Below are 72,089 nucleotides of genomic sequence, written 5' to 3' on the forward strand. Positions count from 1 at the left end.
TCATCATTATTGTTGCACAAATGTAAACCTGTAAAACGTTTCCACAGCACCTTTTTTATTACAGGAGTGAAACATGTCTGAAATGAATGAAACGTAAACCCTGATTGAAATATATGAATCAAACCTTTATAAGTACATGATTGGTAATTAAAGCCCTTAGGAGAGCTTTCTTTTATTTTATGCCATATATTTCTATTTTTTTTATTTTGCTATTCATTTTCCTTTTTGGTTTTCGACTGCCTATTTAAACAATTATATTTTACAATCCACATAGTTATATATATTAACAGTTTACAAAACATATTCCCTTGGTTAGTATTTACTGAGTGCATTGTAGGTCATCTGTGTCTATTAGAAATAAATCAGTGTTGTACAAATCAGTCCAGCCTTGCGTGATCTATTTGAACTGTTAGGGAAAGCCCTCTGCATGAGATGACATGCACTCCCAGATGTGCTTGAGTCATCCTGAATCTCGTCTTAAAGGTGCATCTCGATTATCTAAGCACATACATTAGTAAAATCCATTGTTCTTTCAACTGAAGCTACTACGTTTATACATCAGTCACCTCAAGCCAAAACTGTGAACCTACTGTGTAGGATTCCTTTAAGGGGGCCTAGCATGGTGTTGGAGAGATCATAGACCAGGCCAAGAGGATTAAGAATGGGACTATTGTTCTGAAGCCATGTTCAGGGACGAAACGCTTAACTTTCTTCAGGAGGGAGAGCTGGTGCCATGAAGATTCGATTTTCTTGGTGATGTGTGCTTTGAAGGTCAGTGTTGATGGTTAAGTCTAAGCTATATTAAGTGTGGATGCCAGCTGAGGGGGTGAATAAATCCAACTGACTTAGCACATGAAGAAAGTGTAGGTTCTCCAAGTTTGTGTAGAGAGAATATGGATTTCATTAAATACACAGAGGCTAGCATTATACATAAATACTTGTATTGCCACTCCTTGCAGTACTTCAAAGTATTACATCATCAAACACAGAAACTCTAGAACATAGAATGTCCAACAGAATATAATCCACAACACAGCAGCCATCTTCCTCTTTTAAGCTGCTCCTGAAGAGAAATTCAAAACTGTCCTCTGTTGCAAAATTCCATCATCGTTTGAACAACTGAACATCTGGAAAATAACCCAAATATTTCCATAAATAAACTGATCTCCCAACTTTAATAACCACTTCCCAGACAAGAAATACACCAAAAATTCTGTACAACTCACACCCCCTCAAATAATAAAATGGGAGGGATAATGCTAGCCTCAGTATCTTTAATAAATTCCAGATTCTCTCTACACAAACTTGGAGAATCTACATTTCTTGGCAAGACCGGAGGCTATCATTATGCATGTTCAAAGCTGTGATAAAACAACTGACAAAACATTACCCAAAGGTTTCAAATAAAACTTAGCAAAAACAGCTGCACTCGACCAATCTGCTACACGCAATATCTCCTCCAAACGACCACCAGATAGAAAAACCTTACTCGCCATCGCAACCCTCACAGAATGCACACCAAACTCTTTTAACTCCACACCAGCTTCAAACATACAACACCTCACCCACCTAGCAATGGTAGCTGATGTAAGTGGCCTAAATGGACGAACAAAAGAAATCAGCAATTGATCATCTCCATGCCTGCTGAATTCACTCATTCTACCCTCGTACTCTCTCTAAGCATCTTAACACACATAACTTTGGATGATCATCAAATTTAGGATACAAAACTGAAGTAGACATCCATTTAGTCCTTTTGGTAATGGTAAAAATAAACCCATCCGGTGAAAAACACCTGCTACTGATGTCTAAAGACTCGCCAATTTACCACAGAGCTGTTTCAAACTCAGAAATCTATTAGCTGGCCAAACTTCAAATAACGTTAAGATATTTTTAACGCCCCACAAACCACTATACCTAGGCTTTGGAGGTCTACTCAATTTAACAACTTTCAATACTCTGCATAGTAAAGGCTCCCTACTGATAGAACAACCTTCTACCAAACTATGACTTGCTGCAACTGCAGACCTATAACATTTAATTGTCCTATTACTCAAAACTTTTTCAAACAAAGAAGATAAAACATTTACTAATTCTATGGCAGAAGCCTCCACGGGATCCAAATCCCTTTCCATGCACCAACTAGACCACTTCCTCCAAGCTCCCAAATACCTTTTCCTTGTACCTGCGGCCCAAGATTCTCTGAGCAGCTCTTGAGCCTGCATCGAAAGCTCTTTGAACTGCTCTTCTCTCCTGAAATCCTCCATACGAGAAGGCTCAAAGCCCCTTCTAGAACCATAGGATGAAAAACTCATCCCTCTCCCTGAAGCACGTCTTCTGAATCTGGAATCAACAACAGTTCCTCTACAGCCAGCTCTAAGAGACCTTTAAACCAAGCCTGACCTGCCCAAAACGGTGTCACTAACATCAGCTGACGCTTCTGTCTCCTCACGATCAACAAAACTCTCTGTATCAATGCAAATGGGAGAAAAGCATAGCCTTAAACCTTCTGCCAATCCTGCTGGAATGCATCCATCTCCTCTGCCAAAGGATCCGGTCTCCAACTGTAATAACGATCCAACTGAAAAGTCAGCCTTGACACAAACCGATCCACCTCCAATGGTCCCCATACTTGAAAAATCCTTCTGAAAATCTGAAACTTCAATTTCCAGTCGCTGTAATCCCTTAGATATCCCGAATTCCAATCTGCTACCACCTTGCACTGGCATGGAAAATACTCCACCTGCAAACCAATTCTCTCTTTCAATTAAAAACTCCGGATCTCCTTTGCCAACTGAGTCAGATTCTTCGATCTGCTTCCACCCAAACGATTTATGTACTGCACCGCTGACAAATTGTCCATCTTTAACAAGATATTAAAACTTTTCAATTTTGTTCCAAAACTCTTTAAGCCATAAAGCCCTGCTATCATCTCCAAACCATTTATGTGCAGAGAACTTTCCGCCAAAGACCTCAAAACAACTCTCTCCTTCATTATGCATTTCACTTCTGACTTTATTTTCTTTACTTTCTTTTCTCGACAGTGTTTACAATGATTCCTAAAAACTCCAGACACTGACTTGGTACCAAAACTGACCTCTCTTTGTTTACTATAAAACCCAAACTTTCCAAAAGCCCCAAGGTTAAGACTAACTAGTCCTTCACATTCTTCTGGCTCTGAGACATTATCAGAAAATCGTCCAGATACATAAACATTTGCACACCTCTTTCCCTGAGAAGCTTCGCCACTGGCCTCAACACTTTTGTGAAACACCATGGTGCTGATGCCAGACCAAACGGAAGGGAAGTAAATTGGGACAACTGACCCATCCACCTGAACTGCAAAAACCTGTGGCTTTCCTCGGCTATCGGAATCGCGAAGTAAGCATCCTTCAGATCCAACTTCACTAACCAGTCTTACGCCTGTAAAATATCGCTCAAAATATGGATACGCTCTATCTTGAAATGCCTGTAAACCACCTAATGATTCAACCCTCTCAAGTTTATCACTGGCCTCCAACCTTTCCCTTTCTTCTCCCATAAATATATAGTACTTACAAAACCTTTGTTTTCCTCTGAAACTACCTCTATAGCACCCTTTTGCAACACCTCCAAAACTTCTGTTCTTACGACATCTTGCAATTCCCTTTCGAATACCAATTGACTTGGGGGCATATTAGCAAGGCGGGCGATATGAAATTAGCGCCGCTTTTGCGGCCGTTTTCAGCCGCAAAGCGGCGATAATTTCATTGCCCTATTAGCAAGCTGTCGCTAACATCAGTTAGCGACAGCTTTTAGGTGATAGCGAGCAGATTGGGGCCCGCTTTGCATGTCATAGATATTTATTGCTAATGGCATGCAAAGTGGGCGTACCCAACCTGTAATCGACTGAAAGCAGTCGCTAACATCGCTATCGCCTATTGTCAATGCAGGCATAGCAATGAAAAAATCTGCGCTAAACGCAAATATCGCTGAAAACTAACGCCTGCTCAGACCACTTCTTAACCTGTATATCCAATGGGAGTTGGATATTCAGGTTAAGACACTATTGGTGTTAATGCCTGAATATCACTGGATTTCCAGTGATATTCACGCATTAAGCCGCTATCGCCAGATATTTTATCGCATTTGAGACAAATGTTGCTAATAGCACGTTATCACTGCGATAAAATCCGGCGATGCGCGGCGATAGAAAATTTTACGCTAAGCTTATTTAGCGATAAATATCGCTAGTTGTTGATAATAGGCCCCCTGGTTCTTTTAACTGAACTGGCAGCTCCACCAACTCCAACATATAACCCTTCACTGTATTTAAAACCCAGCTGTCTCTTGTTATCAAGTTCCACTTTTCCATTTAAATTCTCAACCTTCCCCCTACTTTGTCTGGGGAAGAACCAAAATATGTCTTCATACTTACCATGTGATCCTTGAGTAAATTGAGCTTGACCTCTTGGTTGCCGCCCTCTTCCAGCTGCTCTCCCTCTTTGGGGGTAAAAACCAGTCACAGACTGAAATCCCCTAAAGGCGACTCTTTCACCTGACTGATATTGCACCCTTGAAAATGAACGGCCAGGGAAACGGGCCCTTGCTCCGGCCCTCTCAAAAACACCCCTTCCAAACACTCTTTTAAGGGATGTTTGAGCTTTCTCTAGGTTGGTGAAGGTTGAAACATACTTTTCAACCCCCTTCAGCAAACCCTCTCCAATGAGATATCCTTTTGGAACATTCTCTGGTCTTTCTTTGAGAAATCACCCAGCTGAGGCCTAATTCTCATTAAAACAGCTTTATGTCTCTCTGACATTAGGGCTGAGTTAGCATTGCCTAACAAACATACAGCCCTCTGTGACCAACCTCTTAATAGATCTAAATCAACATGAACCTTCTTCATCTTTGCCTTCTCCGCCATGTCAAGAATTCTGACCAAAGGCCCTAAAACGTGCAGTAATCTATCCTGGCACTGCTTTAAAACTTTTTCCAAACCCCTCCGAGGGTCACGTACCATTTTAAATAGATAATTTATCAAATCTGGATCAAGCTCAGTAGTTAAACAACATTTACCTTCTACTACAGGGTGTGAACATTCTGCTTTCATCACCTTCCTTGCTTCCTTCTCTAAAGGCTTCCTTATCCAAAGCTTAATAAACTCCGCAACATGCGGCAAAGGCCACCAATCCTTGAACCCTGAGTTATGTCACCTGCCTCCATTACTCTCTTCTTCAAATATAATATCCAAATTCCAAAATAATAATTCTTGGCTACTATATTATATCTTATAAATATAACTTGTTAAGTTAAAATCAACCTTTCCAAGTTACAATTCCCTAAAATACTCCAACCACTACTTACCAAATGCCTCTCTCGCCTCAAAAACCAGCTGTGACAGTTTCAACTGTTTTATCGCATGCGGGACCTTCAGATGCTCTAAAAGCATCAATCCCGCACTAGTCCTCACTCAAGATAGCAGCCACGCGTCACCACGCACGTACGCGTGATGACGCACTTCGACCCTCTCTCTTCAGCTCCGAGCCGCTCCTGACAACGCGACTCGGAGAAAAAGCATCAACACATTCCATGTGTCAGGATCGGGTCGAGCCACGCCTGCATGGCCCAGGAAAAACTACAATTCCCATGAGCCTTTTGCCCTGGAAGAAGGTACTTCAATAATGAGCGCGCATCGGCTGAAGCGCGTTATTACGGGAAAATCGGCTGTTTGGTGAGGACGGGTTTGGAGGAATCTCCGGCTAGAGAGTTCCTTGGATTCACTTTGTTTCCCTCTCCATTGGAAGTTCAGGGGAGGAAGCTGCCGGTATTCGAGTACTTTGGGTCAGGTATGAAGTGCTACTGACGTTTAGGTGAGCTGAGCGTGGTGGTAGGTTCCACGCGTTACCGGTTCGCCTTGATCATTTCTGGAGTGAAGAGCAGAGCGCTGGGGTGGACAACCACGCGCTGCCGTTTCTTTTGGAATTGTTAACTTCTGTATTTGCAGAGCGGAGCGCGGTGGTGGTTACAACCACGCACTGCCGTTTCTTTTGGATTTTACAAATTGGGTGTGTGCGTGCATAGCGGAGCGCGGTGGTGGTCGCACCCACGTGCTACCATTCATTTTGAACTGGGAGCCTTTGGGATACATAGCAGAGCACGGTGGTGGTCTCAACCACGCGCTACCGTTTCTTTGGTTTCGGATATTTGCGGTTGTAAGGCGGAGTGCTGTGGTGGTCGCAACCACACGCTAACTTTCTATTTACTTTCTGGATTACACTGTAGAGTGGAAGTGGTCGCAACTACGCACTATAGGAGTTCATTGGGGTGTGACCTTCATAAGCAGTTCTGGATGTACTGCTTATTCTGGCTGTATCTTTGAAACTGCCTATTTATTTCCTTTGCACAGCCTTACCTTTTCAACATACAAATCCTTGCACTTCTCATATTTGGTTTAGGAAAGAAAGGATCTATAGTTTATGCAATTAAGAGAATCCCACTGATTTTGAGGTCTTCTCACTTCTATGTGGTATGTGTGAGACAGAAAAGTATAACAGAGAATACATGTTCATGGTATGTTTGTTTGTGAGTCTTTGACCTGTTTCTCATTTCAGGTGTGATAGAAAAGGAGAGACGTTTATCTGCCCTGAGAAACCATGTTATCTTTATTATTTACAAGCAGGTATATACTAATCTAGTGAGACTCGATGAGAGTAGTTTTACATGTCAGACTTTGTTTATATTCTGTTCTTTTGTTGTTTCAGGTTCCTTTCCCTGCAGTCCCTTCCCTTACCTTTCCCTCGCCTGATAGTTTGAACCTCCTGTGTTCTGTTTTCAGGGTGTTGGTAATATCAGGGGGTGGACCATTACTTGCGGCAACCGGATCCTGCTCAGCAACCCTTGACACAATGAGCCGCTAAATTCAGGCGTGCTCACGCCGCAATGGTAATCTTCACGTTCCTTTTCGTTTTTAAAACCAACAAGCAGTACAAATATATATAACCCATGCTCACAAATGAAACTTATAAAACGAATTAACCTACCTATTAACTAAATAATACAATCCATAAATTAGGTTTAATGCTTAAAATAATAAATGTTTCCTTTATAAATAACTACTATACAAAGTGATAATCACTCAAACCCACATCATCCATAACCTTAATTCACTGTACATTAACAAACATTAAAACTAAATATTAAAACTGCTGATTAAGACCACATAAAAGTATCTTATCTGCAAGGAGCAGCCAATAAAAGAAGAAGATGGCTGCTGTGTTGTGGATTATATTCTGTTGGACATTCTATGTTCTAGAGTTTCTGTGTTTAATGATGTAATACTTTGAAGTGCTGCAAGGAGTGGCAATAAAAGTATTGATGCATAATGATAGCCTCCGGTCTTGCCATGAAATTGAATCTGTCCAGTTCCATGTATGAAAGCCTGCCCTACTTAAAGGTTTTTGCCTTTGATGATGATGATGCAGATGAGGATGAAGATAACCCATAATTTAGTCAGGGGTGAGAGCAAGACATCCTTTGAAGTAACTAATTCCTTTGCTTGTGGAGCCATTCCCATAAATATGTGATTCATGAGCTCCCAGTGGATATTGATTCTGTGGTTGGCCAGAAGAACTTGGAAAGGAACCACCCGCAGGAATAACCACAAGGAAAAGAGTGGATTTTAGTGATACTCCCCAAGTTACCAGTATCAGGTGTACATACCTAACTGGATACATTTGTGTCATTTGGAGAGTCAGAAAAAAGAGTTGTTGTAGTGTTTTGTCATCAATTTCATACATGATTAAAATATATGTAATGGTATCTAAGGTGGTAGAGAGATAAAGCAGTACCAGAGGCCTGGAGTCCAGTTGCCTACTGCGAAGGGTGTCATCCATCACATCCTTGACTTTGTCTTTATTTTTTGCTTCTCTTCTGTTATATTTCTTGTTCTAGCACTGTGACACTGTGTGAGGAGACAGACTCTCTGGACACGCAATCAGGGCACTTTCCTCCTCATTGTTCTCCCCTTCTGTATTTGCAGAACATCCCAGCGGAGTACTTTCCCTTTAACTCATATGCCTGGCCCCGTCATGTGATAGAGTCACATGGTTCAAGGATCCTGAAAACGAAAGACGCCGCGGAAGAAGTTCCTTTCGTCAGGACCAGCACAGGTGGAGGAACGGACGCTGGTGACAACCTTCGAGGTGCTGCCTTGGAGCAACGCGACATCACCCCGAGAGGAGGAAGGTCCCGCGACGAGGAAAGAAGACTCCCCACTGGAAGGAGCAGCAGAAGCAGACGAGCGGAGAGAAGGGCAGCCAGACCCTAGCTGGCAACGCGTAGACGCCAGCCACGGCCCAGGAGGAGGGTCGTGGCTCGCCAAGGTACGGGGACGCCTTGGGCTGCCGCTGGGAGGGGAACGAGTTACATCAAAGGGAGGGGTGGTAACAGGGAGTAGGCCTGTACCGCGTTATTATTCAGAGCACTGGTGACGGTAGTGGTGGCTTCCCCTTCACTTCCCCGGCAATCCCGCAACGGTATTAAGGAAGGAGAACCCCTTCCTGATTATTTCTTTCTCTTCCTTTTTTTGCATATGCTCCGACATTCTATACCACGGAAATCCAATTACTTTGGGAGACCTGGAAAGCACGAAGACGCCTAACAGCGAAGGAGCGGACTACATCTCCCATAATCCCTTAAGAACTTTGTTCTTTTCTGTCCCCCCCCCCACTACGAGTCCACTAGAAGGACTATTCCCTGTTTTTCCTTAGTTTTTCTGGCCTATCCTAAATAAAACCCTGAACAGTGTCTACCTTGTCCTGGTCTGCTTCTTGCCCACGTGACACACATCTAGGTGGTAGTGTTTTTGGACTTCGAAATTAATTTAATAAATAAATAAAAGCTGTTTCTGTGCTGCAGCATAGGTGGAAACCAGATTGGTAGGTTTGTAGGATGTAACTGGTGTTAACTCGGTCTTTTAGTTGGTAGGGTTGATTTCCTGATTATATTTTTGTAGAACCTGTAGTGGTGTGATAGGTTGGTAACTCAGGAAGAATGATTCATTTTTTCCAGTAGTAGGAGGAGCTATCAAGAGCACATGCAGTTGAATATACTGTCATGGGAAACTTGAGGCAATGCTAGATGGTGTTTATGATATCCTTGATGGGTTTGAAAAGGCAGTAAAATGATTGATTTGTTTACTGTGCCTTTGGCTATGATGATGAGGTTTGCATGCAGGGAGAAGTAAGTGTTCAGTCTTGGGGCTAGCATTTTTGCAGTCTCTTTTATTGCTTGTTGGTTTGGTTGACATGGGTGGTTGGTTTATGGGGCATAATAATTGAGCTAGAAGAGTGGTCTGACCAATGCAGGTGTATTTTAAGATGCATGGCACACAGGTGAAGTCCAGATTGACAATGTTGACTTTGACAAGGGTTGGTTTATTGTTTGCTTGTCTGTTGTTGGATATTTGTTTACAATTTATTTCATTTTATTAAAGGGCTACTTTGCACTTTTTGAGTAAGTTAATAGGACTGCTTTAAAGTACCCATCAGCTCCCAACTACAGAAATATAATGCAAAAAAACATTTTGCTTACTGCCCACTTGTGAAAAATTGCTAAAGGTTTTTCCAAAACTGCCAGTCATTGCTTACCACAGAACTGCCACATTACGATCTCTTATTGTGAGAGCTGTACTCAAGCAAGTTGTAACACATTCATGGGTTCATTGCTGTGACTCTAAAAGGTGCATCATATGCGAATACATTTTTATAAACATCATCAGTAACTAATTCTGTTACAAGAAGGACCTATGGAATAAGACAAAAACAACAGTTGATGGACAGAATGCTGAACAATGTCATACATTCACCCCAGTACAGAGATCTGTGCCTAAATCCATTGTTTTTCGCTCACCATGCCATTCCAGTTTGAACCCCGCCACATGCAAATCAGTCTTGACCCTGTGCCCCATGGGAACAGTCCACCCCGACCTGCCAAGCCAGGTCCTCCCTGGACTGGAAAACAAGCATTCTAGGACCGGTTTCGCGCTTTCAGCCCTCATCAGCCAGGATAGCTTGATTCCAGTGGCATGGAGAGCACAGGACTCAAGTCTGAGCATATCCGTCCCACTCCGAGTGACAAATGCAAACACAACAGTTGATGGACAAAATGCAGAACAATGTCATACATTCACCCCAGTACAGAGATCAGGGCCTAAATCCATCGTTTTTTTGCTCACCGTGGCACCCCAGTTTAGACCTGCCATTTGCAAATCAGTCTTGACCCTGTGCCCCATGGGAACAGTCCATCCTGAACTGCCAAGCCAGGTCCTCCCTGGACTGGAAACAAGCATCCTAGGACCGGTTTCGGGCTTTCAGCCCTCATCAGCCAGGATAGCTTGAATCCAGTGGCATGGAGAGCATGGGACTCACGTCTGAGCATACCCGTCCCACTCGGGGTGACAAATGCAAAAACAACAATTGATGGACAGAATGCAGAACAATGTCATACATTCACCCCTGTACAGAGATCTGGACCTAAATCCATAGTTTTGTTGCTCACCATGCCATTCCAGTTTGAACCCAGCCATATGCAAATCAGTCTTGGCCCTGTGCCCCATGGAAACAGTCCAGCACGAACTGCCAATCCAGGTCCTCCCTGGACTGGAAACAAGCATCCTAGGACCGGTTTTGGGCTTTCAGGCCTCATCAGCCAGGATAGCTTGATTCCATTGGCTTGGAGAGCACAGGACTCAAGTCTGAGCATACCCGTCCCACTCTGGGTGACAAATGCAAAAACAACAATTGATGGACAGAATGCAGAACAATGTCATACATTCACCCCAGTACAGAGATCTGGGCCTAAATCCATCATTTTTTTGCTCACCATGCCATTCCAGTTTGAACCCAGCCATATGCAAATCAGTCTTGACCCTGTGCCCCATGGGAACAGTCCAGCCCGAACTGCCAAGCCAGGACTGTTCCCATGAGGCACAGGGTCAAGGCTGATTTGCATATGGCCATGTCTGAACTGAGGTGGTGTGGTGAGCAAAAAAACGATGGATTTAGGCCCAGATCTCTGTATTGGGGTGAGTGTATGACATTGTTCTGCATTCTGTCCATCAACTGTTGTTTTTGCACTATGGAATAAGACAGCATCTTACAAGTTGCTGAACAAGCATTATTTATGTGATTCAGTGCCAACACCAAAGCTGTAAGAAACAATATTTAGGCCAAATAAGGTATGACCTCTGCACATGATTCAGAAACCACAAATCAGCAAAATTAATAAGAACATTGACCAGCCCTTAGCCAATCTTCTGATGGATACATCTGCCAGTGGATTCCTCACCTTATGAATATCCCTTGCGCCAGCAGCATTTGGATTTTTTTTGTAGTTCTCCACGCCGAAGAGGATGACGTCACAGAAGCATGGCTCCGCTCGCACCTCCACTGACATCACTAGAGCCATAAGAGAGCCTCGTTGGCGTGATGACGTTAGTTCCCTTTTTTCTGCGCCGTCGATGCTAACGGTTTTTCTTGGACTCTCCGTTGTTCCACTTGCTACTTTGTGTTTCTGCTTGTATTTCTGGTCTTCTTCTTGTTTCCTTTTCGAGGATGTCATCGAGGAAGTCCGGGTTCAAGCCCTGCAGGGAGTGCGGGGACACATGTCTATTACAGATGCACATGAAGATTGTGTCTGGTGCCTGTCGTCGGATCACGAAATCGAGGGACATGCCTGCTGTAGAAAAATGAGTCCGAAGGCGTTAAAGGAAAGAGAAGCTAAACTCTTCATGGCGAAGATGAGTAAGGATAAAAGAGGTAGAAGAAGGTTGAGGTCTCGTTCCAGGTCGAGGTCGGGCTCGAAGTCGACTTCGGGGCATGCTTCTAGATCTAAGAAGCATAAGAAGAAGAAGAGGCATGGATCAAGACGCCGTTCAGATAAAGACACGGCTCCGAAGTCACCATCGCCAGCTCCTCATCGTCGTATGGAGTGTTTCAAAGGGCTATGTACCCCTCTGGAGCACCTTCGGGCGCCATAGGTCCTACGGCATTTAATATGGGGGTTCCTGAAGCCTATGCTCAGGCTCCCTTTATGCCATTTCTGCCAGCAGCTCCGTCTAGGCATTTCCCGGCGCCAAGGACCTCGACGCCATTCCCTCCTTCTCTGGCACAGTCAGCTCAACCTCGTTCGACGCAGGCTGTGCTGCCGGATCCGTGTTCGACGCCGGCTCCAGCTCCATCCGAGTCGTGTCCTGCTCCATTGACGCCGGTGCTGAGAATGAGATCTAGGAGAGAAGCTCAGAGGGTTTTAGAAGAGCAGAGGTAACGGAGGAAGGTGAGATTCAGGAGTTGGATGACTATTTTGAAGAACTGAAGGAGGTAAGTGGCCTTGATATGTCTCCAGAATGGGAGCTTTCACGTCCATCTGATGCTCCTTCAAAGGATGTGATTCCTTACCACACAGTGATAAGGAAGGCAGCAGAACTTTTAGACCTCCAGCTTCCCACGGCTAAATTTAAGTGAATTATCTTGGCGGAAGTTCTTCATTCACCTTCTACTGTGGTGGAGCCTCTGCTGCCATTCAATGATGCCATCACTGAGCCTGTAATGGAGGTTTGGCGTAAGCCCTGTTTGGCTAATCAATCAATCAATCAAGGCATTTATAGAGCGCACTACTCACACGGCAGTTTCTAAGTCTGTTGCCAGGAGATACAGGACAGCTCCAGAGGACCCAGACTTTTTAACATCCCATCCTTCTCCTGAGAGTCTGGTGGTTCAAGCTGCCTGTTCCAAAAGATCTTCTGGGGCTTTTTCTCAGGTTCCTGGCGATAGGGAGTCGAAAAAGCTAGACCAGTCTGCAAAAAAGGTATTTTCCTCAGCAAGCATGGCATTGAAGTCCACAAATGCCACCTGTCTTTTGGGACGTTACAACCATGACCTAATGGACTCTGTTAAGCAACTTGCCCCTAAATTGTCTGAGGAGGACAGACAGAATTTTAATGAGGTCTTGTCAGACACTCAGGCGGCTGCTCGTCAGGTGATTCAAAGTGGTCTGGACACTGCAGACTCTGTTGCCAGGATCATGGGATCTGCTGTCTCCAGAAGAAGGAGTGCCTGGCTTCAATCATCGGAGTTCTCCCCAGATGTGCAGGCAACACTTTTGGATCTCCCTTTTGATGGTTCAAGGCTGTTTGGAAAGATGGTGGATGCAGCCTTGGAAAGGGTTAAGGACAGTAAAGCCACTGCCAAGTTTCTGGGCCTTCAAGCTCAGCCTAGAGGTTCCTTGTACAGGAAGTATAGGGGTTTTGGGAGATTGTCCTTTTGGACCAACAGACAGCCTCAGCAGCAGCAGCAGCAAAACACCTTGTAGAAGTCCTACAGGGGAAAGAACAGAGGTCGCCCAAAAGGCCGTCAGCCCTCCTCCTCATCCTCATCCTCTACCTCCCCTCCTCTTATCACAGCAAAGCAGTCCTAGATCCTCCATTCTGGATCATGTTAGTCGGCTGACTGATTTTCTTCAAGATTGGGAATCGTTCACTACAGACCTTTGGGTTCTCAATCTTGTAGAGAATGGGTATGCTCTTCCCTTTTTGGAATTCCCTCCAAATTGCCCTCCTTGTCAAGGGGGTTGCTCGGAGGACCACCTTCTTCTCCTGCAGGAAGAAGTGCTAACTTTACTGAAAAAGGGTGTGATAGAGATGGTTCCAGAGCGGGAAAAGGGTCAGGGATGCTACTCCCGGTATTTCCTGATTCCCAAGAAGGATGGCAGGTTACGTCCAATCCTGGATCCCAGGATCTTGAACCTTTTTCTGAAACAGGAGAAGTTCAAGATGCTCACCCTTGCGCAGGTTCTTCAAGCGCTGCAACAGGAATATTGGATGGTGTCGATCGACTTGCAGGACGCGTATTTTTATATCCCGATCCTGAAGTCGCACAGGAAGTATCTCCGTTTTACGGTAGGGTCGCAACATTATCAGTTTGCGATCCTCCCGTTTGGACTTACTACTGCACCTCGAGTCTTCACCAAGGTGATGGCAGGGGTGGCAGCCAATCTCAGGAGATCGGGGATTCCGGTTTTCCCCTATCTGGACGACTGGCTGATCAAAGCAGAGTCGCCAGAGAAGGTGCTTCATCATCTGCAGGTTACAACTCAGCTGTTGTACAAATTGGGCTTCTCGATAAACGTGCCCTCTCAGCGCAACCTGTTGATAGGGGCAGTACTGCACACTACTGTCTGTCGAGCATTCCCTCCTTAACAAAGGATTCTTGACATTCAGGAAATCATTCCCTTGTTTTACAACGGAGCGGTCGTTCCAATCCTGAAGGTCCTTCGCCTGCTCGGTCTGTTTGCTTCCTGCATTCTGTTGGTCGACCATGCACGCTGGCACATGAGGGCGCTCCAGTGGTGCCTCCGTAGGCAGTGGTATCAATACAACGGAGATCTAAGGGAGTCTGTGAGGATCTCCAGAGAAGCTGCAGCGGATCTGTCTTGGTGGAGCGTGGAGGGCAATCTGTCTCAAGGAAAGCCCTTCCATCTACCTCCATCGGTGGCCACAGTGATAACGGATGCATCCACCTTAGGGTGGGTTGCTCATCTGGGAGATCTGGAGATCAAGGGTCTTTGGTCTCCGGAGGAAAGTTTACTTCATATCAACCTTCTAGAGTTGCGGGCGATATGTTTGGCGCTCAAGGCCTTCCTCCCTTCCCTTCGCGGTCAGTCGGTTCAAGTTCTGATGGACAACACTACCGTGATGTGGTATGTGATGTGGTATGTCAACAAGCAGGGAGGAGTGGGGTCGCATTGTCTCTGCAGAGAGGCTCTGCGTCTCTGGTCCTGGGTTCGGGTCCATTAGATTTGTCTGATGGCAATTCATCTGGCCGGAGTTCTGAACGTGCATGCAGACAATCTCAGTCGGCAGTTCTCTACAGACCACGAGTGGAGGCTTCATCCGGAGGTGGTTTGTCAGGTCTTTCGGACATGGGAAACTCCTCGGGTGGACCTGTTTACCACTCATGAGAACGCTCACTGCCATTCATTCTGCAGTCTCCAGTATCCATTGCAGGGAGCGTTGGGGGACGCGTTTCAGTTGACTTGGGGTTCACAACTCCTTTACGCGTTTCCCCCATACCCTTGATTCCTCAGGTTCTGAGGAAGATTCGCCAAGACCAGGCCCAAGTCATATTGATCGCCCCAGATTGGCCAAGAAGGGTGTGCTATACAGATTTTCTCCACCTCTCCTCGTGCCCTCCGCTCCGTCTCCCTCTCAGGGCAGACCTCCTCTCGCAGTCGCAGGGGCAGGTTCTACACCCCCACCTCCAGAGCTTACACCTTCATGCCTGGAGATTGAACGGGGCAACCTGAATTCTTTCTCTCTTCCTTCTGACGTGGTGGACGTTACTTTGTGCGCCAGACATCTCTCTACCAAGTCTATATATTCCTATAGGTGGTCCAAATTTGTTCATTGGTGTGAGGAGAAGTCTATTGACCCTTTCAGGGCTCGCTTATCCAACATCCTTCAATTTGCTCTTTCTCTAGCCCAGCAGGGCTTTGCGGTGGCTACTGTGAAGGGCTATTTATCGGCTTTGTCGGCATTCCTTTGCTTGCCGGACCAGCCGTCTTTGTTTTAATCACCCATTGTGTTAAGGTTCATTAAGGGCCTTACTAATAAATTTCCGCCCACTCCCTTTATTGTTCTTCAATGGGACTTAAATCTTGTCTTGATTTACTTGATGGGTTCTCCCTTTGAGCCCTTGCACAAGTGTACCTTGAGACTATTGTCTTTAAAGACTGTGGGCCAGATGTAGGTGGCTCATTACCGGTCGGTAACGGCCGAAATTAACGAATTTCGGCCGTTAACGACCGGTAATGGGCTTTTCTTATGTAGGGGGCCGAAATTAAGGATTCGGTAATTTACCGAATCGGTAATTTAAGGTATCGGAAAATTACTAATTTCTTAAATACCGAATTCCTAATGTAGGGAGCACTTAAATGAGTGCTTATCCCATGTTAGGATTCGTTATTTACCACCAACTACAAGTTGGTGGTAAATAACGGAAAAAAAAAAGCAAATTAATGCATATTGCTTCAGTGCCATGTTGCAGACATACATGCCCTTAGGGCATGTATGTCTGCAACATGTGCACCCATAAACAATTGAGGGGTGCAACAGGGTGTCAAAGTGGTGTGGTGTGGCTCACTGGTTAGAGGCGGCAGACCCGTAAGCAGAGGACGGCCCGGGACCAGGGTTCGATTCCCGACGCGGCAGGGTCGTGGACCAGGGTCAGCGGGCTCGATAATTCTCGCCTCGGTGCCTACTCTAGTCAGGGACCACACTCGGCAACTCTGGGCATTAGCTTGCCTCATCTTCACAACGGCCCCCCAGACCGCCGGGGATGCTTGGTCGCACCTTAGAGATACCCATTAGGGACCATCTCTCAGGGTGAGCCAGGACGGGTTCCCCAGCGGTCGAAGCGCGGAGATACTCCCCCGGGAGTTGATTCTAGCGCTATATAAACCCACAATTAAATTAAATTAAATTAAATTAAAGTGACACCCTGCCACCCTTCAATGTTTTCCCCCTTTTACAGAATCGGTATTTACCGATTTGGTAATTGCCATTCATTCCTATGGGCCCCAGGCCCTTAGGAATGAATGGCAATTACCGAACCGGTAAATACTGATTCGGTAAATACCGAATTTTACAGATTCAGTAAAATTTACCGAAAAATTACCTACATACTATTTACCTATTCTTAAATACCGAATCGGTAAAATTCGGTATTTAAGAATAGGTAAATAGTATTTACCTACATCGGGCCCTGTATTTCTTGTTGCCATTACCTCAGCAAGGAGGGTAAGTAAGCTTCAAGCTCTGAGTTCAAAACCCCTGTTCCTGACTATTGATGCTGATAGGATGGTTCTCAGGACCAGGGCTGCTTTTCTGCCTAAGATGGTAACTCCCTTTCATCTGGGGCAGCCCATTACCCTTCCTTTTTCTATCCTCCCCCTCACCTTTCCAAGGAGGAGGAGTGGCTTCACCACTTGGACCCTAAAAGGGCGGTGAGATTTTACCTCGATAGGACTAGAGACTATTGTGTGGATGACCAGCTCTTTGTGGGCTTTGCTGGCTGCAGGAAAGACAGAGCAGTGCACAAGCGCAACCTTTCCAGATGGATTATCTTGTGCATCAAGATTTGTTACTCTTTGGCAGGTAAAGATCCTCTAGAGGGTATAAGGGCTCATTCTACTAGAGCTAAGTCTTCAACATATGCCTTGTCTAGAGGTGTTCCTGTGGAGGATATTTTTAGAGCGGCAACTTGGGCCTCCAGCTACACCATCGCGAAACATTACTCTTTAGATTCCGAGGTGCGTAGGGACGGACACTTTGCACGTTCTGTCCTACAGGACTTTTTGGTATAGATGGGTGGACACCCTCCTCCGGGAGTGGGGACTGCTGTGGGACTCTATTCACAAGGTGAGGAATCCACTGGCAGAAGTATCCATCAGAAGAACAAGTTACTTACCTTCGGTAACACTTTTTCTGGTGGATACAGTATCTGCCTGTGGATTCCTCACTGACTCACCCGCCTCCCCGTTATCCACCCTTGTATATGTCTGTTGTTTTCAATGGAAGTGTTTAATTCTTTATGCTTTACTGCATTGATTTCAAACTTTGTGTGTTGGTTTGAATACTGTGTACTGTGTATACTGTATATATTTGTGTCGGTCCGTTCGCGTGCCTCGAAGGCACGGCAAAACGGCGAAACTGACGTCATCACGCCAACGCCAACGCTCTCTTATGGCTCCAGTGACTTCAGCGGAGTCGCGAGCGGAGCCATGCTTCTGTGACGTCATCCTCGTCGGCGTGGAGAGTTACAAAACATTTCTGAGGTGAGGAGTCCACAGGCAGATACTGTATCCACCAGAAAAAGCATTACCGAAGGTAAGTAACTTGTTCATTTCAACCTTGTGGGTCATTTTCTAACAGATTTGAAAATGTTCCCTGTGGAACATGTATTAAAGGAAGAACTACTAGACTACAGGGAAAACTTCTGGATGTACCATTTAAAATCCCTGCATCCAGATGAACTGAACAATACTGACAATATTACCTGATTACTGCATATCTCAAGAGCTCTCAGGACTGCATTGATTCCACATTCCAAATGGAATCTTCTCTCATGATGCTTTTTGAAAATTCGGCAGTGTCATCTGTACAGCCACTGAGCAAACCATCTTGTACTACCTGAGGAAGGCAGAAGCTGAAACTTTGTAGTGGAAATATATTTTTGTTCTTTGGTGAATCCATCTGTTTGAGTCACTGCTTTCTTGGATATTTCATTTCTTTGTGACTCATTGTATCCATTGGGATCCAGATTTTTGTCCTGGCTGGCTGTTGTTTTCTAGTGATCCTTCATCTTCTAGTATATATATATTTATTACTGATATTCTTTGTTCACAGATGCTGACAGTATATTAGTCAAAGGCTAAGATCTATGAATTTAGAATAATGACTTGGGAGTTGGAAGACAGTGATGTCATCAGTGATATCATTTGAGATGTCATCAGTGATGTCATCAGTGATGTCACTGACCATGTCATGAGTGATGTAATATGTGACGTCATCAGCAGTGCATTGTGGGCACGCGAGTTATAGTTAGCTGAACTAACTATAACGGGGGAATTTCAATGGTTTTGTATGAGTGAAATGTCTAGCTAACTATAACATGTCTGAAACCTCTGGGTTTTTCAGTGAATTTGCAAGGTTTTTTAAATGCTAATTCCTAATTATAACATGTGTGAAACTTATGGTTTTTTCGGTGAATTTCTAAGGTTTTTTCAATGCTAATTCCTAACTATAACGTATGTGAAACCTATGTTTTTTTCAGTCAATATATATATATATATATGCACAGGAAAACTAAACAGGCACTTCCCTTACAAAGAAGTACAAAGTTTGCATGTTTGCAGCCTTTCTTCTTTTTTTTTTTTAAGTTTGATTTATTGAACATTAAAGAAAAACACAAAATAAGCTGTAGTAAGAAGAAACAAAAACAGTCAATATTAGAAAAACAATACATTATACCACAAGAGGGAGGGGAGATGGTGAAAACTATTCAACAATGTAAAGGGGTGTGAATCCAAAAAGAAGGTCAAAGCAAGCAGTATAAATCTAAGAAAAACAAGCAATATGAAACAGATTAAGGTGGTTTGCGTACCTCCGTGGAAAGGACATCATGGGTGATGGAGGAGGGGGCAGAAGAGGATAAATAAGTCACTAAAGGGAGCCACAGGAGATCACGCTTAATTGCCAGGGAAACAGGGGAAACAACATTAGTATCTAGCCTATGATGGAAACAGACTGCGTTCCACCATGCACGGAAAGAGACACAAGTTGCTTGTTTCCAATTTGATGTGATATGGTGAAAAGCAATGGCAATGAAGAGGTCTAATAGGAGATAGTGCCTGTGTGACTGAGGAAGTGCAGAGGATAAGGAACCTAAATAGATGTAAACAGGGGAAAAGGGGATAGAAAAATGGAATTTTTTTTGGAGTTGTGTCCAAACCGAATTCCAAAATTGAAGAATGGGAGGGCAGTCAAAAAGCATATGTTTCAAATCAGCAGAGAGACAGGGGCATGGCCAACAAGTAGGGAGGGCATCTGCGGAGAAAGAGTTTAAAACTAAGGGAGTCAAAAGGGTGCGGTTGTAAATAAAATAAAGAGTTTGGGTTGTATTGGCAGCCCTAGAGGTTTTATGAAGCTTATACCAGATTCTGTCCCAAAGAGCAATCGGCCAATCAATAGAGAAATCGCGTTCCCAAGCCAGTTCCACCTTCGATTTGGACCTTTCAGCAGAAAACCGAGCCGAATTATACAAGAAAGAAGCAGAAGGAGAAGAATCCAGGGTTAGAGCTATAGAGCGACAAGTGGGGGGAATAGGATTGGACTCCGGCAGGGATGCAAGATAAGACAGGAGAGTAACGCACTATATTGAGAGCGCGCAGTAGAAGGCAAAGAAAACTGAGTCCTAAGGTCTGAAAAGGATAAAGGAAGGTTGTGAGAGAGCAGCTGGGAAATCCAGCGAAGACCGTGGGAATGCCAAGACTTCCAGAAGAAAGTACGATTGCGAATTAAGAGTTGTTTATTGTGTCAGATGGGCTGTTCATGTGTCGAGGAGGCGGAAGGATAGGAAGAGGATAAAAATGGATAAAGAAGCTTGCGCGAGTGAGAAATAACAGGGTTCCGAAGACCAGTCAGAGGGGAAGTGAAAGACAAGAGTTCGCGAAACTCAAAGGGAGAAATAAAAGAAGACTCAATCGATAACCAAAGGAGAGGATGAAAAGGAAGATCCACGGAGAGCCAGCGAGCAGATTGTTTGAGAGAGAAAGCGCGATGGGAAGCTTTGAAGTCTGGGAACCGAACCCCAGATTGGGATTTATCCTTTCGCAAAGAAGCCAACGCAATGCGAGGTCTTTTTCCCTTCCACATAAACTTCAGCAGAGAAGAATCAATCCTTTTGAAATAGCGATCGGGGATATGGATAGGTATCATGGAAATAGTATAAAGTAGAAGAGGAGAGAGCATCATCTTGATTGAGCTCAGACGTCCCCACCAAGACAGGAAAAGCGGGTGCCAACGAGTAATGGCAGATTCCAGTTTTTAGAAATGTAATCAAAATTGAATTTCAACGTGTCTGACAAAAGAGGAGCGAACCAGACCCCTAAGTATTTAATTTTCTGTGGTTGCCACGAGAAACCAGAGGAAGCAAAAAGATGTTTTTGACATAAAGAATTTAAGGGGAGAATTTCGCACTTGTCCACATTAAGACGATAGCTTGAAACAGCAGAAAAAGAAGAAACTTGCTGGAGAAATGAGGGAAGAGAGGAAGCTGGATCCGAACAATAGAAAAGAATATCATCGGCATATACCGAGAGTTTGACTTGCTGGGAAGCAAAGTGAAAACTGGAAATAGATGCATCTTGGTGAAGTTTAGTATGAAAAGGTTTAAATGCTAAAACAAATAATAAGGGGGAGAGAGGGCAACCCTGCCGAACTCCTCTCCGAAGATTGAAATAGTCGGAAACAGCACCATTAACAAAGATTGTTGCCTGAGGGTTGGAATAGAGTAGAGAAATAAGAGAAATAAATTCAGAAGGGATACCCGCCCAAGAGAGAGCCTGAAGCATAAAATCCCAACCAATTCTATCAAGGGCCTTCTCCGCGTCCAGAGAGATAGCGGCTAAAGGAGTGTCCAAAGAGGAGGCTTTGCTAAGAATATTGAAAAAGACTCTGGAATTATCAGAGGAGAGGCGCCCTGTCAGTATTGACCAAAGAGATGGGACGGTAGTTTTTACAGAGCGAGTGATCTTTGTCCTCTTTAGGGATTAAACAAATTAAGGCCTGTTGGAAGGAACCACTAGAATGACCGGAGTCTAAAAAAGTTCAAAAGAGAAGGAAAAGTTTTGGTAAGAGAAGAGAGGCAAAGTGGCTATAAAATTCAATAGTAAACCCATCCGGGCCTGGGGCCTTGCCGTGACGCATTTTAGAAACAGCATGAGAGATTTCAGAGAGTGAGAGATCAGCAGTCAAAGACTCAAAGTTCACATGGGACGAGGGAGGAGGGGAAAGAGATTGGAAATAAGAAAGGATATCAGCCGTAGAGGGAACAAGTTCTGGAGTATACAGATTTTTATAAAAAAGCATAAATTCGTTAAGGATATCTTTATCCTTAAACAAGGAAACCCCAGTAGACGATTTAATCTGTTCAATTCACGTGCGGTCCTTCCGGATTTTAAGGTAATTAGCGAGCAATTTCCCCATCTTATTTTGACCCCCGTAATAACGTGCGTTACATTTTAATAGTAGGTTGGAAGCAGCATCGTTAGTGAATTTATTAAAGGACAGTTTGGCCTCGATGAGTTCTTTAAGGGAGGATTCGGAATTTGTGGAGTGATAGGCAAGTTAGAGTTGTTTGATTTTGGCGAGGAAGGAAGATGATTTGGCTTCATTGGCTTTTTTCTTTCGGGAAACAAAATTAATAATAAAACCCCTAGAGGCCGCCTTAAACGAATCCCAAACCATAACATACGAGGAGGCAGGTGTGTGATTAAGCAAAAAGAACTCAGATGCGAATTTAGAAAATTCAGTACAAAAAATAGGGTCGAGGAGCAAGGAATTATTAAACCTCCATCTGCCAGAGTGGGGAGAGAAGGGAAGGAGGTCAATATCAACGAGTACTGGGGCATGATCAGAGATCAAAATGGAACCAATATCGGAATGAATAGCGTGTTGGGAGAGAGATTGGCTAAGAAAGAGATAGTCAATGCGTGACTGGGAGTTATGTGCGGGGGAATAAAAACTGTATTCCCGAAGGTCAGGATTACACAATCTCCATATGTCAACTAATGCATTATTGTGAATGGTATTATTAAACTGGGAGTGCATCCTAGAGGGTGAGAACATAACCTTGGAGTGACGATCCAGTAAGGGATCTAAAATCAAATTACAGTCCCCCCCAAAAATGACATAATCCTCTTGAAGAGCAGAGAGTTTGTTAGAAATAGAGGGCCAGAAAAGCTTGTCAATACCAGTGGGAGCATAGACATTAAATAACACAATCGGTATCTTATCAATAAGCAGTTTAACAAGAGTCCAACGACCCTGGTCGTCACATTCCTGTGAAACAACAGAAACATTTAACTTTTTATGTAACAAAATCAGAATTCCACCCTTCTTATTATCTGTGGGAGAAAAGAAAACATGTCCCAACCAACACCGTTCAACTTTTAAGGCTTCGACCTCTGACAGATGAGACTCCTGAATAAAAGCCACATCTGCTTTAAGCCGAGCAAGATGCGACAGCACTCGTTGTCTCTTAATTGGGTTATTTAAACCTTTAACATTCCAGGTAATAACACGGAAGGAAAAACAGTAAGGAATATATAAGCTAAAACAAAAACATGCTTACTAAGTCAGCAATAAGAGAAAAGTAAACTGATAAAAGAGAAACAAGTTAAAAATGTCAGAAAATCAGAAAAGGAAGAAGGCAGCACAAGGGAGAAAGAGATAGCTAAAGAAAAAAGAAGAAAGAAGAAAGAAAGGAAAAGAGAAAAAGAGGAAAAGAAGGAGATAAAGAACATAGAGACAGTACAAGTCCAAAAAGACGACTGAATGACGTACCTACAAGACAAACGAGGAATAGGGAGTGGCGGTACCAGAGACAACAGCGACAACAGCAGAAAACGACAACCGCAGCCGGACCTCTGCCTACAGGATAGAGAAAATGGCAGAGTGAACAATCCACATAAGTAACAACAGGATAAAACACTCGGATAAAATATTGGGAAGAAATCGTATAAGAGGGGAACCATAAAACATAGGGTAATTATGAAGGGATTAAACACCTGGAGTAGAATAGAAACGCACAATGGAGACAAGGTTCACAAGACTGAGGCAAAACAAAAGGGATCCATCAAGTCCAATCAGGTGACTCTGGAAGTGTCCTTGTCGTTCGCCCCATGTCGACATAGAAATTCTTGCAGCGCTGCAGGATCTTCAAAAGTAGTAGTCTTTTCCTTATACGTAACTTTGAAAAGGCATGGATGTAGGAGACCATATCTGGCATTTAGAGCTCTCAGTTGGGGACGCATGTCAAGAAACCTCTTCCGACGATCAGCCGTGGCTTTAGCAACGTCCTGAGAAAGGTAGAGACGATGACCTTCCCAAAGAATTTGCTTTTTGGCCTTGGCGGCAGAAAGTACTTGCAAAAGATCCATATACTGCAGAAACAACATGATAACGCCGCGTGGCTTAGAGGAGACTTTGGGACCCAGACGGTGAGCTCTTTGTATTGATAGAGGACAAAGCAGGAGCGTCCAGGAGTTTTGGAAGAAAGGTCTGGAAGAAAGCAGTAAGGTTCGACCCCTCCGTGCCGTGAGTTCAGGAAGACCGTAGAGACGAAGGTTATTTCTACGGTTCCTATTTTCCAAGTCCTCTGTCTGCCTCTTGAGATGGAGAATCTCAGCTTCCATGGATGGAATCCGGGAGCAAGAGCTCTGAACAGATTCCGATGATTGCTCGAGCAATGAAACACGCAAATCCATGGTCGTCCATTTTTCCTGCCTGCTCTGTATAGCTTGAGAAGTGTTCTCCATAAATGGTCTAAGAGCTCGCAGTTCTTCCACAATTAGATCAAGAGAAGACGAAGAAGGGGCACTGTCCGGAGAAGGAGGATCCTTTTTAAGGCGTTTTGAAGATGCTAATGTGGTGGGAAGGTTGCTGCCAGTATGAGATTTAGAGATCGCCCCCAGATGAGCCTCTGGTTTAGACATTGCACCGTCTTCCATATCCTGTGGGGGGGAATCAGAGTCGGAGTGGACAGGCCCCTTGTTGACAGTGGACAGCTTCAAATTGCGGAGCTTCCCCATGTATGAGGGAGCAGAAAAGCTGCGGTGAGAGGAAGCGTTGGCCTCCAGAGGTTAGAAGCTGGAAAAAGAAGTCAAGAATACACAAGAGCCACAGGCAGGACAAAGCAGGAATTCTGGGCGAACCCAAACGAGAGGAAGACAGCCGAACGCGTAGAAGGAGTAGAGTCACTGCAGACAGGAGCTGGTATGCATCTTGAAGAATTCAAACAAGAGAGAAAAGCATCATGAAGGACAAATTGACGGCCAGACTGAAAGGTTCAGAGCTGTGTTTACGTCGGTAAAGTATAGAGCATCCATTAAGCTGAGGCTGGAATGAAACTGGGCAACGCCCCTCAACTCCGGTGAGAACATAAAGCCAGGTAATTCCAGTGAGGGAACATCCAGGAGCTGCTCACTGCAAGAATGGCAACAAAGTTCAAAAAGGGAGGTCCATAAGCATATTATTAAATAGAATGCCTGGAGCGAGGGAAAGTAACACAGAAATTCCCAAGTATACAGTTGCCAGGTCGATGAGGAAAAACCAGGAAATGCCAGGAAATGGCGGCCGTTGGTGAAAACCGAGGCTACATGAAGGGGGAGCCCAGTAATTGCGGACAAGCAGAGATTATACAGTAAAGAGGCTCACCTCAGCATGTAAGTGGGCAGGAGACATGCTCATGGAAGCCTTGCGCAGTTCGAATGCTGTGGGGAGGATTCTCGTTAGCGGCGCGTTCCGCCGCCTCAGGCGTGTAAAATGGCGGCCGGATCCGCGGCGGGAATCAAATCGGCAGCTTGAACGCCGAGACCGCAAAAAGCAGGAACCAAGGACGCCGCCGGAGTCACGGCGTCAAGGAGATGTGGGTGTCATTCCTGTTCATAAAACACCCAAATACGTGCCAGAAGAGATCTGAATGACAGGTCCGGTGCAGGAGCTCCGCCGCTATCCCGCCATCTTGGCTGGCGCCGAAGCCACTCCCCCTTTCTTATTTTTCACCTTATTCATCTTCTGTTCAATCAACACATCATCCACACATACACACACCTACTTGCTCCCTTTCTTGGCTTGGGTTATCAATCATTCTTCTTTAATTCAAATTCAAAGTACAGGCCCTTTATCAACGCTTTTTATTATAACAACAACCCCGGCCGAAAGCACTATGAAATTTGCACACTTGCTCCCTTTCTTGGCTGCACTTATCAATTATTCTTCAATTTCATATTTTGATTCAAACTCAAGGCCCTTTATCGAGCCTTTTTGTTGTAACTACTGTTGCAGTGATTCTGCTCCTACACACAACTGTGCATAAAGACTTACGACCTCAGTGAATTACGGTGTTCCAAACCCCACCTTAGTACCCAAACCCCCTAACAGACTAGCAATCAGTGACTCATTGGTTCTTCCTCCTATAGCAAAACCACCAATTATTGGATGTATGACATTACAACGCATGCTTTTACATCGCATACCTTTACAACGCGGTTTTTACAACGCAAACCTTTACAACGCATAGCGCTTTGGGGTGCTGGATAGTGGATAGTTTAATTTACTATTCCAACTCCAGTCCCCGTGGACACTAGGGAAGGTGTTGGATAGTAAATTAAACTTATTCCTATCCTAGAGCGCCCCCCAGCACAATGCGTTGTAATGGTTTGCGTTGTAAAAGTTGCGTCGTAAAGGCACTGCGTGGTAAAAGTTGCGTTGTAAAGGATGTTTTCCCCAATTATTAGTCAACCCACAACATGCGACTTAGGTTTCCTCAGGTAAGGTAGATAACAAGAGCACTCTTTCGTTACATTCTTACACCAGTCCAAAACAAGCACTTAATAAACACACCTGCAACTTTGAAATGTTTATTTCTAACACCGTGTCAGCATTGTTACTATTCCATAAAATACAAAGGGAGAAAGCATCCAATAATGCAAAAGGGAAACAGATTTAAAATATACCAAAATTTCACCCTCCCTACTTAGCAGGTTAGTTTTTAACTACAGAAGATCTCATACGACTCCATAGGCAGACCCATACCTCTGTTACTCAGCAGTAGTGGATCACATTGAGTTCTGCACAAACTGTCAAGATACGAATGTTCTCAAACTGTGTGTAATCACACCTGCACACTTCATTACTAAACGCGCAAGTATAAGAGATGCCACAGCTGCATATCTCTTATGGCTCGAACGTGTGAACATCATTCCGAATAACACACACCGTATCCAACATAACCTTGATGTTTTATGCTCTCACTATACACACTAAAGTAGCGAGGCAGTCTACAAATGTAGTATATCAAATTTTTCTCATATGAAGCAAAATACTCACCCATCTCTAAACAATATTGCAAGTGCGTGTTGTGTGCAAAGCAGAGCAGGAAAACAAAAATGGCGTTTAAGCTTCTAATAAACCCATGCTTACTTAACACGGTGTGAGTGCAAGGCTCAGCGCCCAACACATTTCCTTGACCAAAGCACATAATATAAACATGAGCAAATTACGAACGCAGAGTCCAAGCCTAAAAAGTAGAGTCAAGTTCACATTTCCCCAAAAAAAGTTATTCGCTCTTTGATAGAAAGCAGTAACTAAATAATAAAGAATATGTAGATAAATCAAAGAGTCTTAATCCAACAGCGTGTAAGCACAGTATGTAGCAACAGCCTCCAACAGAAAGTCATTGTTCTCATCTGAAAACATTTCAGCCATCCAATTCAATAGTGGGAATGAACATACATGTTCCTCAACGACCGGAGACTCTATCACCATTGGAGGAAAACTCGGGTCATCTTCAATGTAACTGCGTGCCAAGAACTCAAGCGCCGCTGCAAAAACATTCCAAGGTCCCATTATTCCATGTGTCGCTGCTAAGGCCATAATCCCGCCGCCAGAACAGAGCACGTCATGAACCACTAAGGGGCCCATCAGCTGGTCATAATCCGCGTTGGGAGACACCGTACTGCAGAGACACAAATCCAGGGCCCAGTCAAAATCGCAGCTCAGGCAATGGAAGACAGGCTGAACGCATGTGAAAAAGGAGAATCGAAACGATAATCCATAAGCTGCACTCAACGTTGCAAGAGGCAGCGCTCCATAGTAACTAGGCATTCGGTTGCAGACCAGCAACAACCGAGAAATATTGTCTTCTGCTGCAAGATGTGCACCCATATTTAAGTAAACAAATTAATACAAGCACACCGACAACTAATGTGAGCATTAAGCACAATTCACCAAAGATGCTGGAAAAAATCAAATGAAAAAACACCGACAGTACACCAAATATAGTTTCTACAGAAGTCACAAGGCCAATGCTTATAACTTTAAAAAAGTAAGCTAACCCCCTACTCGAGGACGCATTAACCCCTTCGACGCTGATGACGAGCTGGGCTCGTCATGAGGTAGCCTCCTCGCACGCTCATGACGAGCCCAGCTCGTCATGTAAAGTGCGGTTTTAAAAAACTCAGCACAGGAGCGGAATTTCGCTAGCGCGCATGCGGTTAAAGATAGTCTAAATTAACTCCCTAAAATTCCAGGGCACGTCTGTATTTAATAAAGCATACACTTCTGTGCGGGTGTTTGCTACATGAAGGACAAATGTTGCTCTAGCAGATGTAAGAGCGACCTCATTTGGTTGACTCTTCTTTCAAGGTCGGAATCGACAGCCAGATGGAAACATCTAGCTTCCCATACAGAGGAGTAAACACAACTTTTTTATAGCAAACCACACGCTCAGTTACCGTAATACTGTAAGCGATGCCTGCTAACATCGCACAATAAGCCACATAGCTGAATTGGATCTCCAATAAGTGACCACTTCTAACTATTCTCATAGCGCGCCCTGTGCTCTGATTTGACAGTGAGAAAGTGATCGCACCATAGTATCTACTGCTAATCAGTATCAGCATATGCTATGAATACGATAAAACGGCGATAATTTTCACCGGTCCTTGATAATATGCCCCGAATTTCGTAGCGCGCCCTGCATCGCAAAATGCAATGCAGGGCACAGAACGAAGGGGCATATTATCAACAACATAAGGCGATACATTATCACTGCTTTTATCAGCAGGAAACTGCCGATAAAGCGGCGATAATGGGCTTGATAATAGGCCCTTGTAAATTCCCATAGCAGCCCAGGTTCTGGTGTTAACCTGGGCTGCTATGGGAATTCACAAGGGCATATTATCAAGGCCATTATCGCCACTTTCCTGCCGATAAAACCGGCGATAATGTATCGCCTTATGTTGTTGATAATATGGCCCAAAATTCGTTTTATTAATTTAATTGTTTACTTACCTACAATCATCCAGATTCCGTTGGTTATCACCCCCCAACCTGCCCCTCCCCCGCCCGCCTGTCCCACCGCAACTCCCTCCAGGGGCCGCGTCTGGGATTGATAATACTCCCTTGTTAATTCCCATAGAAGCCCATGTTAACACCAGAACATGGGCTTCTATGGGAATTAACAAGGGCGTATTATCAAGACCATTTTCGCCGTTTTATCGGCAGTTTCCTGCCCATAAAACGTCGATAATTTTAACACCGGTCCTTGATAATATGCCCGTCAGTGCCATATTATCAGTAAAGGGCGATACATTATCGCCGCTTTTATTGGCAGGAATTGCCGCTAAAGCGGCGATAATGGGCTTGATAATAGGCCCTTGTAAATTCCCATAGCAGCCCAGGTTCTAGTGTTAACCTGGGCTTCTATGGCATTTCACAAGGATATATTATCAAGACCATTATCACCGCTTTACCGGCAGTTTCCTGCCAATAAAAGCGGCGATAATGTATCGCCCTTTATTGATAATATGGCCCATAATCCCTTAATGTACAGAGACGCACAAACTGATATTAAACAAAAAAACATAACAGCATGCATTATACCAAAACACATTTATTACTATAAAATGTTTAACACCGGACGAATATAGGGGCATATTATCAAGACAGCTGATAACATTATCGCCGCTTTATCGCCAGTTTTCTACCCATAAAGCGGCAATAATATTATCACCTGTCTTGATATACCCCATAATTCCTCAATGTGCAAAGATGCACCGCACAGTCCACACTCCCATACAACTTATCAACTCACCTTTCCAATTGATTTGTACATTAAGAAGAATACCACTCACACAGTGGATATTCTTGTACAGAATCTCTCTAGTTCCGTGTTTGCAGCAGAACCGTCAAATGGAACATTTTCCCTCTCATTTTACACATAAATACATTTAAATAACCAATTAAAATACTGCACACATTAATTCAAAACAAAACACACATTTCTATTGATTTAACATTCCAAACCTTTCCAACTGACATAACTTTCCACCCTACCCCCAACAGATCATGCAAAAGTCAACTGTCAACAGAGGTCAAAAGTTCAGCACTGTATTAAACACTGCTCCTCAACAAATTTAGACTATGCCGAAGCACTTACTTATAAGTACCAATAAAGCGAAATTGTCTCATTACAAGCAACAGATATATAAACACATAAACTTGATAAATATCTGTAAAAGATTTATTTTTAATCCATTTTTCTTGCTTACGTACGCTTATGGAACAACTTTTAAAATTCGCACTGTACGCGCACAATAAATATACCGTAAAAAAAAAAATAGCACACATCACTCATTTTTTACAATCACCGAACACCCCATCCACCAAGCCTCAAATATAACGTTCAAGACCGTAGGTAGAGCCCCAAATCCACCACGGTACCAGCCGGCTCCCTGCATCATTCGGGAGCCGGAATTGCTTTTGGTCAGAAAAACTACCTTACATACTGCTCTCTCAGACGAAAATTCATCTGCTTTCCTACGTCAAAGAGAACTCTCGCCCAACCATAGCAAACAGCAGACTGCCACGAATAGGCACCCTATAACACTACAAGAGCCGACCCTCGGAGACGGTGCTCCCCAGGGCCATCAAAGGCTCAACAAAGGCCATTAATGATTTTGAACTTGGACAACATTGTAAATCCCCCTAAGCAGTCCTACGGGATCAGGAAGTCCTATAGCAAATAGCAAACTTTTCCGATCAAACTACACACTCAATCTACACACATATACAAATAAATAAAAAATCGCATTTATTCCCACATTAAATTCAAAACGAAACACACATTTATATTGCTTGAACTTTTGCACCCTTTCAAACTGACAGAACTTTTAACCCTTCTTCCATTCCACAATCTGCCAGTTACGATAGAAACACTTCAGGGAACACCTAACTCAGCACACAGATGAAAAGTTCATCATACATTGTTGAAAATTAAAACAGCAAGTATGCTTCACTTGAGAATATACCAGCTTATTTTATGTAACGTTCTTTGCTAACACTTATTCTTAACCAATAAAAATCAGTCTTTTAAAACACAGAAACATTCATCGTAGCTTAGTGCAGAATGTTCTTGAACAACTAATCAATCCTTTTCTTTTTTCAAAACTGCATGTTGTCCACCATTTTAGAAAAAATCTCACTTTAAAAATTGCCACTTCATTTACAGAGACCTTCAGAGTGCATCCAGACCTCTCTTCAAGATGCTTACAGTGTGGATTGTGGGACACAGCTATATTTTCTGGAGTCAAAGGTACACAGAAAGGAAAGGAATTCACAAAGACCTATGTTTACCAAATGTAAACATTAAATGGATTGGACAGAAAGGGTTAAAGTGGCACCAATTGATTCCATTGGTGAAATCCTTTTTGCATCTCCAACACCCTGACCTCATAATTGTGCACTGTGGTGGCAATGACCTAGGCACTTTGGCAGGGGTATGTCTGGAAATGCTTATGAAGTACACCTTTGCACAATTGATGACACTGTTTCCCAAAACTGCCTTTGTATATTCATCATCTTCATCATCAAAATCTTTATTTCGGTTAAACAAACCATAAAAGATACATAAACATATATATAATTCTTAAAAACCAGGAGTGCCATACAATTTAAATTTTTCAAGACCATTTTTGCAGTCAATTAATCATAAATTCGCTCTATAAAAGGTAATTGCAGTATTAAAAAAGAGAAAAAATAAAAAAGAGTAATAAATAGATACCAGGTGCTGTTATTAGTTGTTATTACCTAAAATGTGAAACAAATGTTAAAACACACATAGTATGTGTAGTATTACATCCGCTCCATCTGACAAAAGATAAAAAGCCATGATTTGTAGGTAATTTCAATGTCTTTACCTCGCGTATGAATCCCATAGCCCCTTTTTTTATATTATTGTCCTAATATCTGGTAGCTCACTCTACACCATAATCTATTACATTTTCAGACCTCGCCTTCTTTGGGCTATTTCCACAGCAAAAAGATATCGGCTTACACTGAATACAATAGCCCGTAATGTGTCACCTCTAAACACTCTATCTGCTTCCTTAATATATCTAAAACCTAGGAGGCGACAAATAGGTCTTATCCACTTCTTTCTAATATGGTGATATGCGCGGCATAGGAATAAAACATGAGCCTCATCCTCCCTTAAACCCATGGCACACAATTCGCATTTTTCTGACAAGTCGTTCCCCGTATAATCATTGTTACATGCCTATTTGGCTGTATTAGCTTTAATTTGAAGGATACCATAACGAAATTTTAAATACAATGATTTTGCTACGGTTGGTAAAATTTCGTCCATAAAGCATTCAAATTTGCTTACTATTTTCACATCAAAAAACTTAAGGGTTAGAACTCCAGTTTTAGGATTATGTAATAAGGAGTTAAGAGCAGAATCCCAGAACCTTTCCCGTAGCAACTTCTTACAGCTTAAGGTCAAAGATTTGGAGTCTGTCCAGTACTGGTGTAGCCCAAGCTTAATGAACCAGTTTTCAATATGGATCAACCATGGGAAACATCCTTTACAACGCAACTTTTACCATGCAGTGCCTTTACGACGCAACTTTTACAACACAAACCATTACAACGCATTGCGCTGGGGGGCGCTCTAGGATAAGGAATACGTTTAATTTACTATCCAACACCTTCCCTAGTGTCCACTGGGACTGGAGTTGGAATAGTAAATTAAACTATTCACTAACCAGCACCCCAAAGCGCTATGCGTTGTAAAGGTTTGCGTTGTAAAAAACGCGTTGTAAAGGCATGCGATGTAAAAGCATGCGTTGTAATGTCATACATCCATCAACCATGCCACCCAAGTCGTATTCCTTATTTTCATAATTTCTTTAAGAGCTTCTCTGTAGTCAACTAGTTCATCTGTTGACCACAGACATATCCAATATAACAAGGGACGTAAGATAGCATGATCATCGGAACGATGTATGTTCAAATCCAGGAAAAGTGGGGCTAGAGGGGTACGACGTGGTACTGCTAGTAGCTGTCTAAAAAAAAAAATTCATGTATTGAAAAGCATATTTAGCAGCATATCCCCATAGTTCCGCCCCGTAAAGTGTGGCAGATTGGGCTTTATATTTAAAAAGCTCTATTGCGGGGGTTACGGCTCTGGAATAACTATTCTTATGCCTTCTGGCTATAGGGGCTAGGTTTTGTATCAAGATTGTTTTACTTTTGTCAATTTGTGGCTTCCAATTAATTTTTGTATCAAGAGTAATACCCAAATAATTAAAACTATGCACATATTCGATCATTTCATTATTAACAGTAATTAATCTTTTAAAACTCTTGTGGGGGCTAATTGCCATGTACTTCGTTTTAGACGAATTAATCTCCAGGCTCTTGTCCTCACAGTAGGATTGAAAAGTATCAAGTAAATTCTGTAATCCTCTTGGAGTCTGTGAGATTAAAATAGTGTCGTCTGCAAATAATAATGTGGACACTACCTGGCCACCCAACTTGGGAGAGTTATGCTCGCAGCCCAAGAGGGTGTCCGGTATGTCATTAACATACAAGGAGAACAAAGTCGGTGCCAGCACGCATCCTTGGCTTGCCTCTCTTTATATCTATACGCTCCGATAGTTCTCCATTTGGGCCCCACCTCACCCTGGCATAGTTGTCCTCATGCAACCAAATAATTTGTTCGGGAATGTCCCCAGGGACACCCTGATCCCTTAGTCTTGTCCACAGGTTACCTCTGGGACAAGGTCGAAGGCCGCTCTGAGGTCAACAAAAGCCACATGCAGATGGGAGTTCCTAATGTTAATATATTTCCAAATTATACATAAAAATCTAAAAACTTAATCGACAGTGCTAATTTTTCCTCTAAAACACACCTGGTACTTGGTTAAAATAGAATTTTCTTGAATCCAAGCACTTAGCTTACCTAATACTTAGTGTGCGAATACCTTTTGGAAAACGTCAATCAAACTAATGGGTCTATAATATGCCGGATTTAGTCTATCATCCTTTTTAAAAATGGTCACAATTTCCGCACCCTTCCATGTCTCAGGGATAGGAGCACCCCTCCCAATTTCATTACTAAGAAGGTTAATATAAGGAGCCCATATCATGTTCTCATGTTTACAGAGGTCCCCAGATATCCTGTCCAGACCTGGTGCTTTCCCAGGTTTAATTGCCTTAATGGCTGCCTCAGTGTCTGCCATACTAAACGATAGGGGTGTCACACTTGGATTTAATCCTACATCCTAGTCATTACACCTTTGCTCGTTTTCTCCGCATTAATATAATGTGGAGAAGTGTGAGACCCACACGTTTGCTTCCATATCCCTGGACGGGGTCCCTTCTTTTTTTCCCCTGGCTAGCAAACCCCAAAATGAAGACTGGTCTTTTAGTTTACATGCTTCCAACAATTCTGACCAGACTTTTTTATCCCAGACTTTTTTTGCCATTACTATTGTCCTCTTATATTGCTTCCTTTTTTCTCTTAAGGTTGGTATATCTTTACCTTTTGTGGCTACTATCAATTCCGCTTTGGCATGGCGACATGTTTTGTCATACCATGATCCATTCTTTGATAGGTTACTTTGCCTAGTGTTTACTCGTTTAATACCTTTAGTAAGTATTTCTCCAAGACCCAGTATCATTTTTCCATGAACCTCTATTAAAGGAATTTTCTGGGCCGGACAATCAACCATAGGGGACATTAGCTTTACATAGAGCTCGTAGATTTTTTTAGTGATGCAATCATTTCCCATAACTACGGGCCACTTCAGAGCTCTGCGATTATTGGACAATAAAGGGTCAGTGCTCGAGCATTGAGGGTGAGGTATACCCTCCGCAGGCAGCTTGATGAATGTACTTGTAAGGGTCAAGTTGAGTTGATAGTGGTCGCTCTCTATGCGATCTTCCTCCACCAGGTCTATCATCATCGGCCACAGGGTTATTGATACCATAATATAATCTAAATGGCTAGCACAGCTGCCCCGTCTAAAAGTAGGTTTACTCGGGCTGTCTGATGTCAAGCGGCCATTACAAGCACGCAGGCCATATGTCACTGTTAGACGTAGCAATTGAGATGCAGCTTTTGAACAGGATACTGTTGAGCTGGTCTCAATTCCGGGGATATTGTTGGCATTGTCTTCCAGCTCAAGGATATTTTCTAGACCCGTTATAGGTTCAAAATTCCGATTGAAGTCACCTCCTATAATCATCACGGTCTTGTGGTCAAATCTAGAAATAATATTGTCTAGCTGTGATATGGTCTCTGATTCCTTGTTTGAGGCCAGGGGTCTGTTGTAAATATTTATGATGCAGACCTCTCTATTGTTGGTATCTGTAAACTTTATAACCAGAATGTCTGGGCTATTACAATCAAGTTGTTCCTAGTGTGATCTTTGTCCAAATTATCAGACCGCCCGAAGGTCTTCCTTTGTTCCCATTAGTTGCAGGTACATAGAAAGATCTATAGCCAATTTAAAAAAAGTTTTTGACCCCCCATGTTTCTTGGAATAATACAATGTCCCCATTATCAATATATTCATGCCATGTGGGGTCACTCAGATTTTTCCTTATTCCAGCAATATTCCAGGACTTTTTGACCTCGGCTTGAGTACTAGAGCCCAGTATATTTATTTCCATACTTGCTACTGCTTCAGACAATAGTACTTTGGGATCATCATTTACAGACTGTTCGAGTTCAGTTAGACTCAGACCCTCAGATATGTTACCTTAGCTTTTCCTTTCCCAAACAGCATTGTTGATCTTATCCTTTGTTTCTGTAGTTTTTAAGCTATTCTCCAAGCTCCCCATTTTTACAACTTCGTTATTCAGGACCATATCTGATGTACTAATATTCGACAGGTAGTTCCCTTCTATACTACTTGTCCTCTGAATGTAACCTGATCTAATGTTTAGGGCTATTTGTTTATTCCTTTGGGGATCACCCGTGCTGATGTTGACACCCACCCGGATTGAGGCGCCAACCCTTGGAGCTACTAGGTTCCATCCTGCTTCTCCCAGTCATTCCACTTTTTCCAGCCCACATAACTCTGCGTAACGATTGCTAGTAACAACAGGGAAATTAATGTTTGATCTTTCCATCATCCCTGTCTTTATTCCTCCCAAGGAATGATGGACCGGTTGTGGCACAGCTACTAGATTATAAAAGTAGCTTAATTCTTGTGTACCGATTCCGCTCCAGTCTCTAAAAAGCCATTGGTTGCAGATAAATCTCGCTACACGCCTATCCCTGAAATTTACAATAATGGAGTCCCCGGGTATATACTTGGGTCTTCGGCCTACCCAGTAAACTCTTCTGACAAGCAGGACTTCTCCATTCATATCTCTTGGGAGAGGCCTATTCTTATTTAGCCAGAATGTCACTTTATTTTTTAGTTCTTGGTAGGATTCGGTTTTTCCACTCTTCAGTGCAGGTACACCGGTGAGTACAACAACGTATGGTAGAGAATCAGGCGGTAAGTCAACACCAACAAACGGGGATTTCACGTGCTTATCGTTGCTGCCCTTCGCTTCCGGATTATTTGTTATACTTTTAGGGCTAGTTTGCTTTTCCAGCTCTCGCCTAGATGTGTTGCTACTGGGTCTATGTATCCCTTTACCAGGAGCTATATTTGTCTGTTTGGTAGTAATGAGGCCATTTTGTGTTATGGTGTCTAAAGTTTGCATGGCTGTTTGGCTAGCTGCAGCAGCTGGAGCCATTACAGATACCTTTGGTGTGTTTGATGAAGTCACATCAGTTTTCAATCTTTCTTTTGCCTCCATTTTTATCAATGTTTTTAGTAAGAAAAAGTTGTCTAGGGTAGTTTGTTCAAACCTCTCCAGCCTTTCATTAACCACTTTTATCCTCTCAAGGAGTGGGAGAATCAGTGATCTTACAACTTGCTCTATCTGGGTGATAGATCCTCCAGCTGGATGAGAGGCAGAAGAGGATTTAATTGCCCCGCTGTCATTTGGGGTCGTTAGGTAATCAGCCGGTGGGACGACACCTGGCACTATTGGAGCAGTGTTCGTAGTTGACCCTGCCTCCATGTGCGTTGTTTTAGTTGTTTTCGGTATTTTGGAACTTCTCCCCTTTTGGGCGTCCTCCACTCTTTTTCTCTTTATTTTGTCTGCATTATTAGCCCATGTCTGTGGGTAAGTTATTACAATTTTGCGTGGGTCATCATTTGCTGGAGCCTGCTCTGGTTCCATTCACACTTTCATCTAAACTTAATTGGCTATCCTCCTCATTGATTAAAAAATTCCTATCAATGTGCCCTTCTACAACATTTGGGGAGGTGGCTAGCATTAGCGGCCCAAGGGACGAGCGGCTAGCATACATTGGTTCTACTGAGAGACGCCGTTCAGTAATGGCGATTTCATGTTCAAGGACAGAAGCTGCCCTGGTAATGAACTGGTCCAACGTGCCACTCACCGTCCCCCCCACCCCTTAGTTCTTCCCTTTTCCTATGCGAGTTGCCATTAAAGCTAGACCTCGACCAGATATCAATACTCAATAATACAACAATGATTGGCAGTATAGAATGTCATAAATATACGCCTTAAAGTTCTGTAATGTTCGGGAGTGGCCCAGCCCAGCCTTCTCCTGCCTTTGACGGCCCTAGACGGCCCGCCCTTGTCCCGGGCTTCTCCTGGCACGCTCCTGCGCGCTCCCGCGCAGCGGATACAGAAATTTGTTAAATAGCGCTAGTGAGCAGAGGGCAGGGCTCAACCCCAGGTGCAGGTGTAGACAAACACGGACTCCTGGGACTTCGAGTCCTTGCTGGATACTTGCTGGATTTCCACAAAAGGTGAGCAGTGACACTTGAGTACGCATCAGAAGGAGTCAAAGGGTTGTAGCTGACTACATACAAAAATGCGACTTAATATTTTACACGAACGCACTCCTATATAATGTATTAATTTATATATATATATATTTTTTTTCCCAATAGCAGTAACATTTTTATAATCGCTGAAATGTCCGGAATATATTCACAATACAAATAGACATATTATTAGGCTTGATAATATGCCCTTGTGAATTCCCATAGCACCCCAGGTTCTTGTGTTAACCTGGGCTGCTATAGGAATTCACAAGGGCATACTACCAAGCCCCTTATCGCCGCTTTATCTGCAGTTTCCTGCCGATAAAAGTGGCGATAACAGCCACGGCCGGTAGTGAGGGTACCGGCCGGGCTGTGACGTGGGGAGGGGGAGGGGCAGGGGGGGTAGTAATGTATGAAATACGGACTTTAAGAGGTAAGTAAACATAAAAATAAATAAAACGAATTTCGTTGCTTGCACTGCATCACATTTGGTGATGCAGTGCGCACAGCGAAATTCGTTTTATTCATTATTATGCTTACTTACCTGTTAAAGTCCGTATTCCATATATTACTACCCCCCACCCTGCCCCTCCCTCTCCCCACGTCACCGCCCGGCCGGTACTCCCACTACCGGCCGCGGCTGGAGCTGCAACAGTCTAACTACGGAATATTAAGAACCCACATTAAAATTCACTTTTGACAGTAGTTACGCAACTCAGTTTACAATGACTAATCAAAATATCCTTTTCTTTCCTTCACCAAACATCCTTCAGAAGCAACCACGGCCTATCGAGCAACAGCAATGGAATTGTCTACAACGTATTGAATATACCTTGACGTATAGAAGCAGAGTTCAGTCGAGTGGTGAACTCCAGTGGTCGCACTGTTTATACAAGGTAAGCACAGCAGCCTACATATACAATGCCTTCATAGCAATGCATTAGAAATAAATCGGCATATTTACAATGCCGTTATGCCACTTTCGCGTCAGTAACGCAATAGGCACTTCCATATAGACACCACTTGAACGCGGCACTATAACAAGTGAAATGTTACAGGTACACTGCACTCGTAAAACTATAGTGTTACCTTTATTTGTGAAAGGAAAGAGGGCCATATTATCAAGCCTTGGCGACAAACTTATCGCCACTTTATCGGCAGGAAAGTGACGCTAAAGTGGCGATAATGTGTTTGACAATAAGCTCTATGCAATTCCAATCGAAGCTCATGTTAGATGTGAAGGACATCTAACATGAGCTTCGATTGGAATTCCATAGAGCATATTATCAAACCCATTATCGCCACTTTAGCGGCACTTTCCTGCCGATAAAGTGGCGATAATTTTGTCGCCCAGGCTTGATATTATGGCCCAGAGTGCGTAGTGTACAGCAGCTTCTCTGTAAAATCTATAATTACCTCCGAGCAGTGACAACAGATAGGTTACAACAGTCTGATAAACAGATCCACAACCTTATTACGCCACTTTTGAGTCACTTTTAACATGGGTAAAGTGATGCAAGGAGCTAGTAAATCTACGTCTTTTCAAGAAAAAATCTCAACTCCAGACTGCGACACAGTTTTAATGCTGTTTTCTCTCTCTTTCTCTCTCTCACTCTCTGTGACATCATTTCTCTTTCTCTCTTAAACTTATAGACACTGCTGTTTGCTTGGACGTGTAGAAGAATTGTTCAAAACAAGTTTTGAATTCAACTGCCTGAAGTGTTTGGCCGCAAGGTTTATACAACGGTAAGCACAGAGGCTTAGATCTACTAAGCCGTCATAGCAATGCATTAGAAATAAGTCGGCATAACGGGTGTCAGTAAGGCAGTAGGCACTTCCATATAGACACCACTTGAACGCGGCACTATAACAGAACTGAAATGTACGAGGCACACTGCACACATAAAACCGTAGAGTTACCAGAACTTGTAATGCTTCAGCTCATTTACTCACATCTACATAATTCTAAACTCTAATTTTCTTTTTTGTTTTGCAGATTACCAATCAGGCATCTTTTGGAGTCCATTTAACAATTTGTTGATAATATTGTTTGTTGTTAAAGATATTTTTCTAGTTGCTTCTAATATAGTTATGATTGAGTTTCGTTTACATTTATTGATTTAATAAAAGTTAATTTAAAAAAACTACATACTTCTTTTATTTTGTGGGGGAGGGGTATGACGGTCCACAATAAAAATAATGTTGAAATACTATAGTAAGATATTCAAGACTAGGATTAAAAACTACCTTTCAAAAAATATAGAAAAAATATGATTATCAATATATTACAAAAGTACAGCAGTGAATGACACACACGACCCGGGAAAAGAAAGCGACAAATTTACTACCTGAAATAAAGAAAGGTTTGTTTGTTGAACTTGAAGAAAAAAAAAAGGGGGGGGGCTTCGAAACGAGGCTGCGCATGCCTAGAGAGTACAACTGCTACACAAAAAAAAGGAAGTTTTACATACTATCATAGAAATGAAGGAGCATATTATCAACAAAAGGCGATACATTATCACCGCTTTTATCGACAGGAAACTGCAGATAAAGCGGCGATAATGGGCTTGATAATAGGCCCTTGTAAATTCCCATAGCAGCCCAGGTTCTGATGTTAACCTGGGCTGGTATGGTTATTCACAAGGGCATAAGGGCATATTATCAAACCAAGTTTCCTGCCGATAAAAGCGACGATAATGTATTGCCTTTTGTTGATAATATGGCCATTGCTCTTTTTTTTTTACCAGTAAACTTAGGTGCATATTATCAAGGACCGGTGTTAAAATTATCGCCGTTTTATTGGCAGGAAACTGACGATAAAACGGCGATAAGGAGCTTGATAATACGGGCTTGTTATTTCCCATAGAACCCTATGTTAACACCAGAACATAGGCTTCTATGGGAATTAACAAGGACGTATTATCAAGCCCACCCTACCAACATTAATAAAAAACCATAGGCCCTTGTAAATTCCCATAGCAGCCCAGGTTCTGATGTTAACCTGGGCTGCTATGGTTATTCACAAGGGCATATTATCAAGCCCATTATCGCCGCTTTATCGGCAGTTTCCTGCCGATAAAAGCGACAATAATGTATCTCCTTTTGTTGATAATATGGCCCATTGCTCTTTTTTTGACCAGTAAACTTAGGTGCATATTATCAAGGACCGGTGTTAAAATTATCACCGTTTATTGACAGGAAACTGCCGATAAAACGGCAATAATGAGCTTGATAATACGGCCTTGTTATTTCCCATAGAAGCCCATGTTAACACCAGAACATAGGCTTCTATGGGAATTTACAAGGACGTATTATCAAGCCCACCCTCCCAACATTAATAAAAAACCATAGGCCCTTGTAAATTCCCATAGCAGCCCAGGTTCTGATGTTAACCTGGGCTGCTATGGTTATTCACAAGGGCATATTATCAAGCCCATTATCGCCGCTTTATCGTCAGTTTCCTGCCGATAAAAGCGACGATAATGTATCGCCTTTTGTTGATAATATGGCCCATTGCTCTTTTTTTTGACCAGTAAACTTAGGTGCATATTATCAAGGGCCGGTGTTAAAATTATCGCAGTTTTATTGGCAGGAAACTGCCGATAAAACGGCGATAATGAGCTTGATAATACGTCCTTGTTATTTCTCATAGAAGCCCATGTTAACACCAGAACATAGGCTTCTATGGGAATTAACAAGGACGTATTATCAAGCCCACCTCCCAACATTAATAAAAAACTCCAGACAATGCAGGTACCCGGAGCTGGAAGGTCATTTGCCATATTACTGCCCCAGAAAGGTGGCGTTCCCCGCGACGTGTACGGGGAGAGAGAGAGAGACAGAGAGAGCTCAAAACATTTTTTTTTTTAAAAAGACCCGTGGGGTGCCGCTCACCGAGACTGCGCGGAGTAGGACCGTAACCCCCCCCCCCGCATACTTCAAAATAAAACCAGAGGAGTGCCGTTCCCCAGTGCCCGGGGCACCTTACAAGCCCTCATTATACGAAAAAATTGCCCCCGTAATTTGCCCCCGGGACCTAATGAATAAAACGGACTTCTAGTACCCCGCCATTTTTTATTTAAAAAAAAATAAAAATTAAGCCGAAAGATCCATGTACAACCCCCTGACCAAGACTATAGGGTCAGAATGTTTCTACCCTGCTCCCTTTCCTTATTTCTCAACTTTGTTTTACTGTTTTCTTGTGACTGCTCTCCTGACAAACAAGATGGCTGCCAACACTTCCTGGTCTGGAGTATTGACAGCCAATCAGCATGCAGCTCCTGCTCGTAATTGTACGTATTTCTGTACGCGTACGCCGCGATTTTTCTTAAAAAAAATAGAGCCTAAACATCCATGTACGACCTCCTGAGCAAGCCTAGAGGGTCAGAATGTTTCTAGCCTGCCCCCTTCCCTTATTTCTCAACTTTGTTTAACTGTTTTCTTGTGACTCGGTTCTGGCGATGAACAAGATGGCTGCCAACACTTCCTGGTTTCGAGTGTTGACAGACAGTTCAAGCCAATCAGCATGCAGCTCGCGCTCGTAATTGAACAGATCTCCGTCCGCGTGTAGAACTCCGTCTCTAGATATCGCTATGATTTTACTTGTAATTTTCTCAGAAACTACTGAACGGATTTACACCATTTAACAAAAAGCACAATCTGCGAACCGAACTCTACCTCTCTGCCAAATTTGATGTAATTCTGTTCAGCCATTTGGGCTGTAGCCCTGGCTAAAGGTCCCTATGGAAAATTGCATGGGGAAAACACGTTTTGGGATCCCCTTTTTTCTCGGCCCCCACTTGACGAATCACCCCCAAACTTTCAGGGAAGCAGCGAAACCAAGCAGGCCATTCTCTTGGAGAAATTCACGAAGATTTGTTGACCGGCGCCAAAGTTGTTCCAAATAGAATGTTGTGGATTTCCTATGGAAACTAGGTCCTAACTATAACTACCTACTGGCGAGCGCCAGTAGGTGATATATATATATATATATATATATATATATATTACCTACTGGCGGTCGCCAGTAGGTATATATAGTTAGGATTTTTTCTCTATGGGATTTTTGAAAATTCTATGTCTAATAACTTTGGCGTTTGTGGACGGAATTGGCAGAAATTTTCAGGAAAATGGAACATTTTGTTTCTGAGCAGCCCCTGAAAATTTTTGGGGGGGTTCGTCAAGGGGGGGCCGAGAAAAAAGGGGGGTCCCAAAACGCGTTTTTCCCATGTTAATTTCCATAGGGCGGTTGGCCTCACTTTTAGCCCGAACGGCTGAATGGATTTGCACGAAACTTGGCAAAATTGTAGGGACTGTTAGCCCGATGTGCCTTTGCTAGGTCTCAATATATGTGCTCCAGTGGATTTTGAGAAATTAACGTTCAAAAAAAGATATATATCTGTGACAGCGTCCCGGGTAGCGCTCCGGTTCGCGTACTTGACGCGTAACGGAACTTCGCGAAGCGAAGCTGATTGGCTCTCCGGTGTCTGTCAACATTCTAAACAGTCCGGAGCGGCCGCCATCTTGTCTCTCGGTAGGATCGAGAGACAAGAGGAGGCCAAAACAAAGGGGGAAATGACCATAAGGGGGCATAGTAGATCCTCCCTGACCCCCTAGGTTTGATGTGGAGGCTTTAAAAGGGCCCCACGGGGCAAAAAAAAAAAAAAATTGTTTTTATTGCCTGGGTAGCGCCCGGTTCGCGAACCGGGAAGCGGTCTGGGGAGCGTACTATGAGGAAAAAAGAATGATAGACTTTTCAAATATTGTATGTTAATTGATTGTTTGTTTTGTTGATTTTTTTTATTTATTTATTTTTTAAACAATTATTTATTATTGTGATTGTGTTTCAAAATTTAATAAAATGTCTACCATTTCACTGTCTGAAATGTCGTTATTTTCATTGAACATAGCTTGTAATGTTTGAGTGTGTAAAATGTCCTCATTTTCAAGGAGGACATCTACTGATTGCACACATTGCAGTAGTTCTTGGTCCCAAGTTTCATCCATAAATTCAATGTCATTTGGATCAATGATTTCTTGGTTGGTCTCTGCAAGGACAATTTCAAATGAAACTTTCTGTTCGCCTTCCATTTTGCCTGAAATTTGCATAAAAAAAATATATATTAGTAGAGATAGGGCACTGTTGGGATTAATTTTAGATAGGCAGTTTTTAACAGTGAATTTATCTTTGGGCAGTGTATAGTATCAGAGTGGAAGTAGGAATATAAAAAAGTGTATGTGATTTAACGTAAGTAAATACATAATTATACAAGAGAAGCCTAACTCCATCCATAACTATAACAGAGAAGTCTATCTAAATCTATAACTACTACAGAGGGAAAGTATATAACTATCAGAAAAAGTTTACCATATTAACTTAAATAGCACAATATACTTCAGTTTTTTAAAATAAGAACTTACCTTTAAAAAGAAGTTGAAGTTATTAGTGAAAATCCTATTGAAATGTACACCAGGAAGTAGTAGTCAAAATGGCTGTGTTTCATTCTCTTCCTTTATATATATTCAGGTACATAACCAATCAAATGTCAGGTAAAAAAACGTAGAAAATGAAAGTAACATTTTAATTGGTTGTCAATTCCAACACTTCAGATGTGTTTTGTGAAGTAATTTACCTCAGGGTATTTAGAGAGGTCTACAGGCTAAATGGCTAAATGGAATTCCAACCAAATTTGTGAAAATGGTAGGGATTGGTATGTAGTATGAGCAAATCTATATTTGGTGAAAGTGTCTCCAGGGTTTCTTCTGTAAATTACTTTCCCACCTTTTTTAATGGAGCGCTTCCCGGGGAGCGCCCTGGTACGCGAACCTTAAGCGTTACAGGAGTCCACCATTTTGTGTTTCGGTCGAATTAAGATACAAGATGGAGGGCACATAATGTTCAGAATGGGTAGAAGGGGACACGGTAGACGTATTTTGACCCCCTAGGTTTTCTGAGGATGGCTGAGGAGGCCCATATGTGCGAAAAAAAACCATTTTTTAAAAAAATTTCGCGCGGCTAGCTTCCGGTTCGCGTACCGGGTAGCGCTCCGGGGAGCGTACTTTGTTGAAAATTAGTGAAAAAAGTTAGAGTAAAATAATAATTGTGAGTGATCAGATGTAGGGTAGCTCTGAGAAGAGCTTTTGGGTTTATGGTACATTTAGGTACTTATAAGTAGGTACCAATGCATAGTCTTAAATTCAAAATGAAAATTCTGTTGCCCTCATCTGAGATGTGAACTCCATCTCCTCTGTAGATATCTTGCATGCAGTAACGCAAGTTATTGTTGTACACGGAGCCCATTCCATGGTCTCTCATGTAAGCTGAAACAGATTTGTTTACATGCTTCCTCGACTTCTCAATTTGTGGACAAAATTGGTTCGACCACCTCCATTTCTGTCTTTGGCATATATTTGAATATACCAAGGCAGTTTGAGGAAAAAGTGCCATTAATTGCTCAAAGGTGTCCTTTAAAAGCATTTCCAGACCTACTCCAGTCAAAGTGCCCAAATCATTACCTCCGCAGTGCACAATTAACAGGTCAGGTTTTGGCAAATGCATAAAGGTTTTCACCAATGGTATCAATTGGTGACATTTTAATCCTCTGTGGCCAAACCACTTAATTTCCACATCTTGTAAATTGAGGTTAGGTACATTTCTGTTCTCAGCATACCTTTGAGCCCAGTAGATGTAACTATGTCCAACAATCCAGACAGAATACATGGTGAGAGAAGGTTCTGCTGCAGTCAGATGAAGTGTGGTAATGAAATGGCAGTTGAAAAAATAAGAGTTTAAAATGAAAAAAACTGTGGAGTTTCTGTGTTAATGAAGCAGTAACAGTGATTGGTGGATTTTGATTGCTGAAAACAGAAAGTTAGGGTGCATGGATGAGTTCTTTGAAAGATGTAATTTGAATGGTCAAGAAAAAATCATTTAATGAAAGATTGCACTGGATACGCAGGTGCACTGAGAGTTCAGAGTTCAATTGAAACATTGTTGTGTGAACTTGCAAACACCAGAGGTCTTCCAGGAGGTGGTTGCTATGCAAAAAAGGCAGAGAGGGCAGAGGGGGGAAGGGTTTTGATTTGAAAAAAGTGAGGGAAGAGTTTTGATTGGGTGACATGAGAGATATGTGTGATGAATTACAGCATTTCTGTGCTTTCTATAGCTGCAGCCTCTGGAGTGCATACCCTTTGTTCTGCTGAAGACAAATTGGTGTATTTCTGAGACTGTTTTGAAACTCATAAAGTATTTGCTAAGGTGAGAAAAGATTTATTTAATTTAGATAGAGAATAGTATGCTTTAAGGAGAAAATTATGAAGAAAGTTGTGTTTTTAAAATGTTGCTTTGTCTCAAGTGTTTTACAAATAGATTTTGTTTCTTTGAGAAATTGTAATTGGAGATAATGTGAAGTATTAGTACTGACAGGGTGTTTTTGTACATAGGAGCTGTGCAGTGTTTTCAAATTATGACTTGAAAATCGTTTTTGAGGAAAAGGAATGCTTTTAAAATTTATGACAAGGAAATAATGGTGTCTGCTTCTTTATAAGGCATTTGAGTGTCTCTGATGTTATTTTTCCCATTTTAATTTAAGACCTTTCTCCGTGGGGCAAGTTCCTTGTAAATATGCTCCCACCTGTGCTTGGCAAATTTAGATTTTGATTCTTTGAGTTACATAGCCATGTTAAAAGTGACCCAAAAATGGTGCAAGGGTAATCAAAAAACGCTTTCATGTGTCTTAAGGACATTTTAAGTCATTTTCCCATGAATGTAGGTATACAATTGATTTATATGTTGTGTTTAAAAACGTTTTTTGAAATCAATTACATTTCTGGATATGTACTGCTAGAGCTTCATAGGTTGTTTGGGGCATATTTATAAGGCATTTGAGTGTCTCTGATGTTATTTTTCCCATTTTAAATTAAAAGACCTTTCTCCGTGGGGAAAGTTCCTTGTAAATATGCTCCCACCTGTGCTTGGCAAATTTAGATTTTGATTCTTTGAGTTACATAGCCATGTTAAAAGTGACCCAAAAATGGTGCCAGGGCAATCAAAAAACGCTTTCATGTGTCTTAAGGACATTTTAAGTCATTTCCCCATGAATGTAGGTATACAATTGATTTATATGTTGTGTTTAAAAACGTTTTTTGAAATCAATTACATTTCTGGATATGTACTGCTAGAACTTCATAGGTTGTTTGGGGCATATTTATAAGGCATTTGAGTGTCTCTGATATTATTTTTCCCATTTTAATTTAAGACCTTTCCCCGTGGTGCAAATTCCTTGTAAATATGCTCGCACCTGTGCTTGGCAAATTTAGATTTTGATTCTTTGAGTTACATAGCCATGTTAAAAGTGACCCAAAAATGGTGCAAAGGCTTTAAAAAAACACTTTCATCACCTGTGTTTCCTAAGTTTACGAATGACATTGTGCAGATGAAGTTTAGGTCTGTCCACGGACACAAAAGAGGTCTGGCCTTTGTTCAAGAGTGAAGTGGACATGATTTACTTCATTGGTAGGCCTTCACATGTATTATCTCCTCTGTATTCTTCAACAAGCGTAAATTTGATCTGCAACCCTGAGTAGGCCTCACCTTAAACAAACCTCTGGATAGGCCACACCTTATCGTCATCCTGAATTAATCATTTAAAATGCTAGGGACAGATTTATGATAGGTGTATGCCTCTTTTGCGCCACTGTGCGTCACTTTTGTGACGCAGTGGCGGTGCAAAAGATTTGCTATGTGGCGACAAAATTACAAATTGATGCATCTAGGCAGATGTGTCATGCTGTAAAAAACCCGTGCCACATGAAACCGATGCAGCAGTGATGCAAAAGATGCACCATGTTGCAAGACAGGCCTCACTTCATCTCCAACAAGATAAGAAGCTGAGTCTTCTGTAAATGTGAAAATTGTTGTATACACTGCTCAACTTATGTGTACTCTTTGATATGTTAGACTCCATCTACACTATGAGATACCTAAGCAAAGGAAACACAGGTGATGTAATTGTAAAATGAGGAAAAGAAACTCCACATTTTTCAATTACATCACCAGTGTTTCCTAAGTTTACGAATGACATTGTGCAGATGAAGTTTAGGTCTGTCCACGGACACAAAAGAGGTCTGGCCTTTGTTCAAGAGTGAAGTGGACATGACTTACTTCATTGGTAGGCTTTCACATGTATTATCTCCTCTGTATTCTTCAACAAGCGTAAATTTGATCTGCAACCCTGAGTAGGCCTCACCTTAAACAAACCTTTGGAGAGGCCACACCTTATCGTCATCCTGAATTAATCATTTAAAATGTTAGGGACAGATTTATGATAGGTGTATGCCTCTTTTGCGCCACTGTGCGTCATTTTTGTGATGCAGTGGCGGTGCAAAAGATTTGCTATGAGGCGAGAAAATTACAAATTGATGCATCTAGGCAGATGTGTCATGCTGTAAAGTCCCGTGCCTCATGAAACCGATGCAGCAGTGATGTAAAACATGCACCATGTTGCAAGACAGGCCTCATTTCATCTCCAACAAGATAAGAAGCTGAATCTTCTGTAAATGTAAAAATTGTTGTATACACTGCTCAACTTATGTGTACTGTTTGATATGCTAGAGTCCATCTGCACTATGAGATACCTAAGCAAAGGAAACACAGGTGATGTGATTGTGAAATGAGGAAAAGAAACTCCACATTTTTCAATTACATCACCTGTGTTTCCTAAGTTTACGAATGACATTGTGCAGATGAGGTTTAGGTCTGTCCACGGACACAGAAGAGGTCTGGCCTTTGTTCAAGAGTGAAGTGGACATGACTTACTTCATTGGTAGGTCTTCACATGTATTATCTCCTCTATACTCTTCAACAAGCGTAAATTTAATCTGCAACCCTGAGTAGGCCTCACCTTAAACAAACCTCTGGATAGGCCACACCTTAATGTCATCCTGAATCAATCATTTAACATGTAAGGGACAGATTTATGATAGGTGTATGACTCTTTTGCGCCACTGTGCGTCACTTTTGTGACGCAGCGGCGGTGCAAAAGATTTGCTATGTGGCGACATATTTACAACTTGATGCATCTAGGTAGATGTGTCATGCTGTAAAGTCCCGTGCCACATGAAACCGATGCAGCAGTGATGTAAAACATGCACCATGTTGCAAGACAGGCCTCATTTCATCTCCAACAAGATAAGAAGCTGAATCTTCTGTAAATGTAAAAATTGTTGTATACACTGCTCAACTTATGTGTACTGTTTGATATGCTAGAGTCCATCTGCACTATGAGATGCCTAAGCAAAGGAAACACAGGTGATGTGATTGTGAAATGAGGAAAAGAAACTCCACATTTTTCAATTACATCACCTGTGTTTCCTAAGTTTACGAATGACATTGTGCAGATGAGGTTTAGGTCTGTCCACGGACACAGAAGAGGTCTGGCCTTTGTTCAAGAGTGAAGTGGACATGACTTACTTCATTGGTAGGTCTTCACATGTATTATCTCCTCTATACTCTTCAACAAGCGTAAATTTAATCTGCAACCCTGAGTAGGCCTCACCTTAAAGAAACCTCTGGATAGGCCACACCTTAATGTCATCCTGAATCAATCATTTAACATGTTAGGGACAGATTTATGATAGGTGTATGTCTCTTTTGCGTCACTGTGCGTCACTTTTGTGACGCAGCGGCGGTGCAAAAGATTTGCTATGTGGCGACATATTTACAACTTGATGCATCTAGGCAGATGTGTCATGCTGTAAAGTCCCGTGCCACATGAAACCGATGCAGCAGTGATGTAAAACATGCACCATGTTGCAAGACAGGCCTCATTTCATCTCCAACAAGATAAGAAGCTGAATCTTCTGTAAATGTCAAAATTGTTGTATACACTGCTCAGCTTATGTGTACTCTTTCATATGCTAGAGTCCATCTGCACTATGAGATACCTAAGCAAAGGAAACACAGGTGATGTGATTGTGAAATGAGGAAAAGAAACTCCACATTTTTCAATTACATCACCTGTGTTTCCTAAGTTTACGAATCACATTGTGCAGATAAGGTTTAGGTCTGTCCACGGACACAGAAGAGGTCTGGCCTTTGTTCAAGAGTGAAGTGGACATGACTTACTTCATTGGTAGGTCTTCACATGTATTATCTCCTCTACTCTTCAACAAGCGTAAATTTAATCTGCAACCCTGAGTAGGCCTCACCTTAAAGAAACCTCTGGATAGGCCACACCTTAATGTCATCCTGAATCAATCATTTAACATGTTAGGGACAGATTTATGATAGGTGTATGTCTCTTTTGCGTCACTGTGCGTCACTTTTGTGACGCAGCGGCGGTGCAAAAGATTTGCTATGTGGCGACATATTTACAACTTGATGCATCTAGGCAGATGTGTCATGCTGTAAAGTCCCGTGCCTCATGAAACCGATGCAGCAGTGATGTAAAACATGCACCATGTTGCAAGACAGGCCTCATTTCATCTCCAACAAGATAAGAAGCTGAATCTTCTGTAAATGTAAAAATTGTTGTATACACTGCTCAACTTATGTGTACTGTTTGATATGCTAGAGTCCATCTGCACTATGAGATACCTAAGCAAAGGAAACACAGGTGATGTGATTGTGAAATGAGGAAAAGAAACTCCACATTTTTCAATTACATCACCTGTGTTTCCTAAGTTTACGAATGACATTGTGCAGATGAGGTTTAGGTCTGTCCACGGACACAGAAGAGGTCTGGCCTTTGTTCAAGAGTGAAGTGGACATGACTTACTTCATTGGTAGGTCTTCACATGTATTATCTGCTCTATACTCTTCAACAAGCGTAAATTTAATCTGCAACCCTGAGTAGGCCTCACCTTAAACAAACCTCTGGATAGGCCACACCTTAATGTCATCCTGAATCAATCATTTAACATGTTAGGGACAGATTTATGATAGGTGTATGACTCTTTTGCGCCACTGTGCGTCACTTTTGTGACGCAGCGGCGGTGCAAAAGATTTGCTATGTGGCGACATATTTACAACTTGATGCATCTAGGTAGATGTGTCATGCTGTAAAGTCCCGTGCCACATGAAACCGATGCAGCAGTGATGTAAAACATGCACCATGTTGCAAGACAGGCCTCATTTCATCTCCAACAAGATAAGAAGCTGAATCTTCTGTAAATGTCAAAATTGTTGTATACACTGCTCAGCTTATGTGTACTCTTTCATATGCTAGAGTCCATCTGCACTATGAGATACCTAAGCAAAGGAAACACAGGTGATGTGATTGTGAAATGAGGAAAAGAAACTCCACATTTTTCAATTACATCACCCCTGTTTCCTAAGTTTACGAATCACATTGTGCAGATGAGGTTTAGGTCTGTCCACGGACACAGAAGTGGTCTGGCCTTTGTTCAAGAGTGAAGTGGACATGACTTACTTCATTGGTAGGTCTTCACATGTATTATCTCCTCTGTACTCTTCAACAAGCGTAAATTTAATCTGCAACCCTGAGTAGGCCTCACCTTAAACAAACCTCTGGATAGGCCACACCTTAATGTCATCCTGAATCAATCATTTAACATGTTAGGGACAGATTTATGATAGGTGTATGTCTCTTTTGCGTCACTGTGCGTCACTTTTGTGACGCAGCGGCGGTGCAAAAGATTTGCTATGTGGCGACATATTTACAACTTGATGCATCTAGGCAGATGTGTCATGCTGTAAAGTCCTGTGCCACATGAAACCTGCGTCAGTTTTCATATAGGTGTTTTGTTACAAGGTATGCATTAATTTGCATGAAAGCCCTGTAAAACTAACACAGTGAAATTTAGAAGATTTCACTGAGTCAGCTTTATAGCATTGCTGAATCAAATCCTTACGCCTGTTTGAAACAGGCATAAGAAGTGATGCACCATGCAATGTGAGGGTTCCTCCTGTGCATTGCAATAGACATGTCACGCTTATGACGTGATTCCTGCAATGTGCTGCTTTTGCGGCACAGATGCGTGACGCATCTGTGCTGTTTTTGCTCAATGGTGCTCCACATTGTAAATGCGGCACACTATGGGTGGCAGAGCAGCGGTGCACATTAACTGGTGCATCCGTGGGGGTGCGCCACTTAGCATAAATCTGCCCCTGTACATTTAAGTATGAGCAGGGGACACAGAGTCGGTGAGGCTTATCCAATGTTAAGAAGAGATGAGTCCTGTTCACTGAAAACTTGGACATAGGCCTCACCTCCTCAGCATCGCTGGACATGGCTAAATAATAGCTGCAAAATGTTACTCTTGTTAAACAATTTTACTATTATAATCTCTGAGATTTGTCTCTTACTCTGCAACATCTCATTGTTGTTATCTTTCTTTAAAGATAACGACAACATCAACATGAGCGACAATCAGCAATCAGTTGATCTTGACCTCATCATTGAACTCGTAATTGAAACGTCAGTGGAAGTAGATCCCTTGGATGATTTAAATCCTGAGGATGAAGAAGAACATGATGAGGATGCAGATTTGTCAGAATTGTATGACATAGGGTGGGAAGCTGACCTGCTTGAGCCTATGGAACTATAAACATTTATTTTTAAAATTTACAATAAATGAAAAGTAAAAATGTAAACTGTTTAATTTTAAATTAAACACACCTTCAAAAACAGGTTATGTGTAGTGTCTTCAATAAAATATTAAAATATGCTCATAAAATTAGATCAGATTCACATATAAAACAGGACAGGTAAATGAAGAAGAATTCCATTTCTTTTCTGCTATTTCTGTATTCTAAATTTGCAAAAGCACTAAAAAATATTCTATGTAAAAATGTCAAGTAGTGTGTTAAGTTTTTGATGACTGTTATTGATTTACTGTTTGGTAATAGTGGTTAATAACATTTTTTATTATATTTTACCACAGATTCAACTGCAGATCATTTCAAGATTTGAGAATGCCAACCAAGGATAGACTTAGAAAGGCTGCAAAACGTCAAAGACAGCAGGTCCATGAAATAATGCAGCAGTCCTCTACAAAAAAAACTTGTCAAGTCACCAAGAAAGCACCGGGTAAGAGCACGAAAACATTCATAAGAAACATTTGTAGAAAAAAAAGTAGTACTACAGAAAATGTTTTAGTCCAGAAAAAGAGAAGCAATTTAAACGGAAAGGAAAGGCCAATCAAAAATGTTACTGCTAGAGCAAGAGATAACTCTGTGCATGATAGTAGAAGGAAACAACAGTTTAGGGACATTCGTAGACGAATGTTCCGCTACAGGATAATTGGCAATTTGTTAAAAAATATTAAGAAAGGTCAACAGAAAGTGGTTTTTTATAAGAGAAAAAAAAAATTGAGAAAGTTATTGATCAGGCATTTGAAATAAAGCGAAGGTTATTTATTTTGATAATCAATAGAATTAGGAAGCTAAACAAGGCAATTTATGATTTCAAAAGAAATAGTAGATGGAAGAGAATAGTTAATCGTAGTAATTTTTGTGAAGTTTTTTCCGGAGAATGGATGCATAGTTCAAGTTGTGAGGCATTTTTTAATGAGGAGAGTTATTTCCAGGATAATGATTTGGTGCATGCAGTTGACACCAGTGGTCGAGCTTATGAAGTGAAAGATGGTTGTCCAGTTGAAAAAGAAAAACTTGTGACAACAGAGACAGAAGAGGTGTTAGGTAATGAGGTTTTAGGAAGACGTCCTAAGGGTCCTGTGTACACCTGGAAGTGTAGTAGTATTTGCAGTGTGCGACAGGATTCCATCAATTTGCTTTGTGATTTTGTACGGACATTTAATAAGAAAAGTTTGAAGCAGAAAATGAAGTTGTTGCAAGAATTAGATCCTTGCAGAGTGAGAGAAGTGACAGGTTTGCATGGTCATTCACTGGCTTGTCTTTCCAGGAGAGTATGCCAGAGTGTTTTTCATCATTTCAGGATGCTAGCAGTGCATCATAATAAAGTGAGGAAATTAGTTAGAATGTTGTATTATGCTAAGAGTCCAGCAATTATGCTTAAACAATTATGCGCTGCTCTTTTGCATGGTTCTGAAATAGATGTGAAGAATATTTGTGAAGAAATTGAGTTTTGTTACTTTGGAAGTAAAGAGGAGAATGTTGAAATTGACCAAGAAGAAGAGGGTAATGTGGAAGATAGTGTACAGGTTTCCAGTACAGATAATTTTCAGAGGGAAATTGCGACGTTTCAGGTGAAATCAAGTGAGAGGCCTAATTTCACTTGTGTGTGTTGTCAACGCACTTATTATAAGAATCAGACTAAGTTAGTGGATTTATATGCAAAAAGTGAAAGGGAAAATAATAGTGAATGGAAGGATTTCACAACATACTTGATGGTAGAAAATTGTTTTGATTTGGGATCGGATCAACGTGTGTGTACTTATTGTTGTAACAAATTAAATCAAAACCAGATGCCTGCTAGAGCAGTTCATAATAATCTGGAATTGGTTGAGATTCCTTCTGAATTGAAGGATTTAAATACTTATGAATCTATTTTGATTCAAAGTATCCATCCCTTTCAGGCTATTGTAAGAATGGAGCCAAAGACAGGGAAATTGCCTCCATCAGATTTACAGAGAGGATTAAAGGGAAGAGTTGTTTATTTGCCTCTAGATTTGAAGAAAAACATTAACACAATTGGAGTAGAAAAAGTGGAAGAGGAACCTCTGGTTATCTTAGTTAATGGGGTTCCGACAAAGAATAAGAAAATATCGCAAGATTTAGTGGATGTTAGGAAAGTCAAAAAGGCAACATTGTATTTGAAAAAAAATAATAAGTACTATAAGAATGTATATGTTGCAGAAGAGGAAGTAAGTGAGGAAGAGGATAGCGATTTGTGTGCTGGTCAAATTGAGAAAGTAGAACCCTCTACTAGTGAAGAAATATATGAACATTATAGTGTTCATCCTTTGCATTCCAAGGAAGTCATGGGGAATGCTATTGAGTTGTTTCAAATGAAACAAGCCAAAGGGAGTCCCATTAGTGTTTGGGAGGAAAGTTTGGAATCTCGGTGTTTCCCACAGCTTTTTCCAACAAGTCAGGGAGGAAGATATGATGAGCGACCTCATCAAATTCCTGCTCCTGAATACCGGACTTTGCGATTGTATGCAGGAGATGCTAGGTTTCGACAATGTATTCCCTATTTGTTTCATCTCCTGTTTGAAAGCGATCTGTCTCGACTGTCATATGCAGTGAACCAAATCTTGAAAAGTGGTATACACATGCAAAACATCTCGGCAAGTGACTTTATGGATAAAGTCAATGTCCAAGACAGTATTTTGGATTGTCACCTGATTAATCTCATGGCGTGTCAGCGTGGTACTAATGAGTACTGGTACCGTCGTCATGGTGATTTAAAATGTATGCTGAGGAACTTAGGAACTCCCACATGGTTCCTCACTCTGAGCTGTGCCGAGTATGGCTGGGAAGACTTACTTGAATTTCTACGAGAGGCAAATGGAAACATTGAAAACATCGAATTCAAGACACCCGGAGAACTGTGCTCTTTGGATCCAGTCAATGTATGCAGGTACTTCAATGATAGATTTGAAGCTATGATGTCTTTCATCATGAATAAGAAGAATCCACCTCTTGGAGAGGTGTTGGATTTCTTCTGGAGAAAGGAGTACCAAGCAAGAGGTGCTCCTCATATACATATGCTGCTGTGGATCAAGGATGCACCTAAATTTGGAACAGATCCAGAAGACTCAGTGATGAGTTTCATACAACAGTATTCTACGTGTGCTGTTCCAAACGCAAAGGAGAAGAAAAGCCTAAGAGAAAAAGTTCTACGTTTCCAAAGCCATCGTTGTGGAAAGTACTGTCGTCGTAAATTCCGAAACAAGGACAAGTTCTACACCAAATGTCGTTTCGGCTTTCCACGACCGGTGATTTCTAAAGGAAGAGTAAACAGTTTGATGTCTTCGCTGCGACATAATGTGATGAAGAAATCACCTAAAAACACATACAATTTGAAGAGGAACGAAGAGTCCAAGTACATCAACGACTACAACCCAGTGATTTTGTCCATGTGGAATGCTAACATGGATATACAGTTTGTGGCTGATAACTGTATGGCTGTGGCTCGGTATGTGACATCTTACATCACCAAAAAAGAAAAGACAGAATTGAAGGATATGTGGGAGGACATTTCCCATGAAAAGAGCCTCAGTAAGAAGTTGTACAGTTTCAGTCTGAAGATGTTGTCGCATCAAGAAATCGGAGCTTACGAATGTTCTGACCGGTTGTCTTCAGCAAGTCTCTATGCCAAATCTAGGAGTATCGTTTGGGCGAGTCTTGGTCTTGCTGCAACGCGTAATCGAGTTCTGAAACCTGTGCGGGAAATTGAGTATTTGGCGGAAAAGGAGCCAAACAGTACCGACATTTTGAAGACCAACATGTTGGATACATATTATCCAAATCGAAGCAGTCACCTCGAGAATGTTTGTCTGTATGAGGTTCTACAAAATTACATATTCAAGAGGAACATCAAAGAAGATACTGAGAAAGGAGTGTATGCTGTAATTGGAAGTGAGGGATGTCTGGTCAAGCAAAGAAAATGCCACTTGGTAAACCATCGAAAATTGAGTGGCGAATCTCCTGAAAAAAATGAGTTTTTCTATTTAGCACTTTTGCAACTTTTCAAGCCTTGGCGTGCAGAAGAGGAACTGCTTGGAGATTTCATCTGTTACGAAGACTCTTTCACTGCCGCCAAGGAGACCATAGAATGTCCTGCTTTTCCCAAATATGTAGAAATGTTGAATGCGGAAATCGAGCAGGAAGCAACGATTGCAGCCGAGATTGCCAGAGACAGTTCTCAGGACAGTCAGAGTTCTGTTTCATTGAGTCAGGATCCACTAGGAGGACCTGTTATCAAAAATGAAGCTGCCACTGCCATGAATGAAGTGGAAAGAGCCATGGCACATGCTCAGGAGGATGCGGTTAACTTAGAAGACTTGGAAAGACAACTCAACGTTGAGCAGAGGAAAATATATGACGAAGTTACCAAGCAAATTGATCATGGATTAAGTCATGAGAAGAAAGAGTGCTCATGTACGTCGTTGAAGCCTGTCCGACTGTACGTGAGTGGAGAAGCGGGAACTGGAAAAAGTTTTCTGATTAAAGCAATTGCATCTTATCTGCAGAAAAGGACTGAATCACCGCTGTCTTATGTTGTTACCGCTCCAACTGGGCTGGCAGCACATAACATTAAAGGGATTACTTTACATTGTTTACTGATGCTGCCAGTGGAGCATGACAACAAATTACAATATCACAAGCTATCTGGAGATGCTTGTTGTGAAGTTTCAAGAGTCTTGAGGAAAATGAAACTTCTTATCATTGACGAAGTAAGCATGGTTTCCAATGTCATGCTTGCCTTTGTGCATTTGAGAATGCAAGAAGTTCTCAAAACAGAGTATGATGTGTTATTTGGTGGCAAACACATCATTGTTTTCGGAGATCTTCTGCAGCTGACACCAGTGAAAGGACAACCTGTGTTCAAAATGATCACGCATGAAGATACCAGGAAGTGCCTAGGGAGCATTGGCAACGTCAATATATGGTTAAACTTCAATTATGCTGAACTGCATGAAAATATGCGTCAGGCGAAGGATGAAGTTTACAAGAATATTCTACAAGATGTTAGAATTGGAAAAGTGACCGAGCATAGGAAAGAAGCTTTACATGCACGATTACTGTCAAATTTATATCCAGAACAAGACGTTGTGCCTGAGAATATTTTTCAGAAAATTACTGAGAAGAAATCTGGAATATGTTTGATGCCAACTCTTGCAGAATGTGCCATCTTCAACAACAAAATGTTGCATTTAGAAAACCAAGAGATTGTGAAACTGGAAGCTATTGACAGAGTAGAGCATATGGGATCAACAATTATTTTGTCTGAGAATTTGAAAACAAAATTGGATTCATTAGAGAAGACTATATCTAAAACTGCAGGTTTTGAAAAGACTCTGAATGTGTGCTTAAACTGCCGTATAATTTTAAGAAGGAATTTACATGTTGAAAGAGGTCTGGTAAATGGATCAATGGGTAATGTTGTTGATTTTGTGAAATACAGAAATAGAGATGGAATTGAATTTTTAAAAATTAAATTTGATGGCATTGAGGAAGTACAGCTAATTGGTCGTTGTTCTGCTAGATTTTTGCTTGTAAAAGACTTATATGTTCGCCGTAAGCAGTTTCCTGTTTGCTTGGCATATGCGGTGACAATCCATAAATCGCAAGGTTTAAGTGTAGACAGTGCATTGGTGAATATTGGCAGTTCTGTGTTCAAGGAGGGTATGGCATATGTGGCATTGTCACGAGTTAGAACTTTATCGGGATTGTACTTGATTGAGTGTGATGTCACAAACATTTGTGCGGATCTAGATTGTGTTAAGGAATACAATAGGTTAAGAAGAGAGTATGCGCCACATTTGCCTCAATATCCTTTGTTTGAGAAACGTGTGGTAGGCCGGAAACGAAGAAATGTGACCAATACTAGGGAGGTTGTAGCAAAAAGACGAAAAGTCGATGAACCTGAAATTATAAGCAGAAACAAAAAGGATTCTGTTGAAGATGTTGTTGGTTTTCAATTTGAAAACAGTTCTGGTGTCAACTGCTATGCTAATGTAGTGGTTAATGTTTTGTTTTCTCTAGAAAATGTAAAAGAAGAGATTGTGGTAATTTCTGATCAAAGATTTTGCAGTTTGTTAAATTCTGTGTTAGAGAAATGTAGCACTGATAGAACAAAAATAGAAAGTGTGTCTGAAATTCGAAATCTGTTAGACAGATGTTCAGGTCAAACACAATTCTCTCAAAATATTCAGCAAGATTGTCAGGAGTTTTTAATGTATATGCTTGATGTATTGCATGCTGAAGGTGTAGATGTAGATCACCTGTTTGGGCTTTCTTATCAATGGCAGCATGACTGCGAGAACTGTAGGGTATCAAGTACTACTAGTGTAGACTCAGAAAGATTTATATATTTAACTTTGCCAGACAGTAAATCAGTCTCCTTTAATAAGCTAGTAAAAGCAGCTGATCACAACATGGAATGTAACCAATGTAAATCTGAAATGATGTCAACATTATACGAACATATGGCCAGTGTGTCATTTTAATGTTCCAACGATGTAGGCCTGATGGAACAAAATTGACAACTTTAATTAAAAATTTTGTGGCTTCACAGTTGTCAATATCAGGAAGGACTTTTGTAACTGCAGCAATTATATATCATGACGGTCCTTCAATAACATCAGGACATTACACAGCTTGTTTAAAGTCTAGAAATGGCTGGTCATTCTGCAACGATTCTGTTTTAATTTTCAAAAAAAAATTGCCGTATGACCTTAAAAATTCTTACCTGGTGTTTTTAAAACCAAAATTTTAGGGAAAGAATCTCGGGATGTGCTCTGAGGAATTTCAAGAGGTTCTAATGGCTCCTACACGATTTGGCCTTGAGGATAAGTGTAGTACAGAGACATAACTTCTTACCATAACACTTGACGTCATGGAAAAATAACTGCACTTTGAATGAGTTCAGAAAAACTGTTTCTTTTTATAAGCTAATTCAAGCAGCCAATCAAAACATGGAGTAGAGGGAATGTAAGTCTGCAATGCTGTCTACTGTTTTATATTGCTTTGTGATTAAAAGTGATGTAGAAAATTAAATAATTGTAGTAGTCATAGAGGTAGTGTAAGTCTGCTTCATAGTAAGCAGTATCAGTGTCATAGGAAATGTAGAACATGAGTGAGCAAGAAGGGTAAGATATTACTAGTCCAGGATTGTGAAAATGATCTTCAACATTTTAATTCTGAAAGTTGCGGAAATACAAAATGACAGGATTGGCTTACAAGAATTCTAAGAGTTATAAATGGCTCTTACATGATTTGGCCTTGTGGAAACGTGTGGTAGAGAGGGAGAAGTCATTTATTGTATGTAACATATTTTTCAAAACGATGGAGGTTTTCTTTCAGAAAGTGGCGGGCTGAAAGTAATAACAGCACAACAGAGTGTAAGCTGTTCATAGGACATCATTCGACGTCATGGAAAGTAAGTTAATTTTAAGGAGTTCTGAATTCTGATTTGTTATGTTGTATGGGTTTTTTAAACACAATCATTTTGATTGTGTTTTTTTTTCCCCGCTGTTATATGATGAATACCTTCAAGTCACTGTTTTTAGTGAAATTTGATACATTCTGAGAACAGCAAAAATAAACCATTTAACATGTATAATTAATTCTGTACTGTTTGTATTTATGATGTACATTTAGAACTGTGTAGGAGGCATGGAGAAGGAGAGGCTTCTGTAAGTGTCAAAGATGTTGCATACAATGCTCACATTCTACATAGTCTTTCATATGATAGACTACATTTCCACAATGAGATACCTAAGCAAAGGAAACACAGGTGATATGATTGTGGAATGAGCAAAAAAAATTGCACGTTTTTCAATTATATTACCTGTGTTTCCTAACATTACACATCACATTGTGTAGATGAGGTTTAGGCCTGTTCCAGGAGACAGAGGAGGTCTGACATTTGTTCAAGAGTGCAGTGGACATGACTCACTTCGTTGGTAGGCCTGCACATGTATTATCTCCTCTGTATTCTTCAACAAACCTAAATTTCATCTGCAACCCTGAGTAGGACTTACCTGAAACAAATCTGTGGATAGGTTACACCTTATCGGCATCTTGAAACAATCATTTAAAATGTTAGGGTCAGATTTATGATGGCCGTGCGCCTCTTTTGCGCCGCTGTGGGTCACTTTTGTGTAAAAGATGCACCATGTTGCAAGATAGGTTTCAGTTCATCTCCAGCAAGATACCATCAGTTTAAAATGTATATAATTAGCACTGTGTAGGGGGCATGCAGAAGCTGAAGCTTTTGTAAGTGTCAAAGTTGTTGCATGCAGTGCTGCACTTCTGGGTACTGTTTCATATGCTGGACTACATCTGCACAATGAGATACCTAAGCAAAGGAAACACAAGTGATGTGATTGTGAAATGAGCAAAAGAAATTGCATGTTTTTCAATTACATCACCTGTGTTTCCTAAGTTTACGAATGACATTGTGCAGATGAAGTTTAGGTCTGTCCACGGACACAGAAGAGGTCTGGCCTTTGTTCAAGAGTGAAGTGGACATGACTTACTTCATTGGTAGGCTTTCACATGTATTATCTCCTTTGTATTCTTCAACAAGCGTAAATTTGATCTGCAACCCTGAGTAGGCCTCACCTTAAACAAACCTCTGGAGAGGCCACACCTTATCGTCATCCTGAATTAATCATTTAAAATGTTAGGGACAGATGTATGATAGGTGTATGCCTCTTTTGCGCCACTGTGCGTCATTTTTGTGACGCATTGGCGGTGGAAAAGATTTGCTATGAGGCGACAAAATTACAAATTGATGCATCTAGGCAGATGTGTCATGCTGTAAAAAACCGTGCCACATGAAACCGATGCAGCAGTGATGCGAAAGATGCACCATGTTGCAAGACAGGCCTCTCACTTCATCTCCAACAAGATAAGAAGCTGAGTCTTCTGTAAATGTCAAAATTGTTGTATACAGTGCTCAACTTCTGTGTACTCTTTGATATGCTAGACTCCATCTGCACTATGAGATACCTAAGCAAAGGCAACACAGGTGATGTGATTGTGAAATGAGGAAAAGAAACTCCACATTTTTCAATTACATCACCTGTGTTTCCTAAGTTTACGAATGACATTGTGCAGATGAAGTTTAGGTCTGTCCACGGACACAGAAGAGGTCTGGCCTTTGTTCAAGAGTGAAGTGGACATGACTTACTTCATTGGTAGGCCTTCATATGTATTATCTCCTGTGTATTCTTCAACAAGCGTAAATTTGATCTGCAACCCTGAGTAGGCCTCACCTTAAACAAACCTCTGGAGAGGCCACACCTTATCGTCATCCTGAATTAATCATTTCAAATGTTAGGGACAGATTTATGATAGGTGTATGCCTCTTTTGCGCCACTGTGCGTCACTTTTGTGACGCAGTGGCGGTGGAAAAGATTTGCTATGAGGCGACAAAATTACAAATTGATGCATCTAGGCAGATATATCAAGCTGTAAAAAACCCGTGCCACATGAAACCGATGCAGCAGGGATGCAAAAGATGCACCATGTTGCAAGATAGGCCTCACTTCATCTGCATCAAGATACTGTTAGTTTAAAATGTATATTTTTAGGACTGTGTAGGGGCATGGAGAAGCAGAGGCTTCTGTAAGTGTCAACGTTGTTGAAAAACTGTTTGTCCTTCAATCTTTTCCCTTGTCTTTTCTAATTTTTAAAAACATGTTTTAATATTTTTCAAATGTTTGTTCTCTCTTTCACAGATTGAAAGTATAAAAATAACAAGTGACTAACTTAACGACAATTATAAGGTAAATGTTTTGTACTCTTTTCGTTACATTTCTATCACATTCACCTACTATTAGTTCCACAGCTTCATTTCTTTAACCCTCAGTTTCCTGCCTTTGCTACTTCCCTCATTCCTTTCTCTATTACCTACTTACTCTACTCCTTCCACTCCTTTTCTCAGTCCCTCTCTTCTCATAGTTCCTCACTCTTGTTCACTCACTCCATCTCTATTACTCTTAGTGTCTTTGACTGATCACTCTTTCACTACTTGTTCATTATGCCTTTTCTGTGTAGTTGAAGCACACTAAGGGGCATATTATGAACACAGCCAATAAAATTATTGCTGTTTTTATCGGCAGAAAACTGCTGCAAAAGTGGTTTTAGCGGCAGTTTTCTGCCGCAAAAGCGGCTTTAGCGACACATTTCTGCCGATAAAAGCTGCAAAACTTTTATTGCCTATGTTGATAATATGGCCCTATGTTATTTACATTTCTTTGCTGTTTCAATTATTCTTTTTCTGTTACTTCTTCTTTTCTGCTTTCTGTTTTTTCTCTCTGTTATTCCACATGTTTTAATCTTATTTTGAACATTCACTCATATTCTCTAAGAAACTCTTCTTTGTTATTCTTCTACTCTCCTTTTTTCTTTCACTTCCTTATCTATTTTGTTTTTCACAATTATATCCTCTTCCCTCTTTTCTTCTGTAAATAAATCTATTAAACAGTATCTCTGGTTTAGACCCTATAGCTGTCTTTGTTTTAACATTACTCTCTGTTTACTTCCCTTATACTTACTCTTCTTTTTAAAAAAAAAATAATTTTGGGTTCGCTCCCGGTTCGCGTACCGGCGAGCGAACCAGGAAGCGAACCAAAAGAAATACAGCTTGCCAGAGTGCTAAACATTCTAGCAATTTTGTTTGAAAGGGGAGGTAGTTCTGAAAAGAACTTTTTTTTAAATGTTTTTGTTGTTTTATATATTTTTTTTTTCTGAACATTTTTTGTTTTTTTTGTATTTTTTGAACAGTTTTATGTTTTTTTTGGAGGGGAAACAACAAAAAACAGGCATTGGAAAGGGCTCAACAGGAGCAAAAAAAAAATTTGACTTTCTGGGGCGTTTAGAGCACTTGTGGTTTTCAAATGCTCTGTTGATTAAGTTAATGCTCATATTGGCACATGAGAGTAATGTACCGCAATATAAACAGGTAATCTTCATATGGACAAAGTTGTCCTGAATGTTTGGCACGGTTTCCCGTGCCTCTGGCCCTGACAAAGATACCTGTGTTGATGTCCTGGCCACAGGAGTTGGAGGATTGTCCTGAAGGTCACGCATCTCTGCCCGGCTGTAGTTTAGTGGATGCCACCTCTGCATGTGACGGTGCATGGTGTAGTTGCAGAAGCTATACTTCTTTAAGGTGCCTCTAGATAAGTCCTCTTTACATATCAGGCACGTCACATATCGAGCATTAACTTTTTTCTGCCCTTCAGGGATTGAAAAAAACTGCCAAATGAAACTAGTTTTCCGATGAGAAACCCGGGGCTGCTCTTGTAAAAACTGTGGTGCCTGTATCTCCTCTTCCTCTTGTTCATCCTCTTCCTCCTCTGTGTTGCTAATGAACTGTGGAGGTGGTCCTCTCTTCCCATGAGGAGGTGGTGGTGGTGGTGGGGGTGCACCAGCTGAAGCTACCAATGAAGCCATTGCTCAGTGATCACAAAGGGTCTTCCTCTCACAAAGATGAAAGTCAGAGTGAGGAAAGAAGGAGGGGTTTTCATCATTTTGGAAAAAAAATAGGTCTAAACCAATGAAAAGTGTTATTTTTAGATCACATGACCTAGCCTTACATCATTAGGAAACCAAAAGTGAGATGAACCAATGAAAAGTTTTATTAACAAGTCACATGACCTGTTACGCTTATGTTACGCGCTGCGGAACGCGCCCCGGATCGCTTCCGGGGAGCTGCGCTTCGCGCCTCGGTTCGCGCTCCGGAGCACTTCCGGGTGCGCTAACGCGGCGCGTCATAAGACGCATTACGCGGCAACGCGATACGTCGCGCTTTCGCGACGCGCCCCGGATCGCTTCCGGGGAGCTGCGCTTCGCGCCCCGGTTCACGCTCCGGAGCACCTTCGGGTGCGCTAACGCGGCGCGTCATAACACGCATTACGCGACAACGTGATACGTCGCACTTCCGCGACGCGTCACGATGTTGATTTCTAACGCGGCAGTTGCGCAAACGGAACGTTTACTGGTTCGCGGACCGGGTCGCGGCACCAAATTAAGCTAACGGGAAGCTTCCCGGTTCGCGAACCGGGAGCGAACCAAAACATAATAATAAAAAAAATATTAATAAACATATAAAATAAATTTTTTGATTTAAAGAAAAATACATTTTACAGCTATAGATATTAGCTTTTAAAAAACCAATGAAATTCACTGAAAAAAACATAGGTTATAGACCATATATAGTTAGGAATTAGCATTTACAAAACCTTGAAAATTAACTGAAAAAAACATAGGTTATAGACCATATATAGTTAGGAATTAGCATTTAAAAAAGCTTTTTTTACTCACACAAAACCATTGAAATTCCATATATAGTTAGTTGTACTAACTATATATCGCGCACCCGCAATCCACTGCTGATCATGTCACATATTACATCATTCATGACATGGTCAGTGACATCACTGATGACATCACTGATGACATCTCAAATGACGTCACTGATGACATCACTGATGACATCTCAAATGACATCACGGATGACATCACTGATGACATCATCCAGCGACTGTGTGTTTCTATAAACTTTAAATATGTTTTACATATTGAAGAATCAGTAGATGTAGAAGTGTCTGGATGAAGGATTTAGTAGGTGCGTGACTGACTGTATGAGTGAGTGATTAAATGTGTCTCACTGAGTGCATGGGTTAGTGACTAAACTGTCTTAATTTGTGCATCATTATGTCTGTTGTTCTGTAAACTGCTGCATGTGTTGATCAGTACCTATATGAGTAACTATATGGGTTATTGGTTGATTGCCTAAGTATTTGTATGGGAGACTGAGTGTGTGTGTGGGTGGCTGGGAGGTGTACAACTCTGTGCATAGATGTGTGAGCAGTTGATTCACTAGATGTATGGGTTCAAAAGTGCATGTGGAAACACCTGTATGGGTGGTTGACTGAGTGCATTAATGAGTGAATGGATATCTCAGTGCTACTTGTGAAAGTAAGTACATATGTAAAACACAGTACATGTGAGAGTTGACATATATAAATAACTGTGCATAAGAGCCAGTGAATGTGTGAGTGGCTGTATGGATGATTGTGAACTTGTATCAGGGATTGTATAAGAGAGTAGATATGTGTTAGTATATGTTTGAATAAGTAAGGTGTGTATAACTGTATAGTTGAGGAAATGGAGGTGTGATTGATTCTTTGTATGACTGACTAGGTGTGTGAGTAACTCCATGGATGAGTGACAGTCTGTGAGTGTCTGTTTACACTGAGTGTATCTTAGGTTATATTAGAGTCTGAAGAGGTTCATCGTATTATCACATGAGTGATGTCATCAGTGATGTGATCAGTAATGTCAAAGGAGATGTCATCAGTGATGTCATTTGAGATGTCATCAGTGATGTCATCAGTGATGTCATCAGTGATGTCATTTGAGATGTCATCAGTGATGTCATCAGTGATGTCATTTGAGATGTCATCAGTGATGTCATCAGTGATGTCATTTGAGATGTCATCAGTGATGTCACTGACCATGTCATGAATGATGTAATATGTGACATGATCAGCAGTGGATTGCGGGTGCGCGATATATAGTTAGTACAACTAACTATATATGGAATTTCAATGGTTTTGTGTGAGTAAAAAAAGTTTTTTTAAATGCTAATTCCTAACTATATATGGTCTATAACCTATGGTTTTTTCAGTGAATTTTCAAGGTTTTGTAAATGCTAATTCCTAACTATATATGGTCTATAACCTATGGTTTTTTCAGTGAATATATATATATATATATATATATACATCCATTATAAGATTGCGCTCCTCATTCAGAAATATTCATCCGGTACTCCAGGGTAGATTCTGACACTCGGTCTGGTTTATTTAGGACGAAGTTTAAACATCAATGCATTTCAGCAGACTTACTCTGCCTTGTTCACGATGCCTGGGCGCCATTTTTTCTCAATAAAATACACAAACAGTAGTGAACAACATTGACAAAGGACACAACACATTGCATTTAGAGGTCTACTACTTGCAATCTGGGGGCCATTTTTTAACATGTTCGTTTTTTACCAGAAAGCATGTTTTTTTCAATACTTCTGTTACTTATTTTGAAATCCTTATTCACAGAATTCAAATAAAGTGACAATCCACATTTATAAAACCAATAGTGATTTACAAATATTGATTTCTTGTATTTTGCGGGAATTTTAATTCCTCGCTTTTTCTTTAGCCAACATTTGTAAAAATACACATTTTAGATTTAATCAGTGCATATCAGATGTTTAAAGTGCAAGTGCAAACAATTTCATAGAAGCTTGATTTTAACAATATACCCTGGCAAGTGCCTTCTTATATTGGGTGCAAAACTTGGCAAGTTAAAGTGCAAGTGCAAGTGTGCAAATTACGCAACATTTCTGCTTTTGAGTCATACCATTATTTTGGGACTCCCAATTATTTCACATCAAGGTGCAAGTGCATAATAAATATAACATATCATAACCCATTAAAAAAAGGTAATTTTTTATATTCATAAAAAAGAAATCACTTGATAACGAGGAGAAGTTAAAAATAATAAAAATAATAATATTCTCGGTGATTAATATCATCACACCACCTTACCTCTAAAGTGCTAGTGCTTATGTAAACCAGGTAATCCTTCCATATAAGCCTTTTTTCTCCTCTATTTATTTCATTTATTTATTTTGAGAGTTTTATATAGCGCGAACAAGATCTTTGCAGATAACAGAGCGCTTTACAAAGGCAGGTGGAGGGTAGGGGAACAAGGGGGCATAGTAGGGAGGTAGATCAACAAGATCATGTACATAGCACCAATATAGTATATAACATAGTACCAATATAACGTATAGTACAGGTATGAGGTAGCAGGCATAGTTGGAGCGTAGGTCATCAACAAGTTCATGTACAGAGCACCAATATAGTATATAACATAGTACCAATATAACGTATAATACAGGTATGAGGTAGCGGGCATAGTTGGAGCGTAGGCCATCAACACGCTGTAAATAATACAGAGTAATATTATTATAAAAAATAGTATGTATAGTACGCATAGTACAGGTATGAGGTAGCAGTGCATAGTTGGAGCGAAGGCCATCCAAACGCTGTAAAAATAAAGAAGGACTAAAATACGTCAAAACACACGTGCATAGGAATATATAGGCAATATCATAACACAATACTGGTAATACTGTTCTTAATGTAAATCAAACGAATTTGTTCAAGTGTATTTAGCCATAAGGATACTTTTGACTTCTTTCTTAAAAAGAAGGGAGGAAGAGATGAGCCTCGTTTCAAGAGGAAGTGCGTTCCAGATCCTGGGCGCCATACCAGAGAAGGAGCGTTTGTAGGTTTTTTCCTTCCGGAATCTTTGCGGTTTCAGCAGAAGATTGTTTGTGCTCCTGGTAGTTGTGGACCCACCAGAGATTGTCAACTTATGAGAGAGGTAGCTGGGTGATTTCAAGTGTATAGCCTTGTGCGTCATGCAGGCAATTTTCAGCTGAATTCTGGCTTCCAGAGGCAGCCAGTTCAAGGCTTTGAAGTCAGGAGAGATATGCGAATGCTTTTTTGATCCAGTGATGAGTCTTGCAGCCGCATTTAGTGACGCTCTTAGGGGTACAGTTGTCGTTAGGGGGAGGCCGCAGAGGGCCACGCTGCCATAGTCTATGCGAGGGATGACTAGAGCTTGTACTGCTGTTTGGAAGTCTTTTGCTGGGAGGAAGGGTTTCAGTTTTCTCAAGGTGTTTATTTGGAAGTTCGCCCCCTTAGTAGCCTTGCTGATATGCTGCTGCATGCTGAGGTTGGTGTCTAGTGTTATGCCTAGGGATTTAGCTGAGTCCACGATGGTCGGTTGGACATTGAGTGCTGTTAGGTGCTTAAGCCATGTTTGTGCGGAAGATATTTTCGTGGGAGGTGAGATTAGGAGGAACTCAGGCTTCATAGCATTGAGTTTGAGGTGGTTGTCAGCCAACCAAGATTGGGTGCTTCTGATCGTTGAATTCAGACTCAGGATGTCTTTGGGGGATTGCAACTTGAGGTATATTTGAGTGTCATCGGCGTACATGTGAAAGTGTACATTGGATGCTTGTAGCAGAGTGGTGAGAGGTTCCATAACTAGGTTGAACAAAGTAGGGGATAGGCAGGATCCTTGAGGGACGCCTAACGATACCGGTACTGGGGAAGACATTAGGTTTTTGCTCTTGAATTTTTGAGACCTGTTGTGTAGAAAGGAAGTGAACCAACGAAGCACAGTCCCAGATAGGCCCATTCTTGATTTTAGGAGTTCGAGTAAGCTCTCATGTTTCACTGTGTCGAATGCTGAAGAGAAATCAAGAAGGATGAGGAGGCAGGTATTGTTTTGATCTAAGATTTGGATGGCGTCGTCAATAATGTGAGTCATAGCGGTTTCAGTACTGTGCCCTGCTCGAAAGCCTGATTGGTGTGGGTAGAGGAGATCAAACTGTTCTATGTGCTTTGTCATTTGCAGTTGGACGCATTTTTCTAGCAGCTTGGCGAGAGTGGGAATGTTGGTAATCGGACGGTAGTTGTTTAGATCAGTGGGGTCGGCTGTTGGTTTCTTCAGTAAAGGTGTAACTTGTCCAACTTTGAGGGAGTCCGGGATGGTTCCTTGTTGTAGTGAACTATTGATAATTTTAGTCCAGAGTGGGAGTAGCAGAGGGATGAAGTCTTTTACGGCGTTAGCAGGAAGAGGGTCAGTGAGGTGATTGGATGGTTTTAGGGTGCTGAGTATTCTGCCAATTTCTTCTTCAGAGTAGGTGTCAAAGGATGACCATGTCACATTGTTTTTTAGTTTAATGGGTGTTATGCAGTTGGGTATTGAATACAGGCTTGCGTCATTGAGGAGGTCGCTCCTTATATTGTCAGTTTTATTGTTAAAGAAAGCTGCGAAATCTTCACAAGAAGGGGTAGTGCTGATAATGTCGACAGCTGGGGGTTGTTCCTTAGATTGAGATCGGATTAGTTCGAACAATTTACTTGGACGGTTTTTTGCTTGGTCTAGCTGGATTCTGAAGAACTCTGCCTTTGAGCGTTTTATTTTCCTGAAGTATGCATTTCTCTTTTTCCTAAGAGTTTTGAGATGCAATGTCGAGGGAATTGATCTCCAGGTACGCTCTGCCGATCGCATAGCCCGTCTCTCTTCATTGAGACTCCCGTTGTACCAGGGGTTGGATATCTTCGTGGATACTCTTTTCAATTGCATTGGAGCGGCCTCATTGATTATTGTGGCCATGGAGTTGAGATAGTGGTCAGTTAGGACCTGAACGTCAGAAGTGTCGGTAGGGGGGAGTAGGAGATTGCAGCTGTTGGGGGGTAGAGAGTTTGGATTGAGTTTCCTCATGTCTCTTTTCCAGACTTTGGGCATGGCGTATTGCACCGGGATGAGTTTTACTTTTTCCTTGATGATGAATGTTATAATATGGTGGTCTGACCAGTCACAAGGTTGTATTGAGTCGAGTTGAGTGGTGCCTTCTTTTGAAATGACCAGGTCGAGGATCGAGCCTTTGTCGTGTGTCGGAGTGTTGCAAATTTGAGTGAGGTCAGAGGCGGTAAGGAAACTTTTGAGGCTATTAACTACTGCGTCACTGCAATCATTCCAATGGAGATTGTAGTCACCAAGGTAAATTTGTGTGTGTAGCCGTCCTGCGTTGATTGATATTGTGTCCATGAGTTGTTGGGAGAAGACGAGGTTGTCCCCCGGGGGGTGGTACATGATGTGTAACGAGCATACAGGTTTATTCTCACTGGTGACATCAAGGCAGAAGTATTCACAGGAGGTAAGAGAAGGGGCGGTGACTTTATTAATAGAGAGGTTGCTCTTGTAAATGCAGGCGATTCCGCCACCTGTCTTGTTGGGCCTGTCAAGTCTAGTGATGTAGTAGTTGGGGGGGACTAGGATATCCATGATAGGATTGGAGGATTCGGTTAACCATGTTTCAGTTAGTATGGCCAGGTCAAGGTTCCTAGACAGGATGAGGTCAGCGACCTCCGTCGAGTGTTTTTGGGCCGATCTACAGTTGAGAAGTGTGCATTTGAGACTGGGGGTGCAGGGGGAGGTGGAGGGTTCCGTAGTGAGAGGGACTTTAGTGAGGTTGTTGGGAACAGAGCCTCTGTTGCTATACGTGGGGTGCCTACTGGGGTTGGAGAGAATCGTAGAAATGGACCTGTGCGTGTTGGTTAAGCTGTTTTGGGTTGCCGGGACATATGTGCTGAGTAGGGTGTGTATGTCGCGGTCCGAGAGAGTCTTGATTGCGCGCTGGGGGCGGTTGGCGGTATTGCGAGAGGGGATAGAGGTCCAATGCAAGGAGCGATTAGGATGTGTCTTGATAGTGCGCTTAGGCCTGTAGGAGGTAATGCGAGAGGGGATAGAAGTCCCATGTAAGGGGTGCCTAGGATGTGGGGGGGAGTTGAAAATTCGTTGAGACGTGGTGGTGAGGGGGGGATGGTCGGTGTGTGTGAGGAGTAACCCTTTGAGCGAGTGGAGCTCTTCTTTCACTTGGAGGAGGGTGGTCATGATTGTGTCCAGCGTGCCGTTGGGGATGGGGTTAGGGTCATTGGAAGGGTAATCAGTGACAGGAGGAGTGATACAGCTGCGGGACGAGTAGAGACTGGTCGTTGCAGGAGGGCAGGTGTAGTGTTGGGGAGTGAGAGTGGGGGGGGAGATGTTGAGGGGGGAGTGGGGTCCAGGAATGGAGGGAGAGCTAAGGGTGGGGAGTGAACTGTTGAGGGAGGAGTGGAGTCTTGGAGTAGCGGGGGTGCAGGGGGTGGGGGGCGATGTTGAGGGTGGGGTGTAGGTCTGGACAGGATTGAGTCCCGAGAATAGGGGGGGTGCAGTTGAGGGAGGGGTGAAGGCTAGGCGTGGCGGGAATGCACGGAGTGGGGAGGGAGATGTTGCGGAAGGAGTGTATGACAGGAGTCGTTTGAGTGGGGGTGAGGGGGAGATGTTGAGGGAGGGGTGTAGGTCTGGAGTGGGTTGAGCGCCGAGAATGGGGGGAGCGCTGTTTAGGGAGGAGTGAAGGCTAGGAGTGGCGGGAGAGCAGGAAGTGGGGGGGGATATGTTGAGGGAGGAGTGTATGACAGGAGTTGTATGAGTGCAGAGAGTGGGGGGGAGATGTTGAGGGTGGGGTGGGGGCCAGGAGGTAGTGCAGGAGGGGGGGGCAGGGAGTGGGGGGGAGAGGTCATGGCTAGAGGGGGAGCTAGGTGCGGCGGGAGTGTAGGTAGTGGTGGGGATGGAGAGATTTGGGGGGTGTTTGGGATGGCATAGCGTCGGGTTGTGCGGGTCAGCGGCGGTGGGTCGTTCTGGGACGTTGGTTGGAGGTGAGGAGTTCTGGTTCAGTTGGATTGGGGTATGTGTGGAGGGCCGACGATTGGAGAGGTGCTCTTTGAAAGTGGGGAACAGGTTGTCGAGTAATTCCAGGTTCCTGTCGGTGGATTGCATTAGAATAGTCCCGTTGTTGTAAATAGTAATGGCTGTGCTGCCCGGGAAGAGTTTGGATGGTGCGATGGAAAGTGAGAGTCCATGGGCGGATTTCCTGGTGGTGGAGACGTTGAGTAAGGCAAGGAAGGCTTTTCTCCATTGAGCTCTGCGTGCGGTGTGGAAGATAATATCAGTGTTCAGGGATCCATTTACCGTGAGAAGTAGGTATCGGCAAAGGGTGTTTCAGAGTGGTACCTCAGGAAGTTGTGTTTGAAGCGTTTGCGGCTTTTTTTGTGAGTGTGGGAGGGTAGATTATTTTATATGTGTGCTTGCCGCAGTGATCCATGTTAGGAAGGCGTAGGGTGGGTGTGGGAGAGTGAGCAGAAGAGATGTGCCGGATCGCAGATAGATGCAGACAAAATGTTATAAAGATCCATAGAAAGTAAGGAGTAGGGTGGGTGTGGGAGAGTGAGCAGAAGAGATGTGC

General features: G+C 42.1%; 1 long non-coding RNA gene across 1 annotated transcript; it reads left to right on the top strand.

The window, feature by feature from the left end:
- The first annotated feature begins 6,851 nt into the window (after window positions 1–6,851).
- LOC144771969 (uncharacterized) lies at window positions 6,852–39,283 on the top strand. Its single transcript, XR_013599569.1, has 3 exons — window positions 6,852–6,924; window positions 38,304–38,426; window positions 39,184–39,283. It is a non-coding gene; the product is annotated as an uncharacterized LOC144771969 (long non-coding RNA).
- Window positions 39,284–72,089: the final 32,806 nt, after the last annotated feature.

This window comes from Lissotriton helveticus, chromosome 8 (genome assembly GCF_964261635.1).
Source record: "Lissotriton helveticus chromosome 8, aLisHel1.1, whole genome shotgun sequence".
Taxonomy (NCBI): domain Eukaryota; kingdom Metazoa; phylum Chordata; class Amphibia; order Caudata; family Salamandridae; genus Lissotriton; species Lissotriton helveticus.